This window comes from Musa acuminata, chromosome BXJ1-11 (assembly GCF_036884655.1).
Source record: "Musa acuminata AAA Group cultivar baxijiao chromosome BXJ1-11, Cavendish_Baxijiao_AAA, whole genome shotgun sequence".
Taxonomy (NCBI): domain Eukaryota; kingdom Viridiplantae; phylum Streptophyta; class Magnoliopsida; order Zingiberales; family Musaceae; genus Musa; species Musa acuminata.
The window spans coordinates 18,230,125-18,300,000 of NC_088337.1; the positions used below are offsets into that span (position 1 = coordinate 18,230,125).

Genomic DNA, 69,876 nt, shown 5'->3' on the forward strand with positions numbered 1-69,876 from the left:
TTATGAGCAATTTAGTAACAGAATGTCAGAATTCATAGTATCTGTTTTACCAAATACATGAGGTCTTTTCATTCAATTGTTTGGATATGTAAATTTACTCCAAATCTTTCAATTTTTATGTCAAATGAAAGCTCTATAAGTCTCCTTTCGTATGAAAGAGGTTTTTCCTCAATCCGAAATTGGTGAAAAAAGTTATGGTTACACGAGTACTAAAAGGTCAAAATCTTAAAAATTTCAGATTCAACATTTGATGTATAAACGGCATAGATATCTTACATGCAGCCACAATCTCCCAATTTTCTCAAAATCAATGTGAAAACAAGGATCAAAATTTATCTCTAGGATGGGTTAGAACACTTGCCTTAAAAAGTTTTGATTTCCAAATGTGGTGGATTTGATGTAAAGCCTTAAGCCAAGATAAAACTTCTTCTTCTTCAATTCTTTCTCTTTCTCTTCTTCTTCAATTCCTTCTCCTCTTCTCAAGTTACGTTGGCTGCAAAGTTTCCCTCAATTATGCCTTAAATTACTTAAGTTTGGCTCATGCTAAAATAGTGAGGTGGCAAGCATGCATAGAGGTTTAGGTGTCATCTTAAGAATAAATATAAGTGGCTCATTCTTGCTAATGACACATGTCCTCCATTTTATTTTATTTTATTTTATTTTATTTTATTTTATTTTTATTTTATTTTATTTTATTTTATTTTTTTATTTTTAGTGTGAATCTTTCACAAATCACCTTTAGAGATTCACATTTTGGTCCCTCATAATATTTTCAATATATAAAAAAAATATTTAGTGCTAAAGAATTATTTTAAAAAAAATCCTCATATTTACAAATAAATCCTTATAAATTTTCAAAAAAATGAGGGGTGTTACACCTATAGCCATACAAGTAACTCCCCATCAACACATGAGTCTCCATGAAGCTATCCCCATGTTTTTATAGGCCTTATCAGATTACAGAGCTTATTGGAGTCGTGGTGTACAGACTTAAATTATCTGAGGATGCCAAAATTCACCCTGTCTTTCACGTGTCATGCCTGAAGCCCAAATTAGAAAAACACGAGTCATCTCATATCCAACTGCCCAACACCACTGATGATGGAGATATTCAAGCCCAACCACAAGCCATCCTCGATCCCAGAATCGTGATGCATCACCAACGTCCCTCTATTGAAGTGCTAGTGTATTGGAATAATCTACCACTTGAAGACACCACATGGGAATCACTATAGGAGTTGAAGACTTAGTTTCCTAAGTTCAAGGAACCTCAGTCTTGAGGACAAGGCTGATTTGGAGAGGGCGGGCTTAATAGGACCCTAATAGGGTTGGGTCCTACTCAATTAAGAAGTAGCTAATAAAAGCCTGTGAGATTATAATAAACCTCACTTAGCTGCCACTATCCTATAAAGAAGAGTGGCTAGGGTTTATATTTGGGCCTTTGGGCTTACTAATCGCCGCCCCCTTTTACTGGGCTGGTTGGTTAGGGTTAAGGACAAAAGGGGTAACTCACTTACGAGACAGCCCTTAGGGCTAGGGTTTGGAGCCCTATATAAGCTTGTAGCCTCCATCTCTTTGGGAATAAGATCTATCTACTATTGTAGCCTTTTGGCCAACTTCTAGGAGGGTACAACCCCTATAGCATTCCAAGGAGTGATCTCCCTCCAAAGATCAATCGACATAGAATTCCTTTGGAGTTTTATCATTGACCTCTTGAATGGTCGTTACTTTATGATCCCAAGATTTAGAAAGAGATCATAAAACTTTATTAACAAGTTCAAGATTCGAAAAATATTTGCCATGAGCCTTTAAGCCATTAATGACATCCGTAAAACGGATGTACATGTCAACAATGATTTCACATGGCTTCATTCGAAATAGTTCAAAATCATGCATCAAAAGATTTATCTTAGAATCTTTTACTCTACTAGTTCTTTCGTATGTGATTTTAAGTGTATGCCAAATATCAAAAGTTATTTCAAAAATAGAAACACGATTAAACTTATTTTTGCTCAAAGCACAAAATAGAGCGTTCATAGCTCTAGCATTTAAAGAGAAAGTCTTCTTCTCCAACTCATTCTAATCGTTCATTAGAAGAGAAGACTTTTGAAAATCGAATTCGATTATATTCCATAAATCGAGATTCAATGAAAGCATGAACACTCTCATTCGAGTTTTCCGATATGTGTAGTTTGTCTTATTGAACATGGGAGGATGAACGATCAAAAAACCTCTCTTGAAAGCCGAAAATGGCCATTTTTCTTGGGTGTTAAATCTAACGAGAAAAATGTGGCTCTGATACCAACTATTAGGAATAAGTCGGCACTAAGAGGGGGGGGGGGGGGGTGAATTAGTGCAGCAGATAAAAACACGTCGGTTCGAAAATATTCTTAGGATAAAAACCAATTTGCAATAAATGTAAATAGTAAAGTATAAATGCAAACCAGATTTTATAGTGGTTTGGTCGTCATGACCTGCATCAACTCCGCTAATTCTTCTTCTGTTGAGGCTACCAACATCCACTAACGATCTTTCTTCAATGGGCAAAGATCAACTACCCTTATAACTCGATTCTCCTTTTTGACATGTTCAAGAGAGAACCTTCACAACCCCCCTTCACTCCTCTCTTAAGTAACACTAACACTTTAGAGTTCACAAAAGATTACAACAATATTTTCTTTTCTTTTTTTTCTCTCAATTGTGTGTATGTTAACCAGGGATGAGAGGGGTATTTATAGGCCTTAAGTTGATTCAAACTTGGAGCCTAAAAAGGTCTCATTCCCAGTTTCCCGAGTCCTGGCGGTACCACCACTTATGCTGGGTGGTACCACCGCTTATGCTGGGTGGTACCACCGCCTGTAGCATTAACACTTGGCAGTACCACCACCCAATCTGACGGTATCACCGCTTAGTCTCTCGAAGACTATGTCTGGGCAGTACCACCACCTAGACCGGTGATACCACCGTTGGGTCACTGTTTGGGCTTTTTCACTTGGCCTAATATAGCCCAAACTTGGGACCGATTGGCCCCTAATTGAGTTGGCTCAATTCTAACTCAATTATGTGCTAACTACGAATTATAAGGCATACACCAAGCTAAATAAGTCCGGTAAGTCTAGGTTTCTTTCAGTAAGCTTCCGATGATCTTTTGGCAAACTTCTGACGATCTTTCGGTAATGTTCCAACGGACTCCCGGCAAGCTCCTAGACTTCACGATGATCTTCTTAACGAGTTCCGACGAGCTTCTTGGCAAGCTCCTAGACTTCTCAGTCAATTCCGGCAGAACTTTTGATAAACTCTCGAACTCCCAATGAAATCTCGTTCTTGACTCCGAGACTTCATTTTGCTTTATGCCTTGATCACTATCGTAGTTAATCCTGCATACTTAAAACCTACTTTAATAGACAATTGTTATAAAGCTAATTAAATATTGTCTGGCATGTCATTGGTTTATCGGCGCTTTATTTGAATCTTCGGCGCATCGTCCTCTCTTGCTGCCTATTGCCCAATCGGCCAGTTGACCTCCGCAACTTTGATGTCCTTAGCGTAATTTCCGCTCTTCTTGGCCCGATGCCCGAACTCATGGCTCAAAGCCTTCTGCCGATACGTTAACCAATCCTTCGGTGCGATATCCAATCTTCTAACATATTATATTCTGGCCCAACATGATTCTTCTTGCTTTTAATTATCTTTTCTTGATCGAAGCTTCCTGTGTCATTGAAAACACATATCAAATCATAAACACTATCAATTGGTTTCATTATAGATTCAACACTTAGGAGATTTTAAAAAATTAGTATCAATAAAATAACAAAGAAATATGATATAGATTAATATTTGTTGAGAAAAAAGAGAAGAACTAAAAAATCAGAAGAATATCCAAAGATTAATAATAAAAAAATATACCAAAATGTGAATGTAAGATTTAAGGTGGCTTGATAACCCTTAGCAATATCTATAGAGAAAATCAAATTAATCTTCATCATATGATATTAATTACAAGACTCTTCATTTATTCTCGTTCAAACATAATCTCTTTGTATGTTGTTTAATACAAATAAATTTATACATTTATCTCATCTTCTCCAAAAAAAAAAAAAAAGAAAAAAATCCTTAGAGAGTCCCTAAAGAGAACCCCACGAGTTTTCAAAGTATTTTTTATACTTCCTCACAAGTACTTCTTTTCATATTAGGATTTTTTATCATTTTAAATAATTAATTTCAAGAATCTTAAAACGCTTATCAATTTTAATAATAATAAACTAAATACATTCGGATCCAAGGCAAATACATCAATTTCTAGTTTCTTCAATATTGTTTCAAAATTCACCTAAAATAATTTTAATGATCCAAAATCTTTTACCCTAAATCAAGCTCTCATAATGGGTAGAAATAAATATGATGATCTTTTACGAGATCAGGAATCCAAACGCCATATATGTTCTTCGAATGACATGACCATCGGTAGAGACTTTTTATATGTGAGGATCTGCTTCTACTGTTCTAGTGTTCTACTATTCCCAATCAATCGTTTTGATCATAGGCCATCGGCACAAGTAATTTCGAGGGTCGCTTCTATTGTTTTCTTCCTTTAGACATTTATTCTATTTTTTCTTCTTTAATTTTTTTATTTCTTTTTGGCTTCTTCCTTTGCATTCCGATTTAGAATATGAAAGACATTCTATAAATAAAAATATGTATATACTTAACAGATATGGTCATAGTTCAATTTGAATCAAATTCAAGCCGGATTGAAATGGAAATCAAGTATACTGTTACGGTAAGTAACTTTTTAAGCCGTGGCCTCAGGGCCGTCGCGGCTCGGTTCGGGGGTCCGGATGTCGGGGATCTCGGGCGGCGTCCCTCGGGGTCTCCCGGCGGCCGAGCTCGGTGGTTCGGGTCGGGAGGTCGGTTCGGTAGGTCGGGTCGGCGGTTCGGGTCGGGAGGCAGCTCTGCCGCAGCTTCGGGAAGAGGCAACACCGTCTCGTACCTGCACGCAGGTTGGGCCGGGAGCTCGACCCGACCCCTCCGACGATCAAGTTAGAGAAAGATGTGGAGGGGATTGTGGATGAGGCAGAAGAAGAGCCTTTGAGTGTTTTGTGTCTGAGTGAGTTCCTCTCCCCCCTTCACTTTAGAGTTTGGGGGTATTTATAGATGAAGTTTGATGTTACCTGACGTGGTTGTCTGCAGGGCAGGACTGTACCTTCGGTGGCGTCTGACATTGCCACTGGGGTTGCGTGGGAGGCCGAGCTACCGCAGGGTATGGCGAGCCTCGGGCAGTGTGTCGCTCAGGGGGTTGCTGTCATAACGTGTCACATCGCCATTTTTACCCCTATCATATGCCCCCCCGAAAGGAGCTATGCGTCGGTTCTTGCATGCAGGGGGTCCGATGCATGGCTTCTTACTTCAGGTGGGCTGGTCACGCGGATCCGAGGCGTACGACGCAGGCAGGCTAACCGCGCGGGCGCGTCTCGTGCAACATGGGGCCGAGGTGCGCAACTCAGTCAGGAAGCCGAGCAGGGTTGGACTCGGGGCCGATGGAGCCGATGAGGGCCGAGGAGCATCGCGCAGGCAGGCTGGCCGCGCAGGTGTGTCTCGGGTGGCGTAAAGCCGAAGAGCCGAGGAGCACGACGTAGGCGGGCTGGCCGCGCAGGCATGGTCTCGGGTGGCGTAAAGCCGAAGAGCCGAGGAGCACGACGCAGGCGGGCTGGCCGGGCAGGTGTGCCCTGGGTGGCGTAAAGCCGAAGAGCCAAGGAGCACGACGCAGGCGGGCTGGCCGCACAGGTGTGTCCTAGGTGGCGTAAAGCCGAAGAGCCGAGGAGTACGACGCAGGCGGACTGGCCGTGCGGGCGCCGCTCATGCAGGCAGGCCATGCTGAGGTGGGCTCGGCCGTCTATGGCCGAGGGATATGGCAAAAAGCCGGGAGACTCGATTCAGGCGGGCAGACCGTGCTGAGGTGCATCTTGGCGGTGCGGCCAAGGGACATCACTCAGGCGGGCAGACCGCGCTGAGGTGAACTCGGGAGCGTATGGCTGAGAAGCTCGGCGCAGGCAGGCTGCGGCCGAGGGACGTGACCCAGGTGGGCAAGCCGCCCTGAGATGGACTTGGCAGTGAATATGGCCGAGGAGCTCGGCGCAGGCAGGCTGGACGCGCGGACGTGTCTCGGGGAGTATAGAGCCGAGGGGCACGTAGCAGGCGGGCTGGCCGCGCTGGTGTGTCTCAGGAATACGGAGCCAAGGAGCACGACGCAGGCGGGCTGGTCGCGCAAGTGTGTCTCGGGGATGATGGGAGCGAGGAGCACGACGTAGGCGGGCAGGCCGCGCAGGTGTGATCTCGGGCATCATTCCACCGAGGAGCACGACGCAGGCGAGCAGACCGCGCAGGCGTGGTCGCGAGGGTCATGCGGCCGAGTAGCACGACGCAGGCGGGCAGGACGCGCGGACGTGGTCTCACGCACCATGGGGCCGAGCAGCATGACACAGGTGGACAGGCTGTACCGAGGTGGATCTCGGTAGTGTGTGGCCAAGGTGCTCGGCGCAGGCGGGTTGCGACCGAGGGGCGAGACCCTGGTGGGTAAACAGCCCTAAGATAGACTCGGCCGTGAATATGGCCGAGGAGCTCAGCGTGGGCAGGCTGGCCGCGCAAGCGTGTCTCCGGGGGTATGGAGCTGAGGGGCACGACGCAGGCGGGCTGGTCGCGCAGGTGTGGTTTCGGGAGGCGTAGAGCCGAGGGCCGAGGAGCACAACGCAGGCGGGGTGACCGCGCAAGTGTGGTCTCGGGATGGCGCAGAGCCAAGGGCCGAGGAGCACAACGCAGGCGGGGTGACCGCACAGGTGTGGTCTCGGGATGGCGCAGAGCCGAGGGCCGAGGAGCACAACGCAGGCGGGGTGACCGCGCAGGTGTGGTCTCGGGATGGCGTAGAGCCGAGGGCCGAGGAGCACAACACAGGCGGGGTGACCGCGCAGGTGTGGTCTCGGGATGGCGCAGAGCCGAGGGCCGAGGAGCACAACGCAGGCGGGGTGACCGCGCAGGTGTGGTCTCGGGATGGCGCAGAGCCGAGGGCCGAGGAGCACAACGCAGGTGGGGTGACCGCGCAGGTGTGGTCTCGGGATGGCGTAGAGCCGAGGGTCGAGGAGCACAACGCAGGCGGGGTGACCGCGCAGGTGTGGTCTCGGGATGGCGTAGAACCGAGGGCCGAGGAGCACAACGCAGGCGGGGTGACCGCGCAGGTGTGGTCTCGGGATCGCACAGAGCCGAGGGCTGAGGAGCACAACGCAAGCGGGGTGACCGCGCAGGTGTGGTCTCGGGATGGCGCAGAGCCGAGGGCCGAGGAGCACAACGCAGGCGGGGTGACCGCGCAGGTGTGGTCTCGGGATGGCGCAGAGCCGAGGGCCGAGGAGCACAACGCAGGTGGGGTGACCGCGCAGGTGTGGTCTCGGGATGGCGTAGAGCCGAGGGCCGAGGAGCACAACGCAGGCGGGGTGACCATGCAGGTGTGGTCTCGGGATGGCGTAGAACCGAGGGCCGAGGAGCACAACGCAGGCGGGGTGACCGCGCAGGTGTGGTCTCGGGATCGCACAGAGCCGAGGGCTGAGGAGCACAACGCAAGCGGGGTGACCGCGCAGGTGTGGTCTCGGGATGGTGTAGAGCCGAGGGCCGAGGAGCACAACGCAGGCGGGGTGACCGCGCAGGTGTGGTCTCGGGATGGCGCAGAGCCGAGGGCCAAGGAGCACAACGCAAGCGGGGTGACCGCGCAGGTGTGGTCTCGGGATGGCGTAGAGCCGAGGGCCGAGGAGCACAACGTAGGCGGGGTGACCGTGCATGTGTGGTCTTGGGATGGCGTAGAGCCGAGGGGCACGACAGGCGTACCGACGGCACTGGTCTGTCTCGGGAACATGGGGCCAAGGAGCACGACGCAGGGGGGCTGGTCGCGCAGGTGCGTCTCGGGGATGATGGGAGCGAGGAGCACGACGCAGGCGGGGTGACCGTGCAGGTGTGGTCTCGGTCATCATGCTGCCGAGGAGCACGACATAGGCGAGCAGACCGTGCGGGTGTGGTCGCGTATGTGCGTCTCGTGGATGATGGGAGCGAGGAGCACGACGCAGGCGGGGTGACCGCGCAGGTGTGGTCTCGGTCATCATGCTGCCGAGGAGCACGACATAGGTGAGCAAATCGTGCGGGTGTGGTCGCGCAGGTGCGTCTCGGGGATGATGGGAGCGAGGAGCACGACGCAGGCGGGGTGACTGCGCAGGTGTGGTCTCGGTCATCATGCTGCCGAGGAGCACGACATAGGCGAGCAGACCGTGCAAGTGTGGTCACGAGGGTCATGCGGCCGAGTAGCACGATCAGGCGGGCAGGACGCGAGGACGCGGCCGAGTAGCACGATCAGGCGGGCAGGACGCGAGGACGCGGCCTCGGGCACCACGCGGCCGAGGAACACGACAGGCGGTCGGGCCGTGCCGAGGTGGATCTTGGCAGCGATCGACAGAGGTGCTCGGAGCAGGCAGGCTGCGACCGAGGGGCGAGACCCAGGTGGGTGGGCAGCCCTAAGGCAGACTCGGCGGTGAATATGGCCGAGGGGTCCGGCACGGATGGGCTGGCCGCGCAGACGTTTCTCGGGGTTTATGGAGCCGAGGGGCACGACGCGGGCGTACTGGCGGCACTGGTCTGTCTCGGGAACATGGAGCCAAGGAGCATGACGCAAGCGGGGTGACCGCGCAGGCGTGGTCGCGAGGGCCATGCGACCGAGTAGCACGATCAGGCGGGCAGGACACGAGGACGCGGCCTCGGGCACCACGCGGCCGAGGAACACGACAGGCGGTCGGGCCGCGCCGAGGTGGATCTCGACCGTGTGTGACCGAAGTGCTCGATGTGGGCGGACAGACCGCGCATGGGGCCGAGGTAGCAGGTTGCGCCGTCAGCCGAGGAGCTGGCGCGGGCTGGCCGCACATGGGGCCGAGGCAGCAAGCCGCGCTGTCAGCCGAGCAGCTGAGGCGGGCTGCCGCGCATGGGGCCTAAGGGTCAAGGCAGCAGGCTGCACCGTCAGCCGAGCAGCTAACGCGGGCTGGCGACGCATGGGGTCGAGGCAGCGTGTTGGCTGCGCATGGTGCCAAGGGGCCGAGGCCGCGTGTTGGCTGCGCACGGGGCCGAGGCAGCAGGCTGCGCATGGGGCCGAGGAGCCGAGGCTGCGTGCAGCGTGTTGGCTGCAGCGTGTTGCTGCGCACGGGGCCGAGGGGCCAAGGCAGCGGGCTGCTTGCTGCGCATGGGGCCGAGGAGCCGAGGAGCCGAGGTAGCGTGCAGCGTGTTGCTGCGCACGGGGCCGAGGCAGCGTGTTGGCTACGCATGAGGCCGAGGGGCCGAGGCAGCATGTTGGCTGCAGCGTGTTGCTGCGCACGGGGCCGAGGGGCCGAGGCAGCATGTTGGCTTTTCATGGGGCCGAGGGGCCGAGGCAACGGGCTGCTTGCTGCGCATGGGGCCGAGGAGACGAGGCAGTGTGCAGCGTGTTGGCTACACATGAGGTCGAGGCAGCGTGTTGCTGCGCACGAGGCCGAGGGGCCGAGGAAGCGCGTTGGCTGCGCATGGGGCCGAGGCAGCGGGCTGCTTGCTGCGCATAGGGCCGAGGAGCCGAGGCAATGTGCAGCGTGTTGGCTGCAACGTGTTGCTGCCCACGGAGCCGAGGGGCCGAGGCAGCGTATTGGCTGCAGCGTGTTGCTGCGCATGGGGCCGAGGAGCCGAGGCAGTGTGTTGGCTGCAGCGTGTTGGCTGCGTATGAGGCCGAGGGACCGAGGCAGCGTGTTGGCTGCAGCGAAGCAACCAAGGAGAAGACTAATGTACCGTCATTCCGGGCCCTCCTTCTAGCGCCAATCTGTTACGGTAAGTAACTTTTTAAGCCGTGGCCTCGGGGCCGTCGCGGCTCGGTTCGAGGGTCCGGATATCGGGGATCTCGGGCGGCGTCCCTCGGGGTCTCCCGGCGGTTGAGCTCGGTGGTTCGGGTCGGGAGGTCGGTTCGGCAGGTCGGGTCGGCGGTTCGGGTCGGCGGTTCGGGTCGGGAGGCAGCTCTGCCGCAGCTTCGGGAAGAGGCGACACCGTCTCGTACCTGCACGCAGGTCGGGCCGGGAGCTCGGCCCGACCCCTCCGACGATCAAGTTAGAGAAAGATGTGGAGGGGATTGTGGATGAGGCAGAAGAAGAGCCTCTGAGTGTTTTGTGTCTAAGTGAGTTCCTCTCCCCCCTTCTCTTTATAGTTTGGGGGTATTTATAGATGAAGTTTGATGTTACCTGATGTGGTTGTCTGCAGGGCAGGACTGTACCTTCGGTGGCGTCTGACATTGCCACTGGGGTTGCGTGGGAGGCCGAGCTGCCGCAGGGTATGGCGAGCCTCGGGCAGTGTGTCGCTCAGGGGGTTGCTGTCATAGCGTGTCACATCGTCATTTTTACCCCTATCATATACAATTCTATTTTGGTTCCAATTACATAAAATTGGAATTAGAACTGTCGGGTCAATTCTGATTCCTTCGATTTCAATTTAGATCGATCAAATAAAAAAAAAAAAGATTCCAATTATATAAAATTAGAAATAGAACTCTCGATTTTGGGTCAATTCTGATTCCTTCAATTTCAATTCAGATCTATCAAATAAAAAAAAATGATAAAGGATCAATTTACCCCTATCAATAATCAAATAAATGATTATTTTTAGGGATATTATGGTCACTTTATAATTTTAAAATAAAAATAAATAAATTTATTAAAATTTATATCTTTATTTTTTTGTTATTAGGTGTATGGAAATACATTCACTTTTATTCGAAAACTTTGATCAAAATTTTCGAATAAAACTATGAATATTTTGTTGCTTTTAAGTTATTTTAATTTAAAATTAAATATAACTTTTATCTACTATTTATTAAGCACCCAAAGGATTGCACAATTATACATTTGCTTAAACTTCCTTCTCCAAATATATATTAAAAAAATATAAATATATTTCTACACGTAGCTAAACCGACGTGAACCGAGTGTGATGGGTATCGGTACAACGAAAGTTTAAGTTTCCACGTGGATAGTAATATTGTCATAGCAATATGTGATATACCCAAAGTTCGCTCCACCCGTTAACCCGGATCCGCCACTAAAACGGAACCGCATGGCAGACGATGTCCACGTCACGCTCGAACTCACGTCGTCGTCGATAGACTACGAAGGGCAGAAGTGTTCCGCGGGGCATTTTACCTCGATCACATCGTCCCACATAAGCAAGCATCGGAGATGCGGCCTACGAACTGTGAACCGACTCGGCGCCATCTCCACTCACAGCAATCGACGGTTGAATCCCGAACATGGACAGCTCCGGTGCGCTCGAGGGTTCCTCTCCTCTTCCACCCCGGGGTTTCATACCAATCTCTTATTTGTCTCTGGATGATATGCTGTGTTGCTGTGTTTCGATCAATTCGAATGGTCACTCGTTGTTATCGATCGTCTCTTTCTCTTTTTGATGCCTTCGTAATCTGTTGGAGTTACCGTCTGCGTAGAATTTTGGTGCTCGAGTCGATCGTTGTCGAAGCCGGAACTGCATGGGAGTTAGGGTTCTTGTCTTATAAAATAGGGTGTTGTTGGGATCTCTGGAATGGTTTCCATGAACATTATATCCGTCTTGGTTTTGGGATAAGTGGGTTTCGCTCGGTGGACTGCTCGATTGGATGCTGATGGAAAGTTAACTCGAGTATCTTGATCGCTGGCTAGCTAAATTTATCTTTCTAGGGTTTCGTGGACTTTCTTCACCATGCCCAGCTTTTTCAAGCTAGTGCTTTTGTAATTGAACGTTCGCAATCTTTTGTTTTGGCAACATATATCCTTCCCATGTCACAAATTTCCCGTCCTTTTCTGTGATGCCCATCTTTACTATTGGGTTTTACATCATGGACTGCTCGATGTATGCCGATTGGAAACAGATGTTGACCAAATTGTGTTTCTTGATTGGCGGATAGCTAATTTCAATGTTCTAGGATTACGTTGATTTTCTTCTCCATGCCCACCGATTAGACTGAAGAGGTATATATTTTTCCAGCATTAGCATTTTTGCAATTAAACTTCTACATTTTTGTTTTCTCCATGCAACATGAGTCCTTCCCAACCACAAATTTCTCTTCATCTCTGATGCACATTATGGTCCATGCTTCTTACAGAAGCAGCCTTCTCTTGCCATAAGTCTCCTCGATCATTTTATTAAAGTGAACTCCTAAGTAAACCTTTTTCTTTCGAGCTAGATCATCCCTTTCTATTATTGTCTCCTTAATTTTTCTTAATTTCATTTGGCTTTTTTGCCTGAAAAGTTATGAAGGGTTTTCTGTGATCACATCTTGGCTCATTCCTCAGTTACGAGTCTCAACTCATCATTCAATCGGAAGTTGTTGTGGCAAAATTTACATCCTAAATAATGAAGATGAAGCACACGTATTCGAGAAAAACCATGAAAATATTTCATCTTGATGTCAGCTTGCAGTATTTTATTCACCCTAGCTGCATCATGTGTAATCAGAGGATGTCAATGTGGTTGCTTACATGCATTTCTCTCCACAAATAAAGCACATGTGATCACCCTAGTGGACATCGTGTATCATTTTTGTTACATATTGATGCACTCAGCTAATGTAAAATTTTTCCATATTTATAATTATGCCATTAAGGAACTGCCTATAGGTTGATCTCCCTTTTGCTGGTAATATATCTTTAAACTTGGTTTTACTTTGGCATCAAAGATAAATGACTTAGATGCATGAATGCAACAATGCTAATGGAATTCGGTAAGGACCTGGAAACTACTTTTCATACAAGACATGATAGTAATTGAAATGATGATGAAAAATAGGGCTACAGAGCAAGTTCTGGAATGCGGAGTCGACCATGGACCTCTTTTTTTGCTCTAAAATTTTCTCTTATTTGATAAATATAACACAGTCATCTATATTCTAATCAGGAGTGAACTTTTTTTTTTCCTTTCTTCAAATACTTAGGAGTAAATCCAGCAAATTTCATCATTCCCCCTGTTGAAGGGATTGCTGGAGGAGGGACTGGGTATGGGTGGGCAGATGTTGGTACTGAAAGTTCCAACTTATGCAAAGGTGTAAATGTAATTGATCCGACACAGATTCCATCAGCTGAGTTGTTGCATGTGTGGTGCATGCCAAGCACCGCAAACGTTGGCCAGCAAGAAATGCCTCAGCCTTTTGATCATGTAAGTTATTCATTAACAAGTGTTATTTTTCTCAAATTTATGTTGAAGGTTACAGGTATAACGTGATAGTTATTGCGTATATGTGTGCTTAGGTGTTCATATCAAATCTCTGCATTATTCAGTCTGAATTTTGGCGAAGAGTGCTAGATCTCTGTTGATTCCATGTAGGTATTGCTGTAGGGTATGGCGAATGTTCTTTTGGTCTGCAAACGTGCATTTGATGTAGGTTTTAGTGAATTTTCGTATGTATACTTTCATTCTTGTTTATCTTTGATCTTCATACATTAGCAATAATGTAATCTTGCATTCTCAAAATTGCAAGTCTTATCAGAGAAATTGGAAATGGAAGTATGTATAACATTCCCACATTGTCCATTAACTAGCCTCGATTTTGTGAGTGGGGTGGGAAACACACATTAATTTTGCTTATCTGCTCTTCACTCTGCTTATAAATCATTTATGGTTTTGCTAATTATGACTAATTTTCTTAATCCTCAAGTGGACAAAGTAATAAACCGTGATTCTATGAGATGACACCTGCATGCATTATGTGATAGGATGGTTTTGGTGCAACTGGTGTTGCCTATTCTTCTTATGGACATCGGGCTGTTCCTTCTCCTGATTGCTTAAGGGAAAGGGGTGCAATCATTTGAGCATGAGGTGAAACCAGCAGGCATGTGCATTTGGAACTGTCTTAGTGATTAGTGATTAGTGAATATTTCCTTTCACCATAATTTCTTATGAATAAGTTCTCTTACTCAGTACTTCCTTTGTCCAATGCTACTAAAAGTTGTTCAAGTCTTGATTTCCCTTTTGATGCATTATCAAAATCGTGAGATAGCAACATATAGGAAAGACTTCATTGTACCTAAAGCACATATTAGAAGAATACTGCTAATTGAATAGAAAAAATGACTATGAGGAACATATTGCTGTGGCAATCTGAAAACGCTTTATTTCTTTATGGAACATCTATACATGAAATGGGAGACCTGGTTTGCATTTCAAACTGTATCACCAACCATTAGGAAGCTCTCAATTCTTTTCCTTTATATAGGATGTTTTAGGTATAATCCAGTGATTTAAAAAGCGCTAGGCGCCAAAAGACACCAAGGTCCAAAAACGCCCAAGGCGCTCGCCCGAGCAAAGCGAGGCGCTAAAATATAAAAATATATAATATAATTATTTAAATAAAAATATGATATTAAAATAAAAAATCTTACAAAATCACAATATCACGTTAACAAAAAATCTCAAAATTCAAAACAATAATAATAATTTTAAATAAATAAAAATTAGCAGTATTAAAATCAAAATAATATATTATTAATCTAATAAATAAAAAAATGTTGTTACTAGTATATAGTCAACAGTATATTGTAAATATACTGTTAATAGTATACTATCGAGTCGATGTGAGAAGAGATAGCAGCGAGCAACGATAGCAGGAGCGGGAGCGGCAAGCGACGACAGTGGCAGCAGCAGCGGTAGCAGCGAGCAGCGGGAGTGATGAGCGGTGATAGTGGCAACGACAGCGGTAGCGGCGAGCAGCGGCATTGACAGCGAGAGCGGCGATAGTGGCAGCGGTAGCAGTGAGCAGTGGCAGCAGTAGCAACGAGCAGTGGGAGTGGCGACAGCGGCAGCGGTTGTAGCGAGCAGCGGGAGCGGCGACAGTGGCAGCGGCAACGGTATCAGCGAGCAGTGGCAGCGACGAGCAGGGTTAGGGTTGGGAAGTCATGAGAGGAAGGCTGATATCGGTGCTTTAGTTGGTTCGATTGAACCAACTAAAGCACCGAAGATCGAACCAGACCTAAAACGCAGGTTCGGTCGTCTGGTTTAACGTGGGTGCTCGTCTCAAGCGCCCGACGCCTGGGCTCGGGCGAGTGCCCAAGTGACACCTCTTTGAAGCGCGTCGCCTGGAAATGAAGCGAGGAGCTCGCCTCGCCCGAGTGCCTATTGAAATCACTGGTGTAATCCTATGGTATGTTCTTCCTTATATATAATTTTTGGTTTAATAGGATTCAGATATAGTTGATGTGCAATGTACGTGGCAAAAGCTAATGTCATGTGATTCCACTTGCTAGCAATTGGATGCTTGATCCAGCAATAAATTTAATAAACCTTTAGTTGATCAGGAATAGGTTCTTTTTTTGAGAAAAGACAAGCATCTTATATATTCGTCTTTTACTAGTGTCAATTGTCCAATTTTTCCATAGAATTTTTTATCCTTCTAGGTAAACTTAAGGAGCTTCAAGTGGTTTTATATAGCAATAAAATGAAGCTATATATTTGACTCAAATGTAATTAATTCAACCACTTGATTGTATCAAAGAAAACTAAAATAAAGCTTCAATCTACTCAAATTGAGTTAGACTTATTTACTTCCATTTTGTCCTTGTAGAATTATGATGAAAGTTAATATGATGTAAGGCTGTTGAAACTAAAAATTAACTTGCAACATCAAGCTGATTTTTCCCCTGATACAAGGTTATGTTTTTTTTCCCTTTTTTTTAAGTGTTACATATATGGTGTTTTTTTGTTTTATTACCTCCAAAAAATTTATAAGCAGATCCTCTGTGTGTTTTTGGATAAAAGGTTTCTCTTTTGGCGGCAAGAAATGAAAGAGAAAGTGTTCAGATTGCTTTACGCCCCAAACTTTCATGGGCCAGTTCAGGGCTCGCAGGCACTGTGCAGATTCAGTGCACTGATCTCTGCTCTGCTTCTGGTGATAGGTTAGGCTTTACTCGTATTTTTGTTGCATTCTCTATATCTCAAGTCTTTGGTCTTCTTTTGAGCTTATTTTTACAACACTGCTGATACAATTGTTTGCAGGTTGGTATTTGGCCAATCCTTGACCATGCGGCATGTGGTGCCCATCCTAGGTGTGCCTGATGCTCTTGTACCTCTTGATCTACCAATCGCTCAAATAAACCTACTTCCTGGGTATTGTTTCATATAAATAACCTGATCTGGTTTTCTACTATCATGACCCAGGTGAAATGTATTTCTTCCAGTGATTCCTTTCCATCATAATATAGTCATTCTTTGTTTCAGAGAAACAACATCCATCTGGGTCTCAGTTGATGTTCCTGCTGGACAACCACCTGGTCATTATGAAGGGCAGATTCTTATCACTGCTTTGAAGGCAAATGCAGAGTTAGAACATACCCTATACAATTCATGTTTATGCTATTTAGTGAAATTATTTGGTGACGTGGCTTTTGAATGACAAACAACTATTTCTTTCATTTGCAGCAATTAATAATATGTTGTCTCAGTTGTCATCAGACTTTTTAAAGAATTATTATACCACTTTTTCTTCTCAATTGCAGAATGTCAGCACAGGTGCTATCTAAAGCTGAGAAGTACAATCTATATAGGGAACTTAAAAGCTGCCTTGAAATGGTTGAACCTGTTGGTGGAAAACCACTGGAGGAAGTAGTAGGTTTCTGATATTAAAATTATTTCCGCAATACTGAATATGGATATCATTTTGTAATTTTTTATGATATCTTTGTTACAATAGGCAGAAAGATTGAAATCAGCTACATCATCTTTGAAGAGACTTCTTCTATGGCCGGTATTCCAGGAGTTCTACAAAGATAATGGATCATGTGACATGATGGATGAAGATGCATTCACAAACATTTCAATCAATATGAAATTTAATGTCACAGTTTGGGATTTTACTCTTCCATTAACACCTTCTCTTCCAGCTGTATTTGGTGTATCCTTGGAATACTAGTTTTTCTTGTTTGTAAGTGTTGCGTATGATATTTTCATTTGATAGCTCATTAATAAAAAGGATGACTTCCACCAATGTGGGATGCGGGAAGGGGGTCAATGTACACGATCTTAAATTTCCACCAAGGTTGCCAAGAAGCAACCTTACTGTTGTAATTAGTTCATTTCCACCTAGTTATGCATGTGATTTTTTTAAATATTTTTGTTTGCTTATCCTTTCTTTATTGTGTAACATTGAATTGAAACAAGCAGTCTTGGTGGAAATGTTTATTGTACTGTAGATACACTAATTTGCTCGATTCACCCTAGAACTCTGTACTGCACTAGTATTGATGTATGTTTGCAATGCATTTTCTAATTCCTATATCGTGTCATCTTATTAGCTACTTTATCCACGTTTATGAGTGCAAATTATTTTTTTAATTTAAATATGGATATTTTTACTTTAATCAAGGCAAACAAAATACAAATAATTTTGCTTGTTTTATATATTTTTAGTTTTTATATTTTTTCTATTGTATTACCTGATATTATCCCATTTGTGTATATGTTTTGACAAAGGAATATAGGATAAGAAATTATTTTGATATCAAAGGGAGATGGTGAGTGGATCAAATTGTTTATATGGTTTGAATATGTCTAGTAAAGTTTATCCAGATACAATTAGTTTTCAATGAGAGAGAGATGCTGTAAGAGGGAGAGGAAGACTAAAGAAGCTTTGGTAGAAAAATTGCTAGGAATGTCTAATGTGGCTGATCTTGAAGGCTTGCTGATAGAGTTTTGTCCAAATGTTCGTATTTGTTTTGTTATTTAAATTTACAATGGTTGACTATTAAATATCTGGACGGTGAATCTTTTTCATGACATAGTTCCAGAATCAGAATGGTTTTTGTAATTAAATAATGTAAGCTGTGTGTTTGACGATAAATGGAATATTATTTTAGAGTATTTGACTACAAATCAGATATCTGAAACTGTGATCGAGGACCGCTTTGCTCTGGAACATGGGAGTGAGGGATGGTATGATGCGTTAGATCGTCACTTCAAATGGCTTCTTCAGTACAGGATAAGTCCATACTTCTGCAGATGGGGTGACAGCATGAGAATTTTAGCTTACACTTGTCCTTGGCCTGGTATGCCATCTCTGTTGTATTGTTATATGTTTTTCAAATATATGGCACTTCATTGTCAAGATCTAGAAACAATTAAATAAAGAATGCGTTTTGATATTGCATCACCACTGAGTTTTTTCTTATATTTCTTTAGCTGATCATCCAAGATCTGAAGAATATTATTCAGATCCAAGATTAGCTGCATATGCTGTACCTTATGCTCCCATTCTTTCATGGTATGCCAGAAGCTTATCTGTATGTGTACTTTGTAGAACTAATATTCTGTCCTTTTTGTTTTAACAAATTGTCATTGTTTTAATAATGTAACAGTAGCAATGAGGCAAGAGATTCTTTGCGTAAGGATGTTGAAATCTTAAAGTCAAAGCCTCATTGGCGAAAAGCTTACTTTTACCTATGGGATGAGGTACCATTATGTTTTACAGTGTTCTATTAGTTCAGTAAATTTTCTTTATCATATAATTCTTGATGTGAATAAAATATAAGCCATGATCCTGTTATTGTTAAATGGTGTCATTTTGCTCGTCTTCTTGTTTGACTAGTAACGAGTCTCTTTTGAGCACTCTTGTCATCTTATTATCAGCTGATTTTCTCCATTGAAGTTGCATTACATATATCTGAGTGACTTAGTCAAGCTATGCCATTAGCTATTCGTTTATAATGATTTAAATTTTCTTTTACAATTTTCAGCCTCTGAATTTGGATCAGTATGAATTGATTCGTAGCATGTCGAGTGACATACGAACTTATGCACCTGATGCACGCATTTTGACCACTTATTACTGTGGTAAGTCTTCATTTAATAATTTGTAGCTTCTTGTTACAGCAGAGTAATGCATAGAGATGTTATTGATAATTCAGTTAAAGTACTTGTCAATTCAACAAATCATAATTAATATTATCGGTAAAGTTTGTAACTTATTCTTTTGAAAAGTATATTTTATTTAGTGTTTAGTTTTCTGGTAAAAATATGCTCTTTCAAATTGGTTCCTAATCCTCCCTTTGACCGCAATGCTGATTGAGCAATTGCGTAATTCATAAAGCCCATATTAGAATAATCCATATGTGTCTGCCCAAGATTTATCACACCATGCGTATGGGTTGTCTTCAGAACAAATTAAAGGAGCCTTTCTAGGTTTCCAGAGCATAGACTAGATTATGTTTATGGAGAGCAGTTCTCCTACTCTCTTGCCTTTTTGCCTTATTATTGATCAATTGTCTGGACAAAAATTTACAATTGTACATCTCATTTTGGTATCGGCCATAGGATATCTTTGCCTATTAAGATGGTCCTGATAAATTCAGTTGCCAGATTTTTAAGCATAGGTATCAGATTCAAACTGGTCTTTGACTCAGCCCTTAGGTGCATTGGGTCACTGAACCAGTGAATCGTTTGGTTGGACAACGTATTTAATAAAATATATCTTGAAATAATTCATCATTAATTTTTTCTTTGTTCCTTTCTTTTTCTCTTCTTCTTGTTTCTTTTTCTTCTTTCTTCTCTTCCTTCCTTCTCTCTTTTCTCCTATCTCATTTTCCTTCAATTCTCTTCTTGCTCCCCTTTTGCTTGATTTGCTTCTTGGTTTGTTTCTTTTCTTTCTTTTATCTTCTTTTTTCTCCTTATTTCTCTCTCTGCTCCTATGTTCTTTTTTTTTCCCTTTTCCTTTTCTTCTCTCTTCATTTTTTCCTTTTCCTTTGCTCTTCTTCTTCCCCTACTTTCTTCTCAATTCCTCCTCTTTCTCCTTGACAAACTCTTCTATGATAAATAGGCATGGCAAAGAGAGAAGTGGGCAAGGTGATGGGGAAAAATTGCAACGATTTCTTTTTTTAATCTTTGATGTTGATATTTCTGAAACACTCTTGATTTTGGTTTTAATTGATTTAAAAAATTTAAGAATATTATTATCTTTTACATAAATTAAAAAGCTAGTTTATATTTAAAAAGTGGTTTATATTGAAAATCTGGTTGGTTCCGCTAACCCATCTGGTTCATATGGTTTATGAAGGAGCATCTTACCTTTTCTTTTTTCACGTTAATTGTAAAGTATCTACTTCTAGCTTTTATAGTAGAATCTAGATTTAATAAGTTGAGAGTCACCGATGCTGCCATCATTCATTCCTGCTAGATGATATCTATGTAAACTGATTAACCATTTGATGCTTTTTTGGCTAAATTGTATCATCTATTAATGTTATTCATATATTTTTTTTGGAATCAGTAATAATGTAAATGTTCATTTTGTTTGATTTGTTTTCTCCAACTCCTATAGTTGGTGATGAAATTTTCTCCCGTTGGAATTTATGAAAAGTTTTTCATTTGTCTTTTTCTTATTCTTATGAAACACATCCAAATTCTAGTTAACTTGGCAGATGTTTTTTTTTTAGAGCATGGTTCATTTGAGTGATTATCAGTCTTAAGTGTTGGTACAACCTTTTCAAGCTATGTTAATCATAATTTGCATTTGTATGGTGATCCAGTTTCATTCATGTGATGATTTCTTACACAGGACCTAGTGATGCACATGGATCAAGTACTTTTGAGGCTTTTGTTAAAGTTCCAAAATACTTGCGCCCTCATACTCAAATATTTTGTACAAGGTACATGCCACTCCTTTTTCCGATTGTCATAGCTTCTTGGAGTACCAATCTTTTTTCCAGCCACAGCTGATGTTATATCTGTTATTTGATATAATTATATAGCAGAAAAACTAAATGAAGTTTATACATTGATAAATATATTTGTCAGAAAAATGAACAACTCATTTTCATTTTACTTCTCTTTCATCTGTTATCTACATCAATGCATAGTCTTGCTTTGTCAGCTATTTTCAGGTCGTTGCACAGTGGCATCTCCATTTTATGTTTACTTTATTATTTTAAAACTTCTCAGCCATGATAGGGATTTTGAATGGCAAAGTGTTGTTAAGTGACTACTAGATTGAATTTGTATAGTTCTTTGTGCTTATTATTTACTTACTATTTTGTTTTTGCTAAAACTACAAAGCTCTACAGTACTTGTAGGACTATTGAATTCTTGCGTACAACTTTCAGGGGAAAAACTTAAACCAACTAATAGTGTTTGAAATACCAACCGGACCAGTATGTACTGACTGGTATTTTACTAATCCAGCCAGTAATTGGCACATGGATCGGACAAACTTGTCTGGGGCGTTCAAAACAACCCCTACCATCCAGTTTAGGTCAAGAATCATGGTTACTGCATGGCTTTCAACCATTGGAGCCAGTCTACGAGCCAGTTCACTGGATCCAACAGAGACCCATTAAGGGTCTGCTTGGACCTTTGGATGCACTTTCCCCTTGTTTCCTACCCTCCTGAATCTCTCTTCACTCCCTCTCTCATCCCACTCAAATTTTACTCAAATCGTCACCCAAACTCACAGAAATGCTCACCCAAACTTAAAATTTCTTGAAGGAAGCTCTATCTCACAAATTGAAGCCTTATTCTTGCGATTTGAACTGGGTTTTTTTCAAAGGAAATTCAAAACTTTTCTTATATACTAATCACTCTCTAGTTTGTTGCAAGAAGTTTAGCTTTAGGTTTCTGTTGTGAGATGGTTATTTCATGAACCCTAGGTTTTCCTTTATGAATTTGGGGCTAGATCCATGATCAAGCTCCGAACCTTATAGATCTAGACTAGAGATGTGAGGAGCAACGCTATTAAGATGGATTTACGGAAGATTTTCATGGATCTAGGCTAGATTTTGATATATCTAGGCTTCACCTATGCAGATATATTTGCACTAGATTTTGCAGGTCTAGGCTAAATTCATGATGGTGTCACATTGATCCTTGTAGATCTAGGCTAGTTCCACATGGCTTTAGGCTACATTTTTGTAGATCTAAAGTTCTGCAATGATCTTGCAAGCAACAAGCTTTAAGTTAATTTTACTTATCTGTGACTGTGAACTGCTTAATTGACTACCATAATGGATCTGGAACCAAGTTGGTTTTGAGATTTTTCTAGTCATTAGATAACTACATATGCTCAATCTTTTAAGTAGAGCAAATAAACTAAAGTTTGGTTCAACTGTTTGTTCAATCACAGTGATTAAATTGTTATGCTCGAGTCACTTGGACTTTCTCAGAGATGGGTACATGAATGAAGCTGTTATAAGAGTGGTTTTTGTTTATTCTCAGCAACTTGATTTGTATTGAAATGTGAATGATTCATCCTTGATTATTTTACATAAGTCAATTACTCATTGTATAATCCACAGTTACTGCAAATTGTTATGCCTTATCTTAAGCATACTCTTCTGTTTTTATTTCTTCTCTTGCAGTGAGTGGGTTCTTGGTAATCGGGAGGACTTAGTGAATGATATTACTGCTGAACTACAGCCAGAGAATGGAGAGGTAATTGAATCTTCATATCTGAGCTAGCTGTCCAAAAGATCTGTTTGCCTTTTCCTTGAGCATAGTCAGACTTTTTGTTTGGCGTTAATATTTGTTGATTTCCCATGACTTCATTGTGATACCTTAGCACTATTTGCTCCATGAGGTTGGATTCAATTAATAGTTGGCACTTGGCTGATCTAGTGAAAATTTATTTAAAATAGTTGCTTGTGGAGGTTTGTAGTTAATCAAATGATATTACTTCCACAAGTACTTGTACATTCTCTTTTTGAGCAAAATACTCGCTAAATGACTAGTTTTTCTATAAATAGGCAATCATGGATTTTTAATGATAGCACATCCTATGGTCACTTGGATCATGGCAAGGTCCGTCATACTGTACCGTACCGGAGTTTCGACCCGGGCTCGGTACGGTACGGTACCGGTGTACTGGACGGTACACCAGGGCGTACCGAGCGGTACACCTTGGTGTACCGATACTGTAGCGGTACAGGACTGTCTGCGTACCGAGTACCTGGCGGACCGGTATGTACCGCCCGGTACGGTCGGTACGCTTCGGTACGGCAGACACTGGATCATGGTTTGGTAAGGTATGTGATGAGTATGGGTATGTGGCATGATTTATAGTCGATTCGCTGCCTCAGGATGTGGTTCTCTTAGGTTGTTGTATAATATACACATGTATATATTATACTTCAAATATATTTTAGTATTTTAGAACTGTCATTAATAAAATTTATTATCTTTATTTTTATGAAAATATTTATTTTCCTCTATTTTTTCTTTTCTTTTACTTTTTAATTATATTTTCTTCTCATCTTCTCCCCCCTTCTCTCCTTTTCTGCTTTTTCCTATTTATGCTTTTCTTTTTTTCTCTCATCTTATTTATTTTTGCTACTATTAAAAACACATCTTACGTGTTCCTTAACTTGGTCATAGGTGGAGGAAAGCTTGAGCTGAGGAGATGGAGAAGAAGTGGCAGCCAACGGGTTAGGGCTTAATAACATATCGTGCACAGGGAGAGAGGGAGATACACATATGTTTTTTTTTTTCCCCGGGGTTGAGTTTTGGGTGGTTTGGGGGAGGGGGGGGGGGGTGTTTAATTGATCGAGTCGAATCAATTAGGCTGAGGAGGGGAGACCAGTGGAGGAAGGCTTGAGCTGAGGAAAGACTAAGAGGGGAGCAACGACGATGGGGAAGAAGCGGCAGCAATAGGGCTTGGAAATATATCGTGCACAGGGAGAGAGGGAGACAAATGTCTGTTTTGGGGCGAGAAGGGGGGGGTTGGTTAAGCGATTTTAGTTGATTGAGTTGAATCGATTGGGCTTAGTCAAATCAATCGGGCTTTTAGGCAAACTCAGATTTGGTTCATTAGATCTGATTTAGGTTTGGTCTAGCTGACCGGACTGGGCTCAATACACCTGAGCTGCCTTAGGTGAGTGCTTGGGCTAACTAGTGGCCAGCCCAAGCACGTGAACGCTTGCTTGGGTTGCATCACAAGCGCACGGGCCTCCATTGCCTGGGGCCTAGATGAGCGTCGAGTGTCCAATGATAACATTGGTCTGTCTTCTTTTCATGCGCCTTTTCTTTTTCTTCAAGCCATTCACGGATCACTAGTTTTTTGTGGGCCATGATGATGAAATCCTATGTCTTTCCCTTTTTGATTCCTTCCAATGTTCCAAGCCTTACCAATTTTTCACGGTAATGTGTGGGATAGGTTGCAAAGGCCAAGACATGCTGGTCAGATATATTGGAAGTATTACGAGGCTTTATGGATAGAGCCACGGGTTTCTAATATTGAAGTCAAGGACATGAACTTTTATACATAGTTTTTAATTTCGAATGATACCATTCGATACCGTCAATTGAGGTTGTTTCAGCCCTGTTACCACCCGAAATCGGTCGGTGACGGTTGATTTCGACCGTCGCCGCCTGCTAACGGGCGGTATTAGCCGAGGGAGAAGGAAGAAAAGGGAGAAGAAAAGGGAGAACCTGGTGATAAGACCCTTAGGTCTTATCGTAAAAGAAACAAGAGAAAAGGGAATGAGAATGTGATAAGACCGTAAGGTCTTATCGTAAAAGAAAGAAGAGAAAAAGGAATGATCGCTTCGAACGGATCGACCTCCTTGATCACTTCGAGGGGATCGACCTCCTAGGGTTTGTCAAAAGACTTAATAATATTTCATTGATTGATTGATTGAAAGAAAGGGTTACATCACTATTTATAGAGTTCCACCTAGAGTCTACCAGGACTTGGACTCTTAATAATAATTAAATATTAAATAAACCTCTATCTGACTCTAACTGAACTAAACAAACTCAATAAACAACTGAACTAAACAAACTCAATAAACATTATTCAAAAGCTCAGAACAAGGATCCTAACAATTCCTCCCTCTTCAAATCAGCCTTGTCCTCAAGGCTGAGCAGCATCAAACTCGGGGAGCTTATCTTTTAGCACTTCAATCATAGGCTATCTGCAACGCATCATAATCCGTTGATCAAGTAAGTATGGTCTCCACTTTTTGATAGTGTAAGCAACAAGCCGGTCTTTCAGTGTAGTAATCGTTGCAAGAAACTCTTGGCCCTGTATAATCAATTTTATCTTTGAACATTTGCTATCACAAGTTAAAATCCGTCCATCAGCGATCTTTACTTCGAATCTATCATAGTCTTTAATGTGGTAAGCTAATCGGGCTACAACTTTCCTATCCATAAAATTATTAGTGTTACCCGTACGAATCAAAACAGTGACAGGCTGATGCTTCAAAGTTCCTCCGATTTTCATAGTTTGTGGGTTAGCGTAGCCAGCCAATGCATGCACTGTATGTGTTATGGCTTCAATATCTTTATCAGTTTCCACACCTTCATGATCGGAGTCCAACTCTTCTGCTTCTGGTTCCTCTCCAATTGGCTCAATCATCAAATTGGCTCAATCATCCAAGTGGCTCAATCATCCAATTGGCTCAATCATCAAAAGTTCCCCTTGTTTACATTGGTGCTCTATACTCCACTTTTCATCATAGTACAAATCCTTTGCTGATCTTTCCTTGAGTTCTTCTTGGGTTAGTCTTCGGATGTCATGGCTTTGGTTGGAAATAGATGGGGCAGGTGGCTTGCTGATCATCTGGTTGTTGTCACTTCTGTTTCCATGATTTTCCCTATTGATTTTTTCCTCATGTAAACGTGCAAATGATATCGTAGCGATCATATTGCGAGGTTGACGAGCTTTAACTTCATACCGGATATCTAGATTAAGCCCTTTAATAAATGTACTCACCAGTTGTCGTTTAGACAAATCTCTGGCTTGATTTGACAATCGTTCAAATTTATTCTGATATTCTAACACTATAGAAGTAACGAGGGGCTGCCGCAGCCCTTTAATAGAGGAAGCTCTGTTTCTGCAACCATTGCAACGAGGGGCTGCGGCAACCGGCGGCTGCTGCTGCGACCCAAGGGGGGGCCCGACGGTGATCGAGCAGTCGGGAAGCAGCAATGGCGGTGGAGAAGGAGTTGCCTTGCAGTGGCAGTGGGGAAGAAGGGAAGCAGGGCTGCGGCAGGCTGAAACAGGGGTGCGGATTGCCGGGAAGCAGGGGCGGCGATGGGGGTCGAGTGGCCGGGAAGCAGCGGCGGTTGTGGAGAAGGAGTCGGCGGTGTCACGGTTAGGAAGCAGCGATGGTGGCTGCTGGCTGGGCAGCAGCGGCGACAGTGGTGGTCCGTCGGTCGGGAAGCAGCGGCGGCAGTGATCGCTGGAGAGCAGCGACAACGGGTGGGCTGGCTGGAAAGCAGGGGAAGCAGGGGTGGCTGCGGCTTCTTCTTCTTCTCGCTCTTTTTTTTGTTTTTTGTTTTTGAAGATGATCGCTGCTCTGATACCAAATGATAAGACCCTAAGGTAGTCCGCTGGTTGGGAAACAGTGGCCGCGGCCTTCTTGCTCGAGCGAGATGGGGAAGCGAGGAGGAGAAGGTTGTCGGGGGGGGGGGGGGGCAGCGACGGCGATGGTGGCTGCTGGCTGGGCAGCAGCGGCGACAGTGGTGGTCCGTCGGTCGGGAAGTAGCGGCGGCAGTGATCGCTGGAGAGCAGCGACAACGGGTGGGCTGGCTGGAAAGCAGGGGAAGCAGGGGTGGCTGCGGCTTCTTCTTCTTCTCGCTCTTTTTTTTGTTTTTTGTTTTTGAAGATGATCGCTGCTCTGATACCAAATGATAAGACCCTAAGGTCTTTATCGTAAAAGAAAGAAGAGAAAAGGGAATGATTGCTTCGAGGGGATCGGCCTCCTTGATCGCTTCGAGGGGATCAGCCTCCTAGGGTTTGTCAAAAGACTTAATAATATTTCATTAATTGATTGATTGATTGATTGAAAGAATGGGTTACATCACTATTTATAGAGTTCCACCTAGAGTCCACCAGGACTTGGACTCTTAATAATAATTAAATATTAAATAAACCTCTACCCGACTTTAACTGAACTAAACAGACTCAATAAACAACTGAACTAAACATACTCAATAAACATTATTCAAAAGCTCAGAAAAATGGTCCTAACACCTGGAGATCTGGCGTCGCTCTTCCTCGATGATCTTGATCCGTGGTCGCCTCGCTCGTCGGATGTCGTAAATGAGATGTCACCTCCTCCTTGTCTGAGACGACGTGGTCTCGGCGTTGTCGGCGACTTCTCCTAATGTGCGTGGGGAGAAGAAGCCTTGGTGTGGGGAGAAGAAACCTCAGCGACATTGCCGAGGCTTCGTGGGGAGACCTCGGCGTCGTTGGCGACTTCTCCTAATCCGCACGGGAAGAAGAAGCCTCGATATGGGGAGAAGAAACCTCGGCGACGTTGCCGAGGCTTCGTGGGGAGAAGAAACTTCCCGCGAAGAAACCTCGGCGACGTTGCCGAGGCTTCGAGGTTTTCTTCTCCCCATGTGGGGAGAAGTGGAGAAGAAACGACACGATATCGCCTCAACGACGTTGCCCCTTTTTTATTTTTTAACTTTTTTATTTTATATATATATATATATATATCGAGCGGTACATCAAAACATATCGCTTGGTATACTTGTACCATACCGTATCGAGTTGAACTCGATACTCCGGTACGGTACAAAATTACGAACCTTGCTTTTGTAAGATATGTTGACTGTTTATGGAGGTTTGTAGTATAGGGCATGAAACTGGTGGTCACGTCCTGGTCTTTGCTTAGACCAACGTATACCATCTGGCATAGTACATCATGAAACAACCTTCCTTGAGGGAAAATTCTCATTTGTTGTCACTATGCTAGGCATTGTTGATTAAATCGCATGTCCTAGCACGGTAACATGTGCAGTAGGACAACCCTGCAGGAGATTACCTCAATGCTATGCCGTATGCTTGATAAAGCAGGCATTGATTTAGTTAAAAATTCTATCTATATCAGAGTAAGATGATGTCTGATGCAATTTGACCAAGGGACTGTTAAAATTTTGGAGAAGTTATCTTGTACCTATACTTAAATTCTCTCTCCCAATAAAAAGAGGAAAAAGTAAATTTCTGATCTTTCAGACTCATTTTTTGGATCCTCCACATTCCGGTTAATGAAAGCATTGCACAGGCATTCATGTAGGAATAGTTTCTGCAGATTGAGGCTCTTTTCTGGTAAATATTAGAGGTCAAACTTTGTGCTACCATGTGAAGGTTAGATGGGAGCAGCTAGCATCTAATGTTGACTTTGGAACTTGTGCACTGGTTGGAACTGGCACAAAACAGGAGGAAATGAAAGAGAGAAAAGAAGATAAATAAACAAAGGAAAAAAAAGGAAAAGAAGAAAAGGGAAAAAGAACAGGACAATGGTCTGGAAACATACAAGGTAGTTGCGCTAACTCATATGGCCAATGAAAATATGATTTTAATTTATCTTGGCCAATCTACAGCCCACTGGTCTGATCTCATCATTCTCCTCAAAGCCAGGTCCCATGGCCAATTCTGAACCTAATTCTGAGATCCCATGATTGATCCTCAATCCTATTCCAATGCCACTGATTGTTAAGTTGATTCCCATCTTATGAACCTCGGTTGTCGTTCCAAGAACCTGTTGGTGTAATTTGTGATTTTTGTTTGTCAAGTAAATATTGAACCTTGAATTGTGGAATGATTGATGTTGGAGACATGGTGGCCACTGTTGGTGAATTGTTAGAATTATGGAAAGTTGGATCTAGCAGAAAGTGAGCAGAAGAGAAAAGAAAGAATTGAAGTTGCGAAGTGTACTTGCTAGTTGCACTTGGGGAGGCTGGCATGTCTATAGAATAGTGTGCTAAAGACGCTATATGCCAAGGAGTGCCATACCATGCTGACTAGTGGTATCGGTCCATTAGCGGACCAGTACATATCCGTGGGTACCAGTCTACTGTATGTCAGTATGCTGGTATGTATTGGTTTTCAGAAAAAAGGTTGGAAAATGGTTAGAAATTCACAAAATATCCTTTTTATGTTTTGTATTCTAATTTAATGATACTTTTATTGTATTTAACTAAGAATAGAGTGTATATGAGGCATAAATATGATAAGGCTGTGATTAACCTTAAATATCATCCATTTGGGCCTAAATGTAAGACAATAGACCTATAATTGAGACTAATGGAAGAGAATGGCTTTAATCATGTTTAATCTTTGTAAATATGCATTAATACGCCTCTAATTATATGAAATGACAAATAAAACATAGAAATAAGCTAAATACATTTAAATTGGAGAGAAATTCCACTAGATCTTGAGTTCCAATCCCTCTTTTATCTAGGGTTTTGAATACTGGTCTGTATCGAAGTACCGAGCAGATACCGGTCTGTATCGACGTACCGAGCCGTGCTTGGTACGGTACGTATCGGTATATATCGTCGGTACGCTAGGTCGTACTGATGGTACACCCTAAAACCTTAAAAATACCTTCACCTACCACATTAGGTCATATCGATCGATATGCTTTGGTAACGGTCGAAATCTGGGGTGGTACCGGTCAAAACAATGGTATTGCACGGTAGAGGATGGTCCGCGTACCGGTATCCTCTCGGACCGGTGCGTACCTCGCGGTACACATCGAAATTGAGAACCCTGCTTTTATCCAAATCAATGGATTGATAACCACTAATTGCCGATTAGGAACTTCAATCATAGGTGAGAGTGTGAGAAAGATTGAGAAAGAGAGTGAGAATGAGAGAGTGAGTGAAAGATGGGGCAAGGAGGGGATTTAAAGCCCCAATGGTCACACTATCGGTCAAATTCCGATTGGTATTGACCCATATCGGTCGATACGAGTTTTGATCGTATTGGTTGATACATCACCTGTACTGGCCGATACCTGATCTTTTTCCAGCGTACCATCTGAAATGGGTTATCCATGTACTGGATGATACCTGGTCGTACGTACTATGTGTTTTGTACCATTTCGGATGGTACGTCAAACATTGATATATGCCTTAGGGAGGCTGGGCAGGTCTATTGAATAGTGACAATCTTTTAATAAATATACACACCAGACTTTGAACTTAATGATTACTGAGTTAAAACCATATAATGCTGAAATTGGCTGGAACCTAATCAAAAGCTTTTTAAATGATGCATAGTGTCTGAGGAGTTCCCATCAAGTATCTAGGTTTGTCTTTCACAGTTTTGATACTTCTTTTCTTATATTACTCCTTTTCTGTATAGCTTATATATTGAGATTAGAAGAACATGCAATTGTGGTCTGTGGGGAATAATTTTTAATTTTTATGTATTACAATTAAGGATTTCAGGACTCTTAAAACAACTACATGAAGCACCTGTAAGTTCATTGTACTTCGATGACGATACATTGTGGCTGAAAATAGCTTGTTGAGTTGCTAGTTAGCATTATTCTTTTTTGCTAGTTCCATTTCTGTCTCATCTTGGATTTGAATATATTTCTCATGCCTAGAAATATGCATCCTAATTGAACTGTTTATTTTCTTGCTATCCTTTGTGGATTCATGTTCTTGTCTTGGTTTGGCCTAGTGCACAGCTTATGTGCATTGCTACTGAATAGACTGTTTGGTGTTGACTTGTATTTAAATATTTAAAGAGTGAAAAGTTTATTCCTCCCCTTCTCATGTATGAGCAGAGGTGATTTTCCTTGCCTCAGGTGGCAAATAACACTCTTAACCACAGAGGTTATGTCTTACAATCCATGTCCAGAGGCACATTTAATTAGATATTATACTGATGGATACTCTGTATTACACACACAACAATCTTCAGTCGAAGTTTGAAATGTTAAAGTAAGTCTTGCTTCTTCGATCAAATAGATGTAGATTATCTTTTGCATATTTTGACTGAGATTGTCATGCTTAGTACTTTGGTATTTTGATGCATGAGCAACTTGTTTGTATGTTTCATTTGCATGAATAATTTCTGATTCTTGTATCGTGGAGCGGTTTATAATCTAATCAGTTTCCCAGCATATTGACATCTGAGGTCTATTTTTTTAACATTAGCATGGTGGTCTAAGTTTCCAGAGTCATTCTCGGTGGTTTGTTAGTTTTGAATCAAAGCTTAATTTAGGCAGTGTATTATTCTCTAGAAATTTAAGTTCTATGATTTGTTTAGTGCTTGTTCATAATTGCACAAGGGTTTGAGTTATAAATGGTTGATTCTGTACCCTTATTTCACATATTATGTGATTTCAATTAATTTTGCTATAGGAATGGTGGACATATGTGTGCATGGGACCTTCAGATCCTCAACCAAACTGGCATCTTGGGATGCGTGGAACACAACACCGTGCAGTGATGTGGAGAGTTTGGAAAGAAGGTGGAACAGGCTTTCTTTATTGGGGTGCCAACTGTTATGAGAAGTCACTTGTCGCCAGTGCTGAGGTACCTACATTAACAGAATCTGTCTCCATATACTATTTTACCATTTTCCTGGACGATGGTTTTGTTATATTTGCTCTCTAATCTTTTTGTACAGAATTTCATCTTCATTTATACTTTTGTATGTGTCAGTTGTTTTTGACTTTTATTCTCGTCTTTAGCATTTCTATGTCTACTCTTATTCGGACTTTTTTCTCTCAGTAATGTTGTTAATCTTGTTTGTTTAATTGTGGTACACAACGGTCTACGATCGACCAATCTGTCATTTGAGATTTAAAAAACCAGGGAAGCAAGGAGTTCTTTTTAGTGATTAGCCCACTTGAAAGATTGTTAATTTTAGAGAAGCCCACTTTTGCGACAATCACTTGTCCGAAAATTCTTCTCCTTTTGTCTGCAAAAGAGTTCTTTTTAATGATTAGCCTTCACAATTTCATATTCCTTTTTTCTTGATGTGATGGAAAGCCAATTTGACTGTTAAAAGACAACTGGCTTGTTATTTTTCCTCCTTTGGAGCACTTATTCCCACTTCTAATTTGTCGGTCTAAAAAACCCTAAAATCATGATGACATCTGGCTTGCTTCATAATGATCTTGGCCATAGGCTTCACAATGATCTTGGCCTTAGGCTTTGTTTCAACAATATCAATGGGTTCCATAATCCTCTTTGCTGCTGATGTAAGAGCTGTATAAAAAGTACTACACTCGTATAAAATCTAAACATTAATCGCTCCTGTTTACTACACATATTAAAAGTATGATCTAAACAGTGATACTGATAATGAAGAATTTTTTACCAACTTTATATCATGTTTTAACCAACTTAGACTGCAAATTCTCATGGCAGATAAAATTTCGACGTGGCCTTCCTCCTGGAGATGGAGTTCTGTTTTATCCTGGTGAGGTTTTCTCGCCGTCACACGAACCAATCGCATCAATCCGGCTAGAACGAATTCTCAGTGGCATGCAGGTAAATTCTTTGTCCCACCATCCCCCGCACACTAAAACCCACCCAATAAAAACCACTTGAGATTGTATTAGGTCGAATTCTCAGAGTCATTCTAGTTGGTTTGTTAGGGGGATGGTGGTCTAAGTTTCCATCCATCCTGTAGCTTTTAACATGGTTAATTGGTTACAATCTTCTTTACAATGGGGTCAGCATATTCCCCTTATTCACTCATATAAAGGAGTAACCCCTTAGAAGTAAACTTCTCCAAATCTTTGTTAACTGCTCTCTAAGTGGTATGTCAGCAAGGTAAAACTACAATATTTCTTGTGGGTGACTAGGGTTGTGCTATTATGTTGTAATAAATGTATTATATGATTTCTATTTTGCCCTTGGATATTTCAAAATGCTCGGTGTACAGCTAAGCAGATTTGTTATTCCCAAGTTTTCTCTGGTATTTCTGTTAGGTTGCACAATCTATATGCAAGCTCCCACTTGTAAGAACTAAGAAGAATGTCCCTTAAATTGGTTTAGAGATCACATGCTTTGAAGCAGATAGTGCATTCCTTGCACTTGTAAAATGTATATTTTTATACTCAAAAGGTCTTGTTCTTAACTTGGCTTTTATGGTGCAGGACATCGAGTATCTGAAGTTATATTCTTCTCGGTACAGTAGGGAAGAAGGCCTGGCTCTTCTAGAGAAGACTGGTGCTTATCTTAGTCCGGAACGTTATACACTTGAACATACACCAATTGATCTAATGCGAGCTGAGATTTATCGCACCTGTGGAGCTTAAAGAAAATTGGACAGGAAACAAACTTCCCTCTTATGCTACCTGCTTCTAGTGGGTTTTCTTGAAATTTTTCAGGGTGAAAATTGCATTGCTCTATTCTGAAGCATGTTAATTGATTAGGCTGTTATCATTATTTTGTTATTACACTTCCATATGTGTGTTTGTCATCAGTTCCATGTTCTGATTATAATGTTGTATATAGGAATATGTTGTGTGGATGATACCTAATGCACTTGCATTTAAGGAAGTTTGTATATTCTCAACATGTTTGCTAGGGAGAACTTTCAATTTGGGAACTTCACTTATGTCTTTCTGTAGTAACTCGAGCAATGTTTTTTCTAACATTGCAACGATCAACGTTGTAAATAGTAAGTTTGATTGTCATGATTAGGGGAAGATTACCATGTTCCATGATTTTTTGTTATTAGTCAGATTGATACATACTGATCAAAATCGTATCATATATGACAATGCAAATCATTACCTTATTATTTTTTGATGATATCAAGTGGTAGGGATAGGTATAATGAGATTGTATTAGGTCACTCCAAATCATTGACGATTTGTACAAAATATTGAGACTGGTTCTTGATTGCGGAGTCATACAAGAGTTTTATAGTTGAACCCATTTATTATTATGTTGATTCAGATTTTAAAGTTGCTATTTTTTCCGTGTTCAACTCATGTATAATATTGGTTGTTAATTATGAGCATTTTTTGTATCTTTCGACTCATATCATGTACTTGCTAATTGTCATTTTAGGATATTTACATTCCTGTTCATAACTAATTTGTCACTCGTTTCAGTTCTGAATACAAGATGATGATAGATAGCTATGCAGATGTTCAAAGAGGTGGGGTCAAGGAAACAGCTAAAATACTTGGGAATGGTAACTTATAGGGGATTTGTAAATTTCACTCTCTATATATTCAAATGTAAACTTAATTAAATATCGAGGAGTCCAAATCCAAACTCTTATTTTTCCATACGGACTCCGGTTCGCCCATCACTAATCCAACCCGTGGATCTCATAATAGTGTTTACTTTCATGCACAAAGGAACTTTATAGTATTATTTTTAATTAAAACGAGGCCTCATTCACTGAAGAATTCTTCAAAAGACCCCCATGTGGCTACTTTAGCGGCCCAAGCAATCGGTTTCGAACCGGTCCGGTCCGAGTCATAAAAGTTTCGGGGCTCTCGGAAACATTAATTGTAGTCTCTCCACCGCTCCCGCTTTCAACGCTTAAACCCAAAGCAAACGCCCCCTTTTGTGTCTTTCCATTCCATCCGCATCCATCAAAAGAATCACAGAGTACCAAGAGGAAAATCTCACCACAAAGAAAGGTCTAAGATCGTGGCCTCTCCTCCTCCTCCTCCACGCCTCTTCAGCCTTCACTCGGGTTCTGTTTTCCTCTTCCGCTTCCAGCTTTCATCGAGGTTCGTCTCTGAATTCTTTCTTCGGTGAAAAATTTTCTGGAATTTCTTTGTTTTATTTGCTTTCTTAATGATGTCGCGTGCTGATTCCCCTGGATTTCGTCGATAATATTTGAGTTTTTTTTTTTAATGTTCGGCTGCCCTTTCGTCGCCGCTCTATGTTAGGGATTCTGTTGCGACGCAGCTTTTCTTTTCTTTGGAGCCTCATGTCATTTTTAGGGTTTTCATGGTCTCCGTTCTATCGGAGTTCAGCAAAATCCCTTTTCTTTTGGAAGCTAGTGTTTCATATCAGAATTATTTTTGTTGTTGTGGGGGATTAATTTGGGCAAAAATGTGTTCTTTTTCAGGATTTCCATCATAGTTCCTACGAGAATCAGTAAATTGATGGATAATGAGCTTCAAGATTTACCTTTCTAGGTTATCTTTGGTTTCGCTGTTCAGTTCTTAGAGGACCAAGGTTTATACTTTGCTTGAGGCGTCTAAGATGCCAGCGCATTTTCCAAGCAAACTTTTTCGATTCTCCGTTGAGCTTCTGTACAGGCAGAGACACTCGGGCTTGTTTCAATCACATTCATTCTCCAGTCTTGTTGACTGCATTCGAGCTTTTTCCAGTAATGATCGCCCGACAGCAGAGTCTATTGTTGGAACATTCTACCGCATGATTTCTGTTCCTTCTTTGACTGGTGCGTCTTGGTACTCTTGCATACATAACGTCGGTAGGCTGGTTTCCGAGTCCACTCGAAGTTCTTCTTGTGTCCTATTTGAGAGGAATATGGCATTTTCTTGCAATTCTTTACCTGGTGGAGCTGAATGGGTTACACATCATCAGAATAGGAAAATGCTTGGTTCTTTCTTGAGTTTTGATGCTTATTTTTCACATGGAAACTTTGATTACTGCAGTAGATCATGCAAGACTCTGAGAATTCAGGAACTTTCAAATTCTACTGCAGTTTACAGGCATATCTGGTCCAGTGCAATCGGTGAAAGCTTTAATCTTTTTTCACCAAATGGCATTAAGGTGTTATCTTCATCATTCTTCACATCATTTTCTACTGGAGCAGCTTCTGACATGTCTCTTGGTGGGTCTCCACAAGAAGAGCAACTTGATAATTCTTCAAGCTCATCTGATTCTGACCAGTATGCTGCCCTGCATCTTTTTCTATCCTGTTGATATTCAGTTGTCGATATTGATATGTGATATGTCATCTTACAAACAATTTTTGAGCTTTAGTGATACACATTTACAACTCTGATTTAGTAGATTTATTCAAGTTGCATGCAGAAATGATACTATTTTTTGTGCAAATTTTTGGTTGCATAGAACAAAGATTAAAGTAACCTTTTGATAGTACATATTGTCATTTTGAGACAGCATTTGATGATTTGTACATGTTTATGTGATACTTCATGTCATTTTCTCAGTTTACGATATTAATGTATTCAACATCATATAACACTATTATACTAGAGACTAGGCAGCCAATGGGCATGATTTCGGCCAATTTAGTGACTGAAGAGGGATAAATTTTATGTCGGAGCTAGAATTTTAAGAACTATGTGCTTAAAATATCATAAAGGACACCCAAAACACAATTCATGTTGCAATTAGATGATGAAAATTTGCTATGCCATTGGAGTAAGGTTGTGAAAATTCCTGGTTAGATGCAAACTCTTTCCTTGAGTTTGGAAGTGCAAAGGATGCTGTAGTAATTTAGGTTTTTTCTAAGCCAGTTTTCCATCTCTGTACATTTACTGCAAAGTTTGTGTTCATCTATCTTTTCACATAATAAAGATAGAAATTTATGTCAATATTAGTGGTTATTTGTCTACTTTAAGCATTAAATTAGCTGCATTGCACAGGAAAAAGCCAAGTAACAGAGCATTGAAACTGCTGTCCGGGTCTTGTTATCTGCCACACCCAGATAAGGAGGAAACAGGTGGTGAGGATGCACATTTTATATGGGATGAGCAAGCTATTGGTGTAGCAGATGGTGTCGGTGGCTGGGCTGATCATGGTGTTGATGCAGGACAATATTCTAGAGCACTTATGTCACATGCATCAGATGCAATTGAAGAAGAGTCTAAAGGGTCCATTGATCCGTTAAGGGTGTTGGAGAAAGCTTATCTAAGAACTAAAGCTCAAGGATCATCAACAGCTTGCATCATTGCACTAACTGATCAGGTCTGAGTTCATTATTCACCTCTTTGCATGACTCTCTGCAACTTCTTTTTAGTTCTTTCCTGTTTGTCCTCAAACTTATGGAGAATCTCATATAGTTTAAAGTCTGCAGGAAATAAAAATCCGTTGTAAAAGAAACCAATCTGCATTCAAGTCTAGCATCTTTACTATCTTCATCTCCAGATTGCTAAGAGGAGTCTGGTTTTCATATATCTTTTTGTTTCCGAAATTCGATGTTGCTTTTTTTCCAATCTGTTGATATCTTTCCATTACTTTTTATTTCCAAAATTTGATATTTCTCTCCAACCTGTTATCTTTCCAATACTTATGTGCTTCTTTGCTTCAGAATGAATGTTCAATGGCTTAATTGGTAGGAAGCCATATTTCTTGCATACCACACTTCCTGAGTGCATTTTTTTCATCTTAAGCTTTGATGCTATAAATTTTGATCATGACAACCTTTTCTAAGTGTAAATCTGGTTATACATTTACTAGAAACTAACTTTCAAGATATCTAAGTCACCATAAGTTGGTGTGTGAAATTATAGCAGGCAGAAGATGTGATAATCTTCCTTGCTTATATTGTTCAACAACTTCTACATGCCTCTTAAATCATTTTGAATAATCAACACAAGGCCTTTTCCATGTGAAGTTTCTGAATATCTAGCTACAGGTTAGTCAGCCATGAAAGGGATGAATTTTCTCCATCTATGGTTTCAGTTTTCCAAAAGCTTACCATTTCTGACAGTGTTGATAAAAACTAGATCTCACCTAATGCGTTTGATTTGTAATCTTTGATGGTCCCAAAGTGGGAAGCAATAACACCTGATGAGTCAGATATAGGCATGTTGCTTGGGGATATTTGGTATGTCATTGCACGTCACCTTGGGTTTCAAAGTGGTATGAAAAGTCAGTCTAGCCAATGAAGCCTGAGACTTGATACAAAGTCAACCTTCATATAGGCTTGTGTAAATAGGAAATATCTACTCTGTATCCATCTTTCTTTTAAGCATTTTTCTAAAGTTGGTTTGTGAGTTTTAGACTTGACTAGAGTTGCAATGCCTGTTTGGTGCCCCTTTTATTTTTAAATAGAATTGCACTGCCGCACTGATTAAGAAAAAATCATTTTTGTTTTTGATTTTTTTTTTGAACTCTTTAGTTAATAGTGTCATACTTCAGAGGCACTTGTATAAAATGGCAGAGTTATGAGCTTGAACATATGAAGTTCTTTGTACATATGGTCACATCAGCTTCATAATACTGTACTTGAGAAGCATTCATAAGATTCATTTAGTGAACAAATCATTTCCTCTTATTGGTATCTATTCTATTGAAAAGATGCAGCAATACATTTTCTTTTTAATAATAATTAACTTGCCTACCATAACACCGTTAATACTAATCCTAAGCTTTGATGGTTGCGATAGGTCATAGGTCATTGACAACCAGCATAAAACTGCTTTAAATATCATGAACATGGATCTTAACTGATTTTAGTATAGGGCTAGATCGTGACCTATAAGTGACGTGAGGTACCTTTATCATCTAGGTATCCTGAATTGTGAAGGGTGGACTAAGAGGTAGTTCAAAAGAGGCCCATCACATTGATGTTTGGATGTGATGCAATGAAGGTAAGAGATCTCTCATTGTTTGGGACCCATGCGAGTAAAAGAAGTTAATTCAAGAATAGAAGATTGTTAGGACTCTAGCTAGGAGAGTCCTAATTGAGAGGGACATTCATGTAAAACCTACCTAAGCCGACCCCTATTAAAGAGATGAAGAGGCCGGCAAGGGTTAGGAGGTTGTTTCTTAGAGAAGAATTAGGAGTTGTAAAGGAATATGAGTCTTGAGTAGAAGTCCTATTAGGAGTTGGTTAGAAGTACCTAAGCCGACCCCTATTAAAGAGATGAAGAGGCCGGCAAGGGTTAGGAGGTTGTTTCTTAGAGAAGAATTAGGAGTTGTAAAGGAATATGAGTCTTGAGTAGAAGTCCTATTAGGAGTTGATTAGAAGTAGGAGTCTTGAGTAAGAGTCCTATTAGGAGTTAGGGTTTAGAAACCCTATAAATAGCCATGTATTCCTCCTCTTTTGATAAGCAATAGATGAATTTTTTCTACAGCCTTTGAGCAGCAACTTGGAGGGAGGAACCCCTATAGAGTTCCAAGGAGGCCGATCCCCTAAAGAGATCAACCCCAAGTTTAGAATCTGCAAGGGTTCTATCACCTGGTATCAGAGCAGCGTTCTTGGCGTCTCGCTGCCCTTCCACAGCCATCCATCAACCCTCCACAACCGCCCAAAGCAATTCCCACAATTGCTTAAAAGATCGTTGTCAAATTCCGTTGTCATCTCCACCATCACGGATCATCTTTTGATCTCTCCGTGAATTGCAACAGGTTCTGATTTTTTACCTTACTGCTGCTGCAATTTAGTTATCCTTATTTGAAAATCCCAAAAAAATTATTCCTATATTGCTGCATAAACTTTTCGTCATAAAGTTTCCATCTCTACGACGAAAGATACATTGCAGAATTCCAACCGTATAGCACCGTCTGTTTGATCTTGCTATTGTGTTTTTTCTATCTAAATCTCTACGAAATTTTTATGACATCTTTGACAATTCCTAACAGTAGATTTCCTTCGGTTTTGTCAAAAAATTCTCAATATAAACCATTGATATTTTACGTCTAATCTGCTATACTTGAAAATCTGCACTGTAAAATTTCAGCTGCATAGCATTGTTTGTTTGATCTTGATACTACGTTGTTTCTATCCAAATCTCTACGAAATTTTTATGATAGCTTTGACACTTCCTAACAGTGGATTTCTCTTTGGTTTCATCAAAAAATTCTCAATATAAACCACTGATCTTTTACGTCCAATCTGCTATACTTAAAAATCTGTGCTGCAGAAAATTTCAGTCACATATTATTGCCTTAACCCATCTATTTTAATCTTTTTTGAATGAAATTTCTTATACACTTCATAGATCATCTTGGCTTCCATCTAAGATTGATCTATTAAGAAATTCATCTCTAAAAACGATTTTGTGTTGCTGCAAATTTTCGTCGTAACCCGCTGAAATTTTTCGACGAGAATTCTGCAATCGTAACTTGAACCAATTTCCTTGTTGTTATATTGCTGAAATTTTCTTGATTAAATTAGATATCCTTGCTGTCATATAAACTGTGATTTTGCTATCAATTCCCTCCTCAATTCTTTCAAGTTTTTGGTGGAAATTACGTCGAGAAACCGTTGTTTCTTCGACGACAATTCTACTCTTACAAGACAGCACATACTTGCTGCAACTTCCACTGATTTCTATCGAACCTTTGCTACCATCTACCACAGATCCAAAACTTTCATCTACAGCCCTAAAATTCCACCAAACCACACCCTCAAACTGCACCCAAAATAGCCACAAAACAAGCCTAAACCGTAGCCTACATCCACCAATCCACCAACCCTTTCGACCATCACCTCTCTCAACCAATACATGCCTTTAACCCGACAACAAAAGAAAGATCTTAACATCACAGATTTGGCGGCATATACTATGGCATCTGAGGAGGTAATCAATGCTAAATTCGAAGCCTTCGAGGCGCGAATGGAGGATAAGATTCGGATGCTCTTTACCGAACTCAGATTGGGCCGACCACTAAGCCCGAAGAAATCACATCAAGGAGAGAGCTTTGCCCAATCGCACCAAGCCCGAAGATATGACTTCCAAGAGAGGGGAAGCTCTATGACAAACCCCAACTATCCATGCATGAGAGTGGACTTCCCTAGATGGGAAGAAGGAGACCTGATTGGTTGGATCTCGTGCGCGGAGCGATATTTTCGGTACCATAAAACCGCAGATGCATCTATGGTGAAAATTGTAGCTATACATCTTGAAGGGGATGCTATACAGTGGTTTGACTGGTTTGAACATACTTATGGAGTCCTTTCATGGCGACAATTCAAAGGACTGCTGATCCGCTTCAGACCAACCGATTACGAGAATATTAACGGACAACTAGCAAAGATCCGACAAACCTCTACCATTCAGGAGTACCAAACCAGATTTAAAAGGTTATCTAATCAAACTCGTGATTGGTCTCAAAAACAACTATTGAAGACCTTCATTGAGGGCTTGAAGCCGGAGATCCGAGGAGAAGTTAAAGCACGACAACCATATATGCTTATGGCAGACATCTCTTTCGCACGACATCAAGAGGAGAAATTGAACCATAAAGCTCAGAGGACTAGGGTCGCTCCTCAACCAGTAATATTGAAGCCCTCAGCCCCCTACTATCGACCAAGTCCCTACACCAAAGAGGTTAACAAGAGAAGAGCTTCGGGAGCGATATGCGAAGGGGTTATGTTGGCATTGTGACGAGCCGTGGAGCCATGAGCATCGCTATAGTAAAGGGAGACTTCTTATGATTGAACCAATAGAAGAAGAGGTCATTGAACATCCAGAAGAGAGCCTTGAACATGAAGAAGATGCAGAAGAAGAGCCACAACCGACCGAAGTTACGGTACATACACTAGCCGGCTACACAAACCCGCAAACGATGAAAGTTGGAGGCCTTCTCAAACAACAACTGATCAATGTTCTCATCGACATGGGCAGTACTACTAACTTCCTAAATAGTAAGCTTGCTGTTCGGATAGCATTACCTATCGAGAATCGTTGCAGGTTTGATGTTAAGGTCACCGACGGACGGATTTTGAATTGTGATCGTAGGCGCCCGCAAGAGAAACTATTGCTGCAGGACCAAGAGATAATTGCAGATTTCTTCATTCTCCCTCTTAACAATCATGAGGCCATGCTCAGAATTAAATGGTTAATGACATTAGGTGATATTTCTTGGAATTTTATGAAACTAATTATGAAATTTTACAATAAGGAGAAACATGTGACATTGCACGAGAAACGTGGGGGCGACATAACAACGATTTGCACACAACAAATAGAGAAGGTTTTGCATAAAGCATGCAGCGGCTTTTTGGTACAACTTGAGCAACAAACTAAGGGAGAGCCAACAGAATTTGAAGATCCAAATCTACTTCCTTTACTTGCTGAATTTTCAAATATATTTGACGAACCGCGCAACCTACCTCTTACCCGTCGGCATGATCATTGTATAACGATCCTTCGAGGCAAATCTTCAGCAAATGCTCAGCCATATCAGTATCCACATCTCCAGAAGGATGAAATAGAAAGGATTGTAAAAGAGATGCTCGAAACATGAGTTATTCGGCTAAGTTGCAACCTCTACTCTTCACCGGTGCTACTTGTACGCAAGAAGGACGGAACAAGACGAATATATGTTGATTACTGAGCTCTCAATGGCATAACCATCAAGGACAAATACCTTATTCCAATAGTAGATGAATTGCTAGATGAAAGGGAGCACAAATCTTTACAAAGTTGGACCTTTGATTCGGGTATCATCAAATACGAGCGTGCGAAGAAGACTTATCGAAAACCACCTTTTGAACACACAACAACCACTACGAATTTTTGCTTTCTTCAACAGAAGGTGGAATATCTTGGGCATATCATATCAGAGAAAGGTGTGGCAGTGGACCCCTTCAAAATTGGAGCAATGCAAAACTGGCCGACCCCGAGAAACATAAAATTACTACATGGCTTTCTGGGTTTAACAGGCTACTACCGCAAGTTCATGAAAAACTATGGAAAGATCAATGCACCACTTACTTCCTTACTGGAAAAAGATGTCTTCCAATTGTTGGACAGAGCCTCCGCTTCCTTCGACAAACTTAAGGCAGCCATGACGACGACGCCGGTGCTAACACTACCAGATTTCAACCGACCCTTCATTATTGAGGTCGACGCATCTGGAGTCGGAATTGGAGCCATTTTCATGCAAGATGGTCGACCACTCGTATACACTAGCAAGACATTATCTCCCTCCTATCAAAATAAGTCAATATATGATAAGGAGATGCTCGCCATTGTGCATGCAGCAACGAGGTGGAGACCGTACTTGATTGGTCGACGATTTTAAATTAAAACTGACCATAAAAGCCTCAAGTACTTTTTGGAGCGAAAGATATCATCCCCTGAGCAGCAAAAATGGGTAACAAAACTTCTTGGATTTGATTATGAAATAACTTACAAAAAAGGGAAAGAGAATATTCTTGCAGATGCGCTTTCACAGTTTACCCGAGCAAGCTAAAGTTTCGGTCGTTTCACTTCCGACCAGCGACTTCCTTAAGGATATTAAGATGGAATGGCAGGAAGATTCAGAGACTAGTAAGATTATAAAAAATTTGGAGGAAGCACCAAGCTCCGTGGCTCATTACAATTGGGACTCAAAAAAATTACACTATAAGGGACGCATTGTGCTTATGATAAATTCTATTTGCATCTTCACGAGCAGATTTTGGACAAAGTTATTTTATATGCAGGGTACTAAATTGAAAAGGAGTACGGCATATCACTCACAAATCGACGGCCAGACAGAAGTTGTAAATAGGTGCTTGGAGACAGCCCAAAGCCACCCGCCAAATATAGTCATCCAAAGAGAACTCCAGACCCAGCTAAGTACCATTATTGATCGACGGATCGTGACTCGACGACGACGACCCACTACTAAAGTGCTAATACAGTGGGTGAACCTACCAACAGAAGATGTCACTTGGGAGAACTATGACGACTTGAAGATCAAATTCCCAAAATTCATGAATCATCAGTCTCGAGGACAAGGCTGATTTGAAAAGGGCGGGTCTGCTAGGACTCTAGCTAGGAGAGTCCTAATTGAGAGGGACATTCATGTAAATCCTACCTAAGCCGACCCCTATTAAAGAGGTGAAGAGGCCGGCAAGGGTTAGGAGGTTGTTTCTTAGAGAAGAATTAGGAGTTGTAAAGGAATATGAGTCTTGAGTAGAAGTCCTATTAGGAGTTGGTTAGAAGTAAGAGTCTTGAGTAGGAGTCCTATTAGGAGTTAGGGTTTAGAAACCCTATAAATAGCTATGTATTCCTCCTCTTTTGATAAGCAATAGATGAATCTTTTCTGCAGCCTTTGAGCAGCAACTTGGAGGGAGGAACCCCTATAGAGTTCCAAGGAGGTCGATCTCCTAAAGAGATCAACCCCAAGTTTAGAATCTGCAAGGGTTCTAACAAAGATTAGGTTAGCAACTTGGAATATAGGAGCATTTTCACAAAAGAGGCTAGAATTGTTTGACACTATGACTATAAGAATAATAAGCATTATTTGCTTATAAGATTAAGTAGTTAAGAGAAAAATATAGATATATCGATAGTATTGGGTTTAAAATTTAGTATATTGGAAAAGTTTAACATAGAAATGACATAAATGGCACAGGAATGCTTGTATATAAGGAGATAGAATTATAGTTTTAAAATTATTCTTACGAGAAGAGGTTTTGTATGTTAGAAGTGCTCATGCCCTCAAGTTGGACTAGATGACCAAAAAAAAAAAGAATTTTGAAAAAAAATCTTAGAAGATATCATTTAAGGAATACTTATTATCGGAGGAAATTTAAACCCATGTAGGGAAAACATATGTTAAATTTAAAGAGATGCATGAGGGCTTTGGTTATGTGGAGATGAATGAAGAGTGTGGTATGACTTTAGTTTTTGTCACTTCGTATGATTTCAGAATTATTAATGCTCAATTCAAGAAGAGAGATGAACATTTGATTACTGTAGTCACAACTATAGTTAGATTTTTTTTCCTCACTAGAGAGTTAGATAAAGTTATATGCAAGAGTTGTATAGCTATACTTGTTGAAAGCTTAAAGAATCAACATAGGTGGATGATATATGTATGATATTTGTTGTCGAAAATCGTAGAAGAAAAATATAGTAGAATACGATACTAGGACTAGGTGATGAAATTTTGAAGATAATAATGTAAGGATTTTTAAGAATAGAATGATAAATGAGATGGTTTAAAACTTAGATGAGAATAATATTAGTATTATTTGATCTACGATGACTAATAATGATGGTAAAAAAAATACTGAATTACTAAAGCTCGAGAAAGAAAGTGTAAGGATTTATGTAATATTTAATACAGTAAAGATGAAGGTTAAAGAATATTTATTAATTATAATGACATTAAAGAATATATATAGAATTATTTTTATAAATTATTTGATGAATATTCCACAAATGACCTAGCTTTAACGATTGTTTTTAGTGATAGATTTAGTAGTCAGAGATTTGTTTGTAAAATCAAAACCAGTGAGGTAAAAGAAGAAGCCTAATAGGTAAGAGTGTGAGACTTGATCACATCCATATTAAGGTTTGAAAAAGTTTAGGAGATCAAGGAATAGGTTAACTAGTTTATTTAACAAAATTTTAAGATTTAGATTGATGTCTAGTGAATGGAGAAAAAATTTTTTAGTGTTAATTTACAAGAATAAGAATGACATACAAAATTACTCTAGACAATTAAAATCATCAGTCATATTATAAAATTTTAGAAAAAGTAATCAAAAGCAGGATAAATTTAAAATAAATATCTTCTAAAATCAATTTAATTTCATGCTTAGGATACTAACAATATAAATTATTTATTTATTAAGATAATTAATAGAAAAGTATATTGAGAAAAAAGGAAGATATGAATATGGTTTTTATTGATTTAGAAAATGCCTATGATATAGTTCCTAAAGATTTATCATAATGGATTTTAGAAAAGAATTGCATATTAACTAATTATATTGATGTTATAAAGGATATATATGATAATGTAGTCATTAGTATTAGAATTATGAGGAGTTTGTTTAGTGAGTTGGCTACATCAAGGGTCCATATTAAATCTTTACTTTTATATTGATAATGAATAAACTTATTAATCATTTATAAGATAGACCTCGTAGGTTGCGTTTTTTATGAGATTTTAAATGAAATTAGCTCTAAACTTGAGTTATAGATGTAATCCTTAGAAATTATAGGTTTTAGATTAAGTAGAATTAAAACTAAATATATGAGATATAATTTTAGTAATAATAAGAATAGGTAAGAAGATATAGTGCAATTGGATGACAAGAAGTTAATATAGTACAAGTTTTATGTATCTTGGATCAAGTATTCAATAAGATGAAGAGATTGATAAAGTTATTATTCACAGAGTATAAATAGGACGATTAAAATGACAAGGAACTTCAGGAGCCTTGTGTGCCCATTGGGTACAAAAATTTATAAGGTAGTTGTTAGAGCATCCATACAAAAATTTATAAGAAACAACATATACAAATAATTTGTATTGCTGAGATGAAAATGGTTTGGTGAATATTTGAAGTTAATAGGAAAGATATACAAATAAATATTATTATTGATGATTAAATAGATATTGGTTCAATAAAGAATAGAATGAGAAAGAAATTTAAATTGGTATATTCATGTGATCAGGAGATCTATAGATTTCAGTAATTAGAAGAGAAGAGACAAAATGATTATTATCAGTGGTATAAGGAAAAATTGAGAGCGGCATAAAAAGACCTTAATAGAAATTATAAATAAATATTTAAATATTCGTAATTTAACTAAAGATACATTTCTTTATAGATCGACAAAAGATCTATATGGTCGACCTCAAATAGTTGGAACTTGCTTTATTGTTGTTATTGTTATTATTATTATAATTGACTTTCCTACAATATTTGTCTAGTGGACCAATTTAACATGGATTCTCATTTTGGCCTTTTAAGTATGCTGAGCTGTATTTGATTCAAGCATTAACTTTTTTACACAAAAGTGGCTTATCAAGAGATGAAAGGAATGATTCACTTTGTCCTGGACAAAGAGGCTTTTTGGTATCTTTTTAGGAGGATGGAAAATAGGGACACAGAAGTACAAACTGAATAGGACACTAGGATTGAAGGAGAAAAGGAAAGAAATGTGTGTAAAGAGGACAATGGGACTGGTTATCCTAGTTGACTCTTCTTTCTCCTTTATGCTGATGTGATTATGTACCTAATCACCCATTTTCATGCTATTAGAGCTAAGTAAGTGATCCAGAAATTGTTGAAAGAGTTCTGTTGACACTCTTTTTGTTTTGTCAAACTCCTTTCACCTTTTCTTATTTAGTGTCGTTGATCTGACTCTTGATACTTAGTTTACTTGGTCAAGGAGCTTTGATATTGTCTCCTATCCCTCAAACACATGGAAAGGGTTACCGATTTCAATAGAACATTTCCCCCCATGCTCCCTCAGGGGTTTGTTACTTGTCTTGGTTTTCCATGGTTCCCAAAATAGAAGTTTGTACACTCTTAAGTAATGTGCCAGTTCTTATCTGTACTCGAATTTTGATATAAAGCTGGTACATCAACCACAAATGATGCATATGATATGCACCAGTATACGATGGTTTAATATATGCCCAAAAGGTGGTGGAATTGCTACAATGAATCTGGTGCAAAGGTCAAATGACTTTAGGTCCTTGACGTTGAACTTGACCAAAGCAATCTAAGACAATCTTTTGTGCTTGATTCATGGTAATGCCTTTTTTTTTTCTCCTGCATGTAGCAACTTGACACAAGCTTTTTGATTCTTAGTATGTAACTAAGTGGTGTCTTTGGTTGCAATTGGCCTTGTAGGGCATTCGTGCTGTCAATCTTGGTGACAGTGGTTTCATTGTTGTTAGAGATGGGTGCACTATCTTTAGGTCACCAGTGCAGCAACATGATTTCAACTTCACTTATCAACTTGAGAGTGGCAATGCAAGCGATCTACCTAGTGCTGCCCAGGTTAGTTCTGTTTTACTTTGACACCTCCATTTATGGTACTTTTTCATTAAGCTGCGACTAGAGCTTTATGTGGGTTAGGGATTGTATTGGGTGCTTCAGATATGGGGTTCAAATTTTGTAGGTACCCTTCATATGATTTCTATTTTTGAAATGGTTTTAGCTGATACTTTTATTTATTAAAGGAGGAAAAATGGGTTTGTGCTCATATACTTCAACCACTAGTTGTGCTACTCTCTTGTGAAATTCACATTGGAGTGCATGTATTTAGTATTGATCCATTTGATAGTGGTAAATTCAATGGTATCCATTTGATTTCATTCAACCAACTGATGGAGTTCAAGATTATTTTGTTGGGTGTCAAGGAGCAGGAATAGACGGGCTTTGAATACAGGAATTGGTTGGCTTTTAGTCCCCTTTTGGCTGTAGGTGTTTGGGAGGATGATAAAGTCCAAACCTGTCTTCTTCATCTTACTCTGTGTAAAATTAATTCTGCTAGCAACTTATCAGTACTATTTTTAGGCCTAGCCCTACAAGAAACAAGCTGAGATCTTACGGATTAGTCGTGCAGCTGGACCAGTATGAAGCACCTGTCAATTTTAAGCCTAGCTGGGATTGTTGTTTTGCAAATTTTGTGCCACTCTTGGCCTAGAATTGTTTGACATAATTCGTCAACAAGTTTCGATTCCAAACCCTAGTCTGTCTCTGAAAGAACATTCAGGCTTAAGTGCTTACAAGTGCAGCTCCTTGATCCTAGCTGTTCTTTTGTCTTTTGACATGGTACATCTTTGTCGATAGACATCTTGGATTATTGTTTAGGCTCATATATGCCGCTTACATTTTGTGTGCAGGTGTTCACTTTCCCAGTCGAATCAGGCGATGTGATCGTTGCAGGGACAGATGGACTCTTTGATAACTTGTACAACAGTGAGATCACCGCTGTCGTTGTTCACGGCATTAGAGCTGGTTTAGGACCTCAAGTGATGGCCCAGAAGATAGCTGCATTAGCTCGCCAACGAGCCCAGGATAAGAACAGGCAAACACCCTTCTCGACTTCTGCCCAAGAAGCCGGCTACCGCTACTATGGAGGCAAGCTCGATGACATCACCGTCGTCGTCTCCTACATCACTGCCTTCGGCAATTAGAACTCATTGCGCCTTTGTAAATAATCCGTTCAGCATCATGGCAAGGCATGTGATGGTCTCTTTCTTTTAGGTCTCAGTTACATGTTGATGAGAAGAAATGTGAGACTCATAGCAACCATCTCTACAAGCTAGCGTATGTTTTCTGCTTCTGAGTTATTACTCGTAAAGAACTTAAATGCTATCTTCTCAAATTGTATGGTCTCTGCTTGATGGTTGTTCAGTTCTGGTTATTCGGCAGGAGCGGCATCATGTTTAATTCTTGATCTTGTAAAGTAATCTGAAATCGCAGAAGGTATGTTTTGGTTCCTCCGTTGGGAGATGTTTGATGAAATTGAACTAGAAATATAGCCATTTCACCTTAGCATTTCTTTATCCTATATCGGTCACAACATTGCACTTGGTACTAAAAAAACTTCATGATTTGAGATGCGTTCAACTATATATCTACCAAACCAACTCAACTTTTATTACAGATTGTGAACTCGAAACATTTTCTACTTGGCTTGGCTTGGCTTATTTATGTAGCTCTCTTTGGACTTGTTACTGTCTGGCTTTTACATTGACATCTGGTAGATCCACAAATGTCACCTACAGCCAAAGCTTATTCCCACAACATTGAAGATAAGAACACATTCAAACTAGCATTCTAAGCATCCGCATCTCCCTCTCCGCCTCTCTTCTCGCCTCTTCATCAACCTTCCAAGCTGCTCTTTCTTCGTCGTCATCATCTTCTTCTTCGTGTTCCTCTTCACCCTTCGATTGATCCTTCATCCTCCCCTCGAGTTCCTCGGCACACGAGGTACACGCAAGTATCGTGGACTCAACTCGGGCAGACAAAAGGTCTTCAACGATAGCTGTCGGCACGTTGAATGCCATGGCCATGACCTCCCTGTCGAGGATCCGAAGCGCCGATCTCTTCCCCCCGAAGAACTGCGGGCGGTTCTTCCCCACCAGGTTATTGAATCCGACCAAGATGAAGCCCTCGTCGTTGTAGGACATTTGGGTCACCGGGTGAAGCCTCGGCACCACCACGACATCCCCTTCCTTGGCCTTAAACCTCGTCTCCTCCGCTGGCTCGCCGATGCAAACGGCTTCCACCATTCCCCGTCCTTGGATCACTATGGCGATCTCCGTCGCCTTGGGGTTCCAATAAGGCCCCATCATCGAACTCTTCAACCATTATAAGGTTGATATCAGTCAGTACACAACACATCATGTCTCATCTACCGATTGAACCTTTCAGATCCAACCAACCACAGAATTATATAGCATTAGAGCGAAGCATTGTGTGTTCAAATCATATTCCATCAATAAAAAAAAATTTAAATCATATTCGATCTGTCGATTTAAGCTTTTAGATGCAATGATAAAGAATTGGGATGATACCATGTGATCGTGTCTCATCTCATACTTACCCTGCTCAAGTTCACCATGAACGCCCCGAAGTTGGAGCCCTTGAGAGCTTTGAGGTCCTTGTGACTCAGGGCAGTGCTCCAACCATTGCAGTTCTCCACATCGGGTTTGGCCTCGAAGAAATTGAATGCCTTGGTCTTCTTCTTGTTTGTGAGTTTCTCCTCCTCGGCGGTGAGACTTCGGATCCCTCTGAGAGCTCCAAAGGATACTGTCTTCGAAGTATGCGGAAAAGGAATGATGGCCGGAGGCTTCTCAACCCATTTGATGGCCAGAATGGTTTCCTCGGAAACCTTAAGGTGAAACAACTCATCAAAGCCATGCACTGACACGAATCTCTTCTACTTACATAGATGGATTCATCACCATGACTTACCCCAAATGCCATCTGGAGTACTTTGTCCTCGAAACCTCCGACCAGATCACTGATGTTTGAGTAGGCTGCAGCTGGTAGTTCCTGCATGAAGCCATGAATGATCATGAATCTTCTTGTGTGTTGGCAGATTGGGTTAGAGGGATGATTACCACCTTTGTGTTGTCCGTGTCTACTGCATTAAATATGGCATGAATCCTTAGGTTGTCTCTCGTTGGGTCCGGATGGCTCTGCACGTAGAACATGCTGCCTTTCTCCAACCTGTAGATGTCACCACGCACCACATCGATGTGCTCGGTCTCATCGTTCTCGTCCTCTTCGACGTATGTGACCCTTCCGCTGCCTGCAGAAACCAAGATTTGATGTAGGCGTCCATCTTTTCTCGTGTTGAGCTGTTTCGAGATGTCATACCAGACTGCACGTAGAAGACCATGTCGGTGTGGAGGAGAACGGGGAGGAACATCGAGCTGGGCGCCATGGTGATGAACTGGAGGTGGTAGGCGCCACCGTAGCCATCACGCACGTCGACGGCCGTGATCTCCCCGGACGCTGTGGAGGCCACCGTCCTCCGGCTCTCTTTCCTCACTAGAAGCGGACCAACGCCGGGGAACTCCTCTCCCCCTCCGTCGACGGCCACAAAACACCATAGCAGCAACATCGGCAGCATCGCTCGTTTCAAAACAACAGGTTTGGGCTTCATCGTTTTCGCCTCTCTCTCTGATCTCTGATCTGCCTTCTCTCCCTCCTAGGTCGGTAACGGGGGAGGAAGGGTGTCTCATACATAGTAAGGAGAGCTCAGTGGGAGGGATGCGTGCATGGCGGCCACGTTGCATGGGCGACAAGGGACGTGACTCAAATAGGGCAGTGGAAAGTAGGCTGAAGCTGCAAGACGTGGGAGATCACCATCGTGATCAGCGGCCACAATCTCAGTCTTGGGATGGCTGCTAATCCAGTTTCATCATGTCAGAGATGATATGATTGTTTCTGTCGATTCTCTTATACATAAGTCGGAGGTGAGCCATTACAACTCCTTTTACTCGTTCCAAGAAAGCCACTCCATTACAACTCATCTAACTCATGTACATGGGGTTAATTATATATTACTATCCTTATTAGTTATGTTTAATATTTTAATATTTATATTTTTAAAAATTATATTAAAATTTTTATATTTATGAGAGTGAATTTTTTTTTTTTTATCAATTTTATTAATAAAATTATAGTAAAATTTATCACTGAGCACTTTTGACTCTATTAAGAAACGAGATTAAATATAATATAAGGATCTAATATAATTTTTAAAAATATAAAGATCAAAATATTAAGTATAATTAAATATAGAAGATAATATATATAATTAATTAGATCAAAATATTAAGAGTAACTAATTATAAGATATAATATATAATTAATTTTAGTACATCGACAACTCAATAGTCCGGATTTCTTAAGGTATTAATTTTTTAAATAATTTAAAATTTTAAAGATATATATATTTTTTTTTTATAAAGGGAACGAGAGAAATATAGAAATAAGGAATGTTATGTGGAAAAACTTGAGGACTCTTCCGTACGAATCACCCATTATAATTTCCTTTGATTGGTTTATATCTTGTATTTGGATTTAATTTTAAGTGCTGACATTTACTGCTACATGATATTAGATCCATGAGAAACGCGGCTGATACGAGATCCAATATCAAGATTTAATACCACGATTGATATTGTCTTGCTGACTTTACAAACTGCAACACCAAAGCAATCAGACTGCTAGGGAAGCTCACGGTGGAGAGATCAAGGTCAGGAACCACTCCATTCAATTCCAAAAATGTAGAACGGACCAGACACTGAACACTTGGATATCTGATACAGAGAACAACAAGACGAGAGTGACAATTGATTCAGGGCCTTGACAACCCTTCGACATTACAAAAATCTGTCATTCTTGTCAGCACACAGCAAATGCCTACGATGATCCCATGTAAAATGGAGTAGAAGATGAAGAATGGCAAAGAAATCCACTTAAGACATTACTGTAGGCATCGTGGAGTGACTACGATGATCAAATTACTAAAGAATAATTAGGAACGAGATGGACATGCGCATGTGAAGAATAGAATTAGCTCTTTGTCTGCCCCAATTCAAGGTCAGATTTGGCGAGCCCATTTACTTTCTCCTTCAGGAGCTTTACATCCTCCCCCTCCGATTTGCTGTCGGCAATTATATGCGTCGCCCGCTTTACCTGCTTCTCGTGCTCTACAGCCCAGCTGTAGACCACCATGCCTAGCACCGCAAGCAACATTCCTAGAATGTTCTTGAGAGTGAGAGCTGAATCAAAGAGTATCCATCCTAGTATCAGCACACAGACGGTCTTCATATGACCCAAGACTTGGAAGGATGTTGCAGAGAACCGGCCGATGCAGAGATATTGGCTCATGTTGCAGAAGACAGCCAGGGAACACGAGAGAAGTATGAAGAACTGCAAAAAGAGGTCAACCAGGCTAAATGAGAAATCAGTAGATGGCACATCTAAAATGGAATGTGTATCCAACAGAGGCAGTCTTCTTTCGTAAAGATAAACATTCTGATGCAGAGCTTGACTGTAACTACAATCGTTACAACTTACCAAATAGCAGTTTGTTGTGTTTCTGTCTAGGGTCTTGCACAATGTTCAAATAGCAGCCATCATCATATCACATGTGCAACTCGCAGGTGTGTATGACTCATATTAAGATGTCCAGGTAATATGTAACTAGTTAGAAAAAAATATATACTCAAATTTAGATAATAACCAAATGCAGAGCTTCTAGAGTGATAGCTGCACTCTTTAAAAGTTAATTGAATGATAAGTTACAAAAAAATAGTTAAGGTTTTACATAATTAAAACTACTAGGTTATTTGCATATGTGATGCACATGCCGATAATTTAATTTAATTTTAGTTTCAAATATGTTAAGTAAATAAATGCAAAACATGAAATGTTTTGAAAAAAACAAAAAACAAAAAGAATACAAAAATTTCCAACCAGAGAAGGCCATATGTGGTAATTTTCAATCTAAATTAGCTATTTGATTAGGTACCTTAGAAACGGAATAAGAGAAATCAACAAATGTTACATAACCTGCTCCTTCACCTTTTTTATCAGAATAAAAAAAATGTCCCTCTTCTGCAATAGGGCATGATAGTCTTAAACTTATAGATAGTTGGGGTCTGGTAACTTAAAATACTCAAATTAAACTTCTACTGCGTCTATCCCAAGAGTTCATTGTGGATCTGACATTTCTATACATCAATTGCAGTAGGTCCTCAGCCAGGGCCATGCGAATTATATAAATTAGATATCTTCATGGACAAAAATAATTTCCATTTGATTTATAGTAGAAGAATATAATTTTAGACAGAATAACAATGAGTCAACATAAATTGCATGTGACTACATTTTCTGTACCTATGGGGATTGTATATGAATCTGTATAATAATATGTGGCCGTATGCATGGCATATTGCAAAACATGTGCAAGTACTTGGTTATAGAGAGTTCCAACAAGTATCCAGTGATCTTTCATGTTAAGCTTATGATAGTTATGTGGCTGTAGTTTATGATCAACTGCATGAACGAGATTAGAAACATATAATTGGATTGTAGATGTTGTTACAAACAATGGAAAATGAGTTCAAGTTAGATTTAATCTGCGCAATCAGAAGTCCCATCCGACAATAGAAATATTGATATGGAACTTACAGTTGCCCCTGAAGTAAATCGGTATTCTAAGAGAGAGCGGTGGTTGAGGTAGTAGTCAGCAAATGGGCCAACAATAAGAAGTGAGGCTGCCTGTACTGGTGCAGTTTTGCTTAGGAGCTCAAAAGAACCAATATTATTTTTTTTCTGGAAAGACCCAATTGTCTGTAATAAAAATAATACCATGAGATAACTAACCAACTAGAGCTACAAATAATCAGTCTAGAGAATGGCTAAATGCATTGCTGCAAACAAAAATAGAGACAAAAAAAATGAGATGAATCCTGCTGTATGACAAAATATAGAAATCATGCTGTATTTACACAGCTCCGACAAAGTTACCTGCATCATGATACTAATTTATTAGTTTGACAGAGTAACTGCATTTAAATCTCACATAAAGCAAACAGGCTTACAGTTTTCTGCATCTAAATTTTATGTCATGTTATCATATAACATGATCCAACATAAATCTGATCAAAAAGAGTCCATCTCAATGAGCATAAAAAATGAAATTTTCCTAAAGTTTATCATTAGAAGAAAAAAAAAAAGCATAAGGACTAATGGAGATTATTTTCCATGATCATGATTTTACAGACTATACTTCTTTGTGCTTCCCTTTATTCAAAGAACCTCTAAACACACAGCTAGAAGAAAATATATGTGAGACCTCTTGATGGCCCATACATCTTTACCCTAAGTTGGAAGAACAAATAATATGCTAGAATAATTGAAAGATAATCTCCATCAAGCCAACACAATCAACCAATCAGTCATCTGGAAGAAAAGCGACAAAACTGCTATCAGCAAAGCTTATCGACTTTATTACCAGAGATGGAAGAATGAAAGATCTGTAAAAGAGGATCCAATTCAATATGTATCTTACGATGTAGGGAAAAAGGAGAGAGCATAGCCACAGTTTTTGCACAGTGGACCTGGATCACCAAAGCTAACAATACCAACATATTAACACTCAATGAATGGTTGGAAGAAGAACTAAATTTGGATGCGCAAGAGTGGGCATGAGAAAATAAATGTGATATAGTTAGGGAGAAAAGGAGACAGCATAGTGATTGTTTCTGCAGAGAATCTTAATCACTATGGCTAAAGATCAGAAACATATAATACTCAAATGAGAAGAATTCACCTTGAATTTAGTGTCTTTATTTGTCCTACAAATCTGTTTATCAATGGATTTGTCTACAGATTTAAAGAACAAGATATAGGTAAGGGTTTGGCTGCACGTACTTTGAGGCTATAATTATCCTATTGTTCATTCCTGAGTTCAGATTCTAACAATCCTGATTCACCATAATTTTTACTTTGGAGTTGTTTATCTTCTCATGGAAATGTGTGGTAAAGCAATCATCTTTATCTTGCTGCTAAAAGTTTCATGCCCTTCTTAAAACTACAAATTTTCAAGTACTAAAATAATTGTTTAATCTGAGTCAACTCTCTAAAATATACAGAACCTTTAAAATCAGCTGGTCAAAAAAGCTATAAAATTCCAAGAGCTTAATCAAACAGTTTAAAGGGAGTTCCATTTGTCATTTATAAGATATCTACCACAACCATACATTTACAAATAGGGAGCGGAGCATGCAAATTATGAATTATGAACACATCTGCACTTTCATATTCAGTTTTATCAATTGGTACAAAAGATTGAATGACCGTGTGAACACTAAATAGTCCACATTAATTCAAGTGGTCACTCGCTAGGAAACTGTACAACACAAACAAATAATAATTGAACAACTTTAACGGACGATACTGATACTTCAAAAAGCAGTTTCGGTTGAAAAATATTCTCATATGGAAATTAGCGTAAACATAAACCACCGAAAGGCAGAGAACATTAGCTTATTAGAAGTTTCACCTAAAAATAGAAGAAATAAAAGAAGGGATTGAAATCAACATAATAATTTAACCACAAGAAATTTTATTTAAAAGTAAACAGCCATATGCCAACCTAGAAAAAAACGATGCATCCTAGTAGTGCTTCAAAGTGAAAGTGAAGGCATAAGCTAGAGATCCAAAGCATGGTTCACTGAGAAGAATAATAGGAAGATATACAAGCAAATGAATGAACAAACGAAGCACCATTCCGCTCAAAGTGTCCTAACAACTACTTTTATTGTTCTTTGGCATTGTTGCATGCTTATACAGAAAAACTAAGAGATAGAATATCCTTGCATGAAATTTTTAACTTCTAAGCATCTAGTTGTTGGTAACCTAGGAACATGCTGTCAAATATTAGTTAAGTAGAACATTAGAACGATGAATCTGACCTCATCTATAATCATCCAACCCTCGGTTTCAGTATGATACACCTTAGGTTCATAAGATTACTAGTCGTTAAGTTTTAAAAGCAGTTCAACATTGCAAAGGCATAGTAGCTCAGATAAATGTTGACAGTCAACATCTTGTAAGAAGCAAATTTGGCATGTAACTGGTTTCCAATGTGCATGTCTCAGAATAAAAAAGACCGAGGGGCAAAGAAAACATTTTGGACATGGAATTTAATCATGCTCAGTCAGAGTAGAGATGCTCACAATTTGCTGCAATGATGTGCAAAAAACAGCCACACAGGCACAAAGTAGACCCTTTGCATTGATGTCCACATCAGTGACTGTGCAAATACCAACTCCTAAGGCCACAACTGCAACGGCCAGAATCACTTGCCGTGAGTAGTGTTTGCTGTGCAACAAAAATTCCATAAAGCAAACCACGGGTATAATGCTCAGTTTGGAGATCTGCATATTGTAAAAAAGAGACCAATCGAGTCATATTTGAATCACACATTCAACCATGTCATCTTTCACTACACAAGGCACAAACTTACAAACCTGATAAAATCCAACAGAGTTCAACATGAGACTGAGATTCATCCCAGTAATTGACAGATTTGCGACTATGGAGAACCAAAAGAGCTCCCAAAAAGGAACATACTTGGATACAGAGAGACCGGTTGCATTTGAAACCCAACCAACAAGGGCAGTGACAATGAAATGAAACCCTGTCAGCGTTGTTGCTGCATAATATAAACTAACATCAATGAAATTGAATGAAATCAAAGAGTCCAAAAAAGAAAAAGACAAACTTGGGATGTTAAAAAAAAGTAACTTTTCGAATCCACCACGTAATTCCCCACAATTTAAGAGAAAAATAATTGACTGTGACAACGCTTATCACATTAAGCCCCGACCATGACTTTTTACATTAATCATAGCTTCAGGATCCTTTAATTTGTCTTTGAAGCCTAGATCTACAGCGCAGATTCAAGAAAGACAGACCCGAAAAGGTCTCCGATGAAAATTTCTTATGCGAGGTTTCAACTGAACGCCAATAGGCCATCACTGCTAACATCTGCCACAATATCAATATCGCCCGTGGATCCAAGGCGGGTTAGCACATTTAACTTCATATCTCTCTCTAACACGAAAATCTTTCCTTTTTCTCAGAAAAGACAATTAGACAGCAGCAATCCTTCGTTTCCAACAGAAAGATCAAATCGTTACGCCCTTAACTTCAATTCCCAACGCGAAGAACCAAGACAAGAATCAGATCGAGGGAGGAGAGTACCGAAGCCGAAGGCATAGCCGTTGGGCGACATGAGCTGCTTGTTGGCCATGATAATGCCGACGGAGCTGACGACGTTCATCGCCCATGCCCCCACGTCCGACACCACCGGCTTCTTCTCCAGATCCATGGCCGGCGCCTTCCCCCTCCTCCCCCTCGAGTCCCTAATCCCCGAAGACCAAGCGAGGGCGAGGGCGAGGGCTTCTGCTGGTAGCAACTCCCTCGATCTAATCTATATATAATACGAATCCGAGAAAGGACAGAAGAGAGGAAACGAGAAGGGAAGAGGAGGGGAGGGAATAAAAGGAGATAATAAAGGAATCAAATCACAGAAGCCGTTTAGTTTTTGGTGTTCGGGGACGGAGTCTGGTCTTTAAATTGGTGTCGTCGTCGCCGTCGTTGCTTCGGCAATCGAGACGATACCGAGTGGAGAGAGAGGGGGCGTTATAACACTAGCGAGGACATGGAGAGGGCGGCTTCCCCTACCCATCCTACAAATCGGGAACTTGTGCGGGTCCCACCGATGACGGTCACCGCTCTCCACGAACTCGATGCGGGCACGCCGTCGGGCTCTTCCTTCGGGGTAGACGTCGGACGCGGAAGTCTGGGCGTGTTTGCTATGGTACCAGGGGGCGTATTGTACCCGACGAGACGAACAGAGAAGCTACCACGGGACCCACTGACGGACTCAGTTTTGCATGCAAGGTACAGTGTGTTGGAGTAACAGAAGATTGTTTCGGTGGGGGAACGGGAAAAGGACCGTTTCGAGGGGAGATATCGGAAGCGTAAAGGGGTAGGCCACTCCGTCGGCTTCCCAGTGATGGCGGACTTGTGTGGTGGGGCCACCGCTTCACGCAATCACAACGTAGGTATTGTTGAAGCATAGTTTTCAGCGCGTATTATTTATTTTTTCCTATTAATTTTAATCAAATTTCAATCTGATATAATAGGTCATGTTCGATTTTTCGTTTGATTTTAATTTATTTTCATTAAAAGGTAATCCAATGACATCATCGAACTTGAACAATTCAAATCATGGCAAACTTGAACAACATTACATCACACCGGTTCATCTTAACCTAGAATAATAAATATATTTTAATTATATATGTGTATTATATGAAGTAAAAAAAAAAAATATTTACATGTGAAGATTCGAGAAGCCATTGGGATGGTTAAAAGAATCGGTATCATCTACTCGCTTTGATGTGCTGATGTCGACATGACATATCGTGTGGCGTCAGATGAGGTCGATACACAGATGCCACTCGGCCAAACATGTCGTCGGCCATGTGGGTGTGAGTGCATGATGAACTCCCACTATGAAGCTTTGTGGGTTAGATTATAACTTCAACCTACATAGTGGTGGTGGCTTGGTGAATTAAATGTTCCCGAGCTTCAATTCAACACACATGATAGTCAATTTGGATTACATTCTAAGGGACCATTTCGAACTGCTCACTGGCGAGTAAAAGCTTATTATCCATCTATATTCGTAATTCAATGTGAAGCTTTAGCAATCCGAGAAGGGCTCAAACATATTTCAGTTTGGACCTTTCAACATCCAATTGGAAACTGATTTATTAATCATCAAGCAGGTATTAGAAGGAAAAAAAATACTCACTAACATACATAACGTAAACTAATCGATATTTTTTTAATTATAAGAAAAGTAATAGGATGTTTCAAGAGTTCATTACATCCTAGTCTACGTAACACGTAAAAATTATATCATTTTAAAATAATTTTACGTAATAAAAACCTAATAAAAAGATACAAAAATTAGGTAAAATACAATACCAAACAATTGTAAAAGAAAATATAAATGATAAACAATCTATTGACAAAAATATTACTGATATCCGTAACGAAGATATTTTATGTTTTTATAGAATATTAAAATCATAATAGATGATTTTTTTAAAAGAAAAAGAAAAAACCACACACACATTTGTTGCTATTCAGTAAGCGATGGAAACAACCCAACTAATCTTATTGTTTCTTGCAGGTCAAAACCCATGTCCGATGCAAACAAATCCCTTCTGTCCATGGTTTGAACATGATGGATGGAGTGAGGGTGTCACCGGCAAGAGGTCATATTTGAGCCACCGGCGCTTTGAGAGTGGTCCATGAAGAAGTGCCATGTAATTGGATTAGCAAGCATTCCATCATCAACATAGATAATATTGCTAAAGGAGATTGACTACCTAACTAGTTTACAACTCAATAAGGTTGGTATAGATAGTATAAATCAATAGGTCATGCGAGATGTTAATGATCAATAAATTTAATATGGTATCTAAGTGATTTTTGCTTTGTGTCAAATCATCATTAAAACAGAAAAGCAGCTAGATTGATCTTGTCCTTCCACAAACTCTCTCTCGTCAGGCGAATGAATGTTCAGAATATAAACTAAATATGTTATATCCTATCTATTCTTTTAAGCTTTTAAAGGACAGGATGAGATGAATAGACAACAAATAGCAATCAACTTCACACGCCAAATATTCGATTGACTGGATCCAATAACAAGTCTCATATCAGATCTGCTACTGCCTTTAATGAACTTTGCACTCCAAGCATATATACCTCACTTGAGTTGGAAGGCATCGAGCACCTCGTACCTAGTTCAGGGGACTGTTGTTGTATCCGAAAACAAGTCGTCACATGGCATGTCTGTGACAGAAAGGAGATGGTTGATTGCTCTCTGCAGTTGCTTTTGGTTGCTACCTGGAACATGACACTGTCTTTTTTTTCTTTTTTTGTTTCCTTCCATCAAGAACCAAGTGATAGAAGATAAGATTTTCCCGAGGAAAATCCTCTATTCTATTAAGGAAAATCTTCCCTCCTAATCCCTATAAATTGGAGAGGGACGTGCTAATGCATTTAAGCTATAGCTTCTTCAATAAAACTTCTTTACTTTTTCAATAAAGCTTTTTATCTTCTATTCTTTCTATCATGGTATCAGAGCTACTTGCCTAGAGCAAGCTCTCTTCTCTCTTCTCGCTGCCGACTTATCACTGTTGCTTCTCCATCTCTGACGGCAAAAGAAAAAGCTTTCTACCATTGCTTTTCTATCATCAGCCCATCGGTGCAACAAATCTTTCCTCTTCGGTGAACGGCAATTGTCTTCTCCACTGCCACTCTGCCCCAACGTCTGTTCCCTTCATCTGCGGCTCCACCTTTCAGTGCTGTGCTCACCAACATTGCCCCACCTTTCTTCCTCGCTGTAGCTACCTCCTACCTCTTTTGCTACAGCTTCCTCCTCTACTACACCTATACTGCAGCTTCCTCCTCTGCTGCAGCTTCCTCCTTTGTTGTAGTAGCATCACTGCAACATTACTGTAGATTTCTCCTCTGCCATCATCTTCGCCGTCGCAGCCACAACCTTCGCCATCGCAGCCACAACCTTCGCCATCGCAGCCACAACCGTCGCCATCGCAATCGCAACCGCCGTCGTCGTAATCGCAACCGTCGCCGTCGCTATCGTAACCGCTACCATCGCAGCCGCAACCATCATCGTCAAAACTATAGCAACAACAATAGCAGCAGTAATATGCTCTTGCCCTACTTGATAGAATGAGAGAATGAAGAATGAAATTATAAGGATAAAGCAAAAGACACACTTCAAGTAGTATCATGTGAAGTCTATTTATACATAGTGAAAGAGGATATTTCTTTAACTGATAACAGAGAGATTTCCTCATGCAGTTGAGGAAATCTCATCTGCTATGCAGTTGAGAATATCTCTCTCTTATTAGAGAAAATAATCTCTCTGTTATCATGTCCCCGCAAGATCGAGCTCCTATCAAGGATACCGATCTTGGATCGATGAAACAAAAATAGTTTGCGTGCTAGAGGCTTCGTGAGTGAGTCTGCAAGTTGATCAGCCGTATGGACATGAGAGACACGAAGTTGATGTCTGACAACTTGATCTCGCACGAAGTGAAAGTCGATGGCGATGTGTTTCATGCGCGAGTGGAACACTGGATTGACACATAAGTAGGTAGCTCCAACATTGTCACAATATATTGTGGGAGTATGAGTAAAGCTGACTTTGAGTTCCTTGAGGAGATTTGTGATCCAGTTGAGTTCAGCAGCAGTGGTAGCAATAGCACGATATTCAGCTTCAGTTGTAGACCAGGCCACTGTCTTTTGCTTCTTAGAACTCCAGCTGATTGGATTAGACCCAAGAAAGATGACATATCCTGACGTGGAGGTTCTATCATCAAAGTTTCCCGCCCAATCAGCATCAGCAAAGGCATGGAGATGAAGTTGAGTGGTTTTGCGGAGAAAGAGACCATGATCAAGGGTCCCTTTAAGATATCGCAAAATTCGTTTAACCGCAGACCAATGTATAGCAGAAGGTTGGTGCATGTATTGAGACAATTTATTGACTGCAAATGAGATATCTGGACGGGTGAGAGCCAAGTATTGTAAGGAGCCAAGTACTTGCCAACTATGTGATAAAGTCGGTCACTCTGCAAAGGTCTGTCGATCTCGACCCAGACTTCCTGCTCAATCAAGGAGGAGGAATAGTTGCTGGGAGGCCTGCACCTAGAAGGTCCTCTCGGAAGCAGTGAGGATAATGTTGCCGGAGTCGAGGATAGCGGTGGCGGAGGCGTTGGAGGGAGAAGGCCAGGAGCTGGTCGATGGACCAGCACGCGGAAGCAGAGCAGATCTAGCAGATCTGGAGCAGAGGGTCAGTGACGAGGCGCTGGCAGCGATGAAAGGTGGGAAGATGATGATGCAGCAGCAGCTTCCATGGCCTGACGTGAAGCTGATGGGTGAGGTTGAAAGACTCAAAGAGGAGAACGCCGCTCTAATACCATGATAGAATGAGAGAATGAAGAATGAAATTATAAGGATAAAGCAAAAGGCACACTTCAAGTAGTATCATGTGAAGTCTATTTATACATAGTGAAAGAGGATATTTCTTTAACTGATAACAAAGAGATTTCCTCATGCAGTTGAGGAAATCTCATCTGCTATGCAGTTGAGAATATCTCTCTATCTCTCTCTTATCAGAGAATCTCTATAGTGATTGTCAGGAGCACCATCTTGCGGGGGCATGATAGAAGATAAGATTTCCCTGAGGAAAATCCTCTATTCTATTGAGGAAAATCTTCCTCTATTCTATTGAGGAAAATCTTCCCTCCTAATCCCTATAAATTGGAGAGGGAGCTTCTTCGATAAAACTTTTTTACTTTTTCAATAAAGCTTTTTATCTTCTATTCTTTCTTTCTATCACCAAGTCCCGATCACCATGCGGTGCGGTGCCCATACAAGTGCCACATCTCCCACAAGACATGATGCTTGCTGCATGGCCTTGTGGTCATCGTCTTCTCATGGCTATGAACACTTGCTGTCCCTTTCAGACTTTTACCGATGGGTTGTACACGTAGATTTGTGTGATGTAATTCTTTCACATACAAGTAAAGAAGACTGCGAAAATTATTTTTGAACAAAGATTTGTGTGATGTAATTCTTGCTCAACAGAAGGGACTTTTGCATCTGTGCAAGATCTGATGCTCCAAGGATCATTAACATAAATTATTTTTGGACCATGTATATATATATATATATATATATATATATACACACATGGATCTGATACTTTAGTTTCAGGTCTGCAAGATAGCTTGCAGAGCAGCAGCAATGGCTACAAATGCTCTCTTGGGATACCTGGATCTTCAAATTCTACTTTTCACTCAAATGTCAGGGAATCAAGTGAAAACAAGGGGAGAAGAAAAAGTTGAGAGTAGATATTGATGGATTTTTCAACTCAAGGATCCTCCGACTTGACATGTTCCAACTCATATGGATCCATCTTAAAATCTAACAAGACATTCTGATGTATTTATACAAGTAAACTAGCATGTCAGTGAGAGAACTAAGCCATGCAATTCGAAGTTGCATTTTTACACACGATTTATGATTTTTGTTCCTCCATAGAACCATCAAGCTGGAAATTGCTAATAATTATTGTGCAGTTCCAAGCGTCCATCCACACTTTAAGAGCCGTGCACAGGCTTGATTGACGCCTTTAAGATCCGCGCTGGTTAGACCCTTTGTGCATTCTATTGAGAAGCTCACGCTTCACGTGCGTCTCCTAAAACGTCTCATCGACTCATCATCGGATCGTCGATGATAACACATCGCACCTTCCGCTTACGTTTGATCTTACCATCCCAACGTTAGTTTGGTCTCTACGTGACGCCAAGACGATGCGCTCCCCCTGAAGGAAGCCATTGTAACGGGTCCTATAAAACGTCCGTTATGTTATATATCACCCTCGCTTGTACTCTTTTTTAAGTCTTAAGCCGCTGCCTTCCTCTGCTGCTCTTCCGAGTCATCTCTTCTCCCCCTACTCCACCAACACCCACTGCTTGTTCTTCTCTCTTTCCTTTCTTTCTGGTCTGTTCTCGGCCTTGATGTGGAGAACGAAGCATCACCAACCAAAATGATAATGGCGATTAGCTTATACAATTCACATGCAGCGATTAGCTTAATCCGAGTCTCGACTGTCAGGGTTGCTGACATATATGAATGAATTGTTGCTTAATTCACACACAAACCTCTGCTGTTGCTTGGCTGACTGTGCTAACCTAGCTCATGTCATGTTCCAATGAAGATGAGATATGATACACCAAAAATTGTTTCACTGCTCTAGGATGGAATCAAGAAAGAAGCTACATGGACATGCAGGTGATATAGGATCAAACAGGGACATGCTGATGAAGAATGATTCAGCTGAGACTTAGAGTCAGATACATTATCATCAAGCTAATAATTTAGATTTATCTAAAAATATTTTAAATATTTAAAGTTTGATAAATAAATATGATACATCACTACACCCTTTTCTCTCTAGCAAGACAACCACCTTTCTTGGCATCTTCTTCCCCAAACTCCCTATGGTTACTCTGATATTCTCACTCCTTCTTTTGCCACCCTGCTTCAGCTTTGCTTCCCGCGTCGCAACTTTAACCAAAATGTGTGTGTGCGTGCCGGGAGAGAGACACAGATAGATCACTCCGTTTGCCACCTTCCTCCTCTTTCCTCGTTTCTCATGCGTGCAAGGCATCCACCGGACTCTTCCTCCTCGTGCACTTCTCTATCTCTTGAAGCAGTAACCTCCTCGTCTTCCACACTGCTCTTATCCGCATTGCTCTGCTTCTTTCCCTTATCCAATCTGATCTTTTCTGATTTATACTTGTGGAAGAACACCCAGCTCTTCCGTTGTCTCTTCTTTCTCGGTGCTTTTGTTCGATTCAATCAGTCTCACAAGTTCTTCCCCTTCCCTTTCCACCATAGCTTTGATTTTTTTTATTACGTTTACCTCGAAATCTAACAAACTCCAAAGTTTTCGATCTGGTTTGTGTTGATTTATTACCAAAGTTTGGATTTTCCGTCCATTTTGAGTGGTTTCGGTCGATAAAAATCGCAACTTTAGCTTTAGTTTGCATTTGATTCTTAGATGGGCGCTCACCAGAGCAGGAGGCCTGACGCGCCGCCGGTCCTCTTGGTCGACGGTGGCGGCAGCTCCAGACCCGCGGCCGGGGAGGCGAGCCATGCGAACATCCGGTACGTGGCCGAGCTGAGCTCCTACGCGGCCGCCTGCCGCCTCGACCCTGAGCTCCAGACCTTCGATACCACGCTCCAGCAGCGCACCAGCCGCGCCATCTCCACCCTCGCTCTCGGCGTCGAGGTCCGCTCCCTCTCCCTCGACTCCCTCCGGGAGATCACCAGCTGTCTTCTGGAGATGAACCAGGAGGTGGTGAAGGTCATCCTGGCCTGCAAGCGAGACATCTGGAAGAGCCCCGAGCTCTTCGACCTCGTCGAGGACTACTTCGAGAACAGCCTCCAGACCCTCGACTTCTGTACCGCCCTCGAGAGGTGCCTCAAGAGAGCTCGCGACAGCCAACTCATCATCCACGTTGCGCTGCAGCGCTTCGCGGAGGGGGAAGACGAAACCGAAGCCGAGGACTGCAACAAGAAGTATTCCAGGACCTTGGACGAGTTGAGGCTTTTCAAGACGGCCGGCGACCCCTTCACGGAAGAGTTCTTTCAGGTCTTCCAGTCCGTCTACAGGCAGCAGCTGCTCATGCTCGAGAAGCTGCAGCTGAGAAAGAACAAGCTCGACAAGAAGCTGAAGTCCATCAAGGCATGGAGGAAGGTCTCGAGCATAATCTTTGCGGCCACCCTGGCCGCCGTCCTGATCTGCTCAGTGGTCGCAGCTGCTGTTTCTGCGCCGCCAGTCGCTGCTGCTTTGGCCGCTGCTGCGTCGATCCCGATCGGGTCGATGGCGAAGTGGATCGACTCACTGTTGAAGGACTACGGAAATGCTGTGCAGGGGCAAAAGGAGGTGGTTGGCTCCATGCAAGTAGGCACCTTCATCGTCATTAAGGACTTGGATAGCATTCGGGTGTCGATCGACAAGTTGGAAATCGAGATCGTTTCGCTATTGGATAATGCTGATTTCGCCATCAAGGATGTGGAGGCAGTGAAGATTGGGATCGAGGAGATCAAGAAGAAGTTGGAGGTGTTCACGAAGAGCGTGGAGGATTTGGTGGAGCAGACTGATAAGTGCAGCAGGGACATCAGGCGAGCTCGGACTGTTGTACTGCAGAGGATCATTAGGACTCCTAAATGAATGAATGAATAATGAATAATGAATACTTAAGCTGAAATTATTGCTCTCGTTCATACTTAATTCGATTCTATGTTTTCGATAGTTGCTTTGTAGCAGTTCTGCATCCACTCCACCCCAATAACATCGAGAAGTTGGAAGCCAATCTTGTGCATGGTTTCATGTCCACCATTTGTTGCTTCTTTCCTCCTCAGCTGTGAGACATTTTATATTAATAAAAATAAAAAAGTGGTGTAGCTCTTTCGTTGCAGAAGAAAGGTTGGACCATATTGGGGATAACACTGGAAATGTGCAGCAGTATTATGACCTCTTTGTACTCATCATCAAAGCCTTTTCTTTCATCAGTATGTTTTCGGATAAAAAACAGACTTGATAAAACTTTATCCCCAGTAAGAGCTGGTAACTATTTCCTAAGCATCGTGAGGTTAGGTTAGGTAATTGAGAAACTTGCATAAAAGACATAAAAAGGATAATTAAAGATGTAGGACGTTACTTAGATATGAAAAGTCGTCCAAATGAGTATTACGAGTAGTATTATCATTTGTTTTGTCGATCTTACGAGGTATTTAGCTATTGTATTAGGTTGACGAGGCATTCAAATAGTCCTTATATTTATGAGGATTATCCAAAATTTGATCCTCCATCTAATATATATTTTATTTTGATCGACACTTTAATTCAGTTTTGATACATATAGTTAAGAGGATATTATCTTTTAAAAAATAAAGTTCAAATTAGCTACTAGTAGCCATTGTTATCACTAAATTTGGTGGATGAATGTTAATAAAAATATTTATTTAGAGGAGATTTTACTAATTGGAAGAATAAATATGTTATAAATTTTGTTTCTAGAGATTCACACAAACATCTCCACATGCATGCATCAATTAATAATATTACAAGGACACTCTTGGACCCAATTTTCTAATTAGGATATTTTAGGAGTTTCCTAATTAAATTTTTGGTTCAGACTGAACCATAAACTATTTTAATAATTTCAAATATGGAAATCGGATCTCAATTATTAATTATCTTTATCTGAAAATGAAAGATGGAGATTTTATTCATTAAATAAAGTAAGATATTAAAGATTAAGAATCCTAAGAAAGGTAAGACATCTATCATATAATTATCTCATGACCTCTCTCCTCTCAAGCCATCAAACAGAACAAGACTAAAAGCGAGAAAAAAAAGAAAGATGTTGATGGTAGAAAAAAAGGATAGAAGAACACAGAGGACATAACCTTGTCTTCTCTCATTGACTTTTTTTAGATATTTTTGTTTGTTAGCATCTTATTCATGCAAATTACTGTAAAGAGATTAACATGTTTAGATTGATTTACTGCATGACTTATTAGTTAAATTGAACTCTATGAATTCTCAGTAGGAACTCTGAACTCTGTGACCTAAGTCCACTCAAATTTCTCTTTTTATCTCTCTATATCAGCAGGAGAAGATCATAGGAAACGTTATTAAAATTGGACTCCTCACCAGAGATTTATGATCTGACTATAATATTACACTGTTCATTAATATTTTATTTTATTCTATTTAATGATTTGATATTTATTGATGAATTATCACTTAAATTCCATATATATATATATATACATACATATATATACATATATGTATATATATACATATATATACATATAATGTATATATATACATATATGTATATGTATATATATATATATACATATACATATGTATATATATATATATATATATACATATACTATATATATATGTGTATGTATATATATATATATACATATACATATGTATATATATATACATATACATATGTATATATATATACATATACATATGTATATATATATACATATACATATGTATATATATATACATATACATATGTATATATATATACATATACATATGTATATATATATATGTATATATATGTATATATATTGTCCCTTCGCTACTTTCTTGTAGTCCTTCGATAATGTCATCCTACTTTCTTATAGACCCAATCGAAATCAAAGTAATAATGGCTAAAGTGACATCAACTGGTAGTGCAGCCATAACAGTAGTAGCCACTGAGCAGATTAGCATGCCAGTTTGGGGGTTACGAAGATTATGCTTGGGGTTTTTCTCTATGCCTTGATGGTCCTTAGCTTCTTGTCGAGCTTGTTCTTTTGTTGTAGTATCATAAGCGTGAGTAATTGGTGCTAATGGACGGACTAAAAGAGTTGAGTGAACTCTTCTGTGAATGGATTGTCGGTTGCCTTGAAGAGCCTGAACTCATCCATACTTCTTGGTGTCGACCTTCCGATCAGTTTTGGCTTTGGCTTCGCCTTTCTCAATGGTGATGCACAATAGGGCAATGTGGATGAGGAGTTAAGACTCTTAAGGGCCTTAAGAGATGACTCCCTCATCCATGTTGCCCTATAGTGCATCACCAAATAGGAAGAAGAAACCAAAGCTGAGAAGGGCGGCAACAAGAAGTATTTTAAGACATTAGATGAGTCAAGGCTCTTCAAGGCAGTTGACAATCCTTTGATGGAAGAGATCTCTCAAGCTTCCAACAGTAGTTAAGAAGTCCATCAAGCTTGACAAAAAGCTGAAAAAGAATAAGCTTGACAAAAAGCTGAAGTCCGTCAAGGCATGGAGGAAAATCTTGAGCATAATCTTCATAGCCACCCTCATCGGCATTCTGATTTGCTTGGTGACTACAATCGATATGGCAACTTTGCTAGTTGTCACTGCATTGGCTATCGCAGAATCTAACCCAATTTGATCAAATGGAGAATTGGATCGACTCATCATCGTAGGACAGCCAGAATGCTGTGAAGGGGTAGAGGGAGGTGATTCATTATATCAATCGTGAAAAATTCGTACAATTTTTAGATAATTATATCAATCGTGAAAAATTCGTACAATAAAATCGGATCGGAAAGACATATAAGCTTAAAGATGTTCATAGAAAGTGATGAAGATATAAAGTAGTTACAAAGTAAGTAAATAGCTAAGAAGAGAAGGCACACTAATTTTATAGTGGTTCGACCATCGTGACCTACGTCCACTCCCGATTCCTCCTCCATTGAGGTCACTAGCGTCCACTAATGGTCTTCCTTCAATAGGTGAAGACCAGCTACTCTCTTACAACTCTTTTTTCCTTTTCACATGTTTAGGAGACAACCTTTATAAGCCTCACACCTCTCTTAGAATGATTACAAAGCTAAAAAAGAAAGAGGAAGATACTTTTTCAACACTTTTATAACAAAAATCTTAAGACTTTTATTCACACTTTCGTGCTCTTTCATGTAAGAAAGAGTGGGATATTTATAGGCCTCAATGGCTTCAAAAATGGAGCCAAAAGTATCTCATCTAGGATTTTCGAGGTACTGACGGTACCATCACTAGTACTGGGCGGTAGCACCACTTGCAGACTGACACTAGGCGGTACCAACAGCCAGTTTGGGCGATACCACCACCTGACAGAGCCTAAGAGACTGGGCAATGGTGGTACCATCTCTTGATAGGGCGGTACCATCGCTTGACATCATTAACTATCGATAGTACCATCGCT

At 40.8% G+C, this 69,876-nt stretch overlaps 5 protein-coding genes across 10 annotated transcripts; 3 read left to right on the forward strand and 2 right to left on the reverse strand.

The window, feature by feature from the left end:
- The first annotated feature begins 11,213 nt into the window (after window positions 1-11,213).
- LOC103973344 (uncharacterized) lies at window positions 11,214-33,372 on the forward strand. Of its 3 annotated transcripts, none has more exons than XM_009387884.3 (16): window positions 11,214-11,351; window positions 13,013-13,233; window positions 15,829-15,965; window positions 16,066-16,176; window positions 16,288-16,389; window positions 16,566-16,674; window positions 16,760-16,960; window positions 17,942-18,110; window positions 18,244-18,325; window positions 18,420-18,513; window positions 18,798-18,894; window positions 20,615-20,705; window positions 22,410-22,482; window positions 31,165-31,338; window positions 32,179-32,301; window positions 32,913-33,372. In XM_009387884.3, the coding sequence occupies exons 1-16, from the start codon at window positions 11,339-11,341 to the stop codon at window positions 33,072-33,074; spliced, it is 1,959 nt and encodes a 652-aa protein (XP_009386159.2). In that variant the 5' UTR covers window positions 11,214-11,338; the 3' UTR covers window positions 33,075-33,372. The 3 variants fall into 3 exon arrangements, 2 of the variants coding, with proteins under 2 accessions (XP_009386159.2, XP_009386158.2); XM_009387883.3 differs by having other exon boundaries at window positions 11,231-11,387; XR_010481159.1 differs by lacking the exons at window positions 32,179-32,301; window positions 32,913-33,372 and adding an exon at window positions 30,606-30,741 and having other exon boundaries at window positions 11,230-11,387; window positions 31,165-31,341.
- Window positions 33,373-33,744: 372 nt separating this feature from the next.
- On the forward strand, window positions 33,745-48,749 carry LOC103973343 (probable protein phosphatase 2C 55). Of its 3 annotated transcripts, XM_009387882.3 has the most exons (6): window positions 33,789-34,511; window positions 34,856-35,191; window positions 35,459-35,645; window positions 36,369-36,690; window positions 47,267-47,416; window positions 48,265-48,749. In XM_009387882.3, the coding sequence occupies exons 2-6, from the start codon at window positions 34,993-34,995 to the stop codon at window positions 48,556-48,558; spliced, it is 1,152 nt and encodes a 383-aa protein (XP_009386157.2). In that variant the 5' UTR covers window positions 33,789-34,511; window positions 34,856-34,992; the 3' UTR covers window positions 48,559-48,749. The 3 variants fall into 3 exon arrangements, with proteins under 3 accessions (XP_018676934.2, XP_009386155.2, XP_009386157.2); XM_009387880.3 differs by having other exon boundaries at window positions 33,784-34,511; window positions 34,856-35,645; XM_018821389.2 differs by lacking the exon at window positions 47,267-47,416 and having other exon boundaries at window positions 33,745-34,511; window positions 34,856-35,645.
- Window positions 48,750-48,999: 250 nt separating this feature from the next.
- On the reverse strand, window positions 49,000-51,015 carry LOC135597231 (vicilin-like seed storage protein At2g18540). Its single transcript, XM_065089926.1, has 5 exons — window positions 50,753-51,015; window positions 50,497-50,684; window positions 50,345-50,425; window positions 49,974-50,261; window positions 49,000-49,728 (listed from the first exon to the last, which is right to left on the reverse strand). Exons 1-5 carry the CDS (start codon window positions 51,006-51,008, stop codon window positions 49,192-49,194), a joined length of 1,350 nt encoding a protein of 449 aa, XP_064945998.1. The 5' UTR covers window positions 51,009-51,015; the 3' UTR covers window positions 49,000-49,191.
- A 1,154-nt stretch (window positions 51,016-52,169) lies between these two features.
- LOC135597232 (UDP-rhamnose/UDP-galactose transporter 1-like) lies at window positions 52,170-58,275 on the reverse strand. 2 transcript variants are annotated; one of them, XM_065089928.1, is made up of 5 exons: window positions 58,148-58,275; window positions 56,929-57,113; window positions 56,635-56,835; window positions 54,083-54,244; window positions 52,170-52,819 (listed from the first exon to the last, which is right to left on the reverse strand). In XM_065089928.1, the coding sequence occupies exons 1-5, from the start codon at window positions 58,149-58,151 to the stop codon at window positions 52,460-52,462; spliced, it is 912 nt and encodes a 303-aa protein (XP_064946000.1). In that variant the 5' UTR covers window positions 58,152-58,275; the 3' UTR covers window positions 52,170-52,459. The 2 variants fall into 2 exon arrangements, with proteins under 2 accessions (XP_064946000.1, XP_064945999.1); XM_065089927.1 differs by lacking the exon at window positions 58,148-58,275 and adding an exon at window positions 57,665-58,130.
- A 6,333-nt stretch (window positions 58,276-64,608) lies between these two features.
- On the forward strand, window positions 64,609-66,459 carry LOC135596605 (UPF0496 protein 1-like). Its single transcript, XM_065088667.1, has 2 exons — window positions 64,609-65,038; window positions 65,142-66,459. Exon 2 carries the CDS (start codon window positions 65,142-65,144, stop codon window positions 66,315-66,317), a length of 1,176 nt encoding a protein of 391 aa, XP_064944739.1. The 5' UTR covers window positions 64,609-65,038; the 3' UTR covers window positions 66,318-66,459.
- The last annotated feature ends 3,417 nt before the right edge of the window (window positions 66,460-69,876 follow it).

Bases quoted from the DNA above. Each gene is read 5' to 3' on its own strand.
- LOC135597232 (XM_065089927.1), bottom strand. From the start codon at position 57,791: ATGGATCTGGAGAAGAAGCCGGTGGTGTCGGACGTGGGGGCATGGGCG. The intron at 56,836-56,928 runs GTTTGTAAGTTT...TACAATATGCAG, and splicing joins ACTCTGTTGGATTTTATCAG to ATCTCCAAACTGAGCATTAT. The intron at 52,820-54,082 runs GTAAGTTCCATA...CTCTTTTTGCAG, and splicing joins GATTTACTTCAGGGGCAACT to TTCTTCATACTTCTCTCGTG.
- LOC135596605 (XM_065088667.1), top strand. From the start codon at position 65,142: ATGGGCGCTCACCAGAGCAGGAGGCCTGACGCGCCGCCGGTCCTCTTG.
- LOC103973343 (XM_009387880.3), top strand. From the start codon at position 34,993: ATGCCAGCGCATTTTCCAAGCAAACTTTTTCGATTCTCCGTTGAGCTT. The intron at 36,691-47,266 runs GTCTGAGTTCAT...TTGGCCTTGTAG, and splicing joins TCATTGCACTAACTGATCAG to GGCATTCGTGCTGTCAATCT. The intron at 47,417-48,264 runs GTTAGTTCTGTT...TTTTGTGTGCAG, and splicing joins ATCTACCTAGTGCTGCCCAG to GTGTTCACTTTCCCAGTCGA.
- LOC103973344 (XM_009387883.3), top strand. From the start codon at position 11,339: ATGGACAGCTCCGGTGCGCTCGAGGGTTCCTCTCCTCTTCCACCCCGG. The intron at 11,388-13,012 runs GTTTCATACCAA...TCAAATACTTAG, and splicing joins CTCTCCTCTTCCACCCCGGG to GAGTAAATCCAGCAAATTTC. The intron at 18,326-18,419 runs GTATGCCAGAAG...ATAATGTAACAG, and splicing joins TATGCTCCCATTCTTTCATG to TAGCAATGAGGCAAGAGATT.
- LOC135597231 (XM_065089926.1), bottom strand. From the start codon at position 51,008: ATGCTGCCGATGTTGCTGCTATGGTGTTTTGTGGCCGTCGACGGAGGG. The intron at 50,685-50,752 runs GTATGACATCTC...TGGTTTCTGCAG, and splicing joins GGTCTTCTACGTGCAGTCTG to GCAGCGGAAGGGTCACATAC. The intron at 49,729-49,973 runs GTAAGTATGAGA...TAATGGTTGAAG, and splicing joins TCATGGTGAACTTGAGCAGG to AGTTCGATGATGGGGCCTTA.